Source organism: Gigantopelta aegis, chromosome 14 (assembly GCF_016097555.1).
Source record: "Gigantopelta aegis isolate Gae_Host chromosome 14, Gae_host_genome, whole genome shotgun sequence".
NCBI lineage: Eukaryota > Metazoa > Mollusca > Gastropoda > Neomphalida > Peltospiridae > Gigantopelta > Gigantopelta aegis.
The window spans coordinates 26,540,176-26,612,264 of record NC_054712.1 but is presented as its reverse complement, the minus strand read 5'-3'; the positions used below and the strand labels follow the sequence as shown (position 1 = coordinate 26,612,264).

At 37.6% G+C, this 72,089-nt stretch overlaps 2 protein-coding genes and 1 non-coding gene across 4 annotated transcripts; 2 read left to right on the top strand and 1 right to left on the bottom strand.

Annotated features, from left to right (window-relative positions):
• Positions 1-8,915: 8,915 nt before the first annotated feature.
• Positions 8,916-17,369, top strand: LOC121389161 (NFX1-type zinc finger-containing protein 1-like). The gene is given in 3 exon segments (XM_041520769.1): positions 8,916-10,739; positions 10,741-14,296; positions 14,706-17,369. Coding segments are annotated over 3 exon segments (5,541 nt in total). The 3' UTR covers positions 14,867-17,369.
• Positions 17,370-44,283: 26,914 nt separating this feature from the next.
• Trnag-ucc lies at positions 44,284-44,355 on the bottom strand. Its single transcript has one exon. It is a non-coding gene; the product is annotated as a tRNA-Gly (tRNA).
• A 24-nt stretch (positions 44,356-44,379) lies between these two features.
• On the top strand, positions 44,380-68,089 carry LOC121388168 (ADP-ribosylation factor-like protein 2-binding protein). Of its 2 annotated transcripts, none has more exons than XM_041519407.1 (7): positions 44,380-44,609; positions 49,528-49,594; positions 50,631-50,692; positions 50,915-51,021; positions 61,901-61,986; positions 63,946-64,042; positions 66,953-68,089. In XM_041519407.1, the coding sequence occupies exons 1-7, from the start codon at positions 44,480-44,482 to the stop codon at positions 67,073-67,075; spliced, it is 672 nt and encodes a 223-aa protein (XP_041375341.1). In that variant the 5' UTR covers positions 44,380-44,479; the 3' UTR covers positions 67,076-68,089. The 2 variants fall into 2 exon arrangements, with proteins under 2 accessions (XP_041375341.1, XP_041375342.1); XM_041519408.1 differs by lacking the exon at positions 44,380-44,609 and adding an exon at positions 46,029-46,537.
• Positions 68,090-72,089: the final 4,000 nt, after the last annotated feature.

Sequence of the window (72,089 nt, the reverse complement as noted above, 5' to 3'; positions counted from 1 at the left end):
CCGCAAGGCTCAATGGGTAGGTGTAAACCACTTGCACCGACCAGTGATCCATAACTGGTTCAACAAAGGCCATGGTTTGTCCTATCTTGCCTGTGGGAAGCGCAAATAAAAGATCCCTTGCTGCTAATCGGAAAGAGTAGCCCATGTAGTGGTTTCCTCTCAAAATCTGTGTGATCCTTAACCATATGTCTGACGCCATATAACCGTAAATACAATGTGTTGAGTGTGTCGTTAAATAAAACATTTCTTTCTTTATTTTTAAACCATAGGTGGGCATTTAGGGCTGGTATGCATAAATCTCAGCTGAAGATTCACAAATAACTGCTACCCAATAAGACGCTTAATTCATCTGTGTCTGAAATCTCACCTTTCATGGTAATTTTGACGTATAGTCTTAGAAAGGAAACCCGCTACGGTTTTTTATTAGTAGCAAGGGATCTTTTATTATTATGCACCGTCCCATACCGCGACCTTTGATATACCAGTCGTGGTGCACTGGCTGGAGCGAGAAATAGCCCATTGGGTCCACCGACGAGGATCGATCCCAGACTGACCGCGCATCAAGCGAGCGCTTTACCACTCTGCTACGTCTCGCCCCTATGTTTATTGAAGCGTCTCGAATGGCCACACAGTACATTGTACGTCATTGGGTTCATTCACTTCACCCAATGACCTACAGTTGTTCTATATAATATTATATACTCTTCAAAAGAAGAAACGCAAAACCACATTGTCGTAACATTTGGAGAATTGATTTAATTATTGAATGGTGAGTCCGATAATTACCAAATGTTGCAGGATTGTTCACAATTCACTCTAGTCCATTGTGAGTAAGTGATAGGACACACCACCACGGTCAAGGTCATCTGTAGTCAATACCGGGTGTGGCCTCCGCGTGTGTTGACAACTGCCTGGCACCGCCTGCCCATTGAAGCAACCAGAGTACGGATGACGTCCCGGGGGATGGTGGCCCACTCGGCCTGCAAGGCTGCTGCCAGCTCGGGCAGGGTCTGGGGCTGTGGTTGTCGCTGTCGGAGGCGTCGGTCCAACTCGTCCCATAGATGCTCAATTGGGTTCAAATCCGGTGATATCGATGGCCAAGGAAGGACACCAAATGTTGTTGTTCTGTAGGAATGCCGTTGTGAGATGTGCTGTGTGAGGCCTGGCGTTGTCATGTTGGATACACTGCGTTGGCGTTGGCCATACTGGGAACGTTGTGTGGCCGGAGGATCTGGTCAATGTAGCCCTGTGCATTCAGGTTGCCCTGCACGTGGACCAGTCAGTTCTGCCAGTGTGTGAGATGGCTGCCCACACCATGACACTACCCCCGCCGAATCTGTCCACTTCCTGCACGCCGTTTGCCGCATAACGTTCACCACGACGCCTATACACGCGACATCTTCCATCATGACGTCGGAGCAGAAATCGGGACTCGTCACTGAACCACACCTGTCTCCATCGCAGTTGAGGCCATTGTCGATGAATCTGGCACCACTGCAGTCGGAGTCGACGGTGTTGTGGTGTTAAGATGACACCTCGAACTGGACGTCTGGCACGAATTCCTACCTCACGTAGGCGGTTCCGTACGGTCTGGTCGGATATCCTGCGCAAACCTGGTATTGCTGCGGCTGTGGAGGTGGCAGAAGTCAATCGTTCCCGAAGGTGGCGTACCCGGATGTAGCGGTCCTGCCCGGGGGTAGTGACCCGTGGTCGACCGGATCTAGGGAGGGTCACGTGTTGATCCATGTTGCTGGTAACGGTCCCACAGTCTGGAGATGGTGCTTGGGGACACATGGAATGCCCTGGCAACGGCCGTTCTGGATTCGCCTGCGTCTAGTCGGCCGATGGCATTGTTCTCTGCGGTTCACTGAGATGTGGCATGTCCTGGATTGTCAACTGTCGGCCAGATACAGAGGCCAGGCAAGCGAACACCCTGCACTTTTATACTGTCGGTGTTCATGTTGCACGTGCAGACAACGCACGTGCAGTGGTGACATGGTTTGCACGTGGCTGCGTTTTTGCGAATATTCACATTTTGGAACTTTATTGTACAGTAGCTGCGTTTTATCGAATGTAACCGTGGGAATGTGTTTGGGACAAGCAATGACATTATATTCACAAAGCATGAACCGGTAGGAAACATAAAATCGGAGTTATAACCCATTTGTACCCTTTTGCGTTTCTTTTTTTGAAGAGTATATATATCTTCAATATCTACCAATAACCTGCTTGGAAAACATTTCTAGGAACAGTTTCTAGTTTCGGTTTACATTTTGCCATTATAATCAATAAAGCCATGCAAACCAAAGCTATTGTATAATAGGTAGGACTATGCCAAATAGAACCCTATAGAATAGGCGTCACTGGTAACGTTTGTGGCTAACAATACTATAATGTAATAGATCAGCTATGTTTGTTGTGAGTACATGCGTGCGTGTGCACATTTATTGTTGTAAACTAATACTGAGTGTAAATTTACGTTGTGGACATGCAGATTTTATCATTCTAAAACAAACTATGTGTTCACCACAGTCTTCTTGTTAACAGGAAACTGGTAATGGCTGAAAGAAGGCATAGCCGAGGAAGACGGTATGTATTTGTATATTTTTTGTATTGAATTTAAAGTGGGATGCATCTGTTTAACATGGAACAGGTCCATAAGCAGGGACAGCTACATGATTTTTCAAGGGAGGTAGTGCTTCGTAAAACATTTTTAATAATAATAATAATAATAAATTTAAAAAAAACCCCACAATAAAAACACTCTCAGCACCCTCTGTTTGGACCCGCTGGGATATGCTATTTAAATATGTTAATGCTTTCTATGATATTTATAAGACGGAAAGGGCGAGAGAGAGAGAGAGAGAGAGAGAGAGAGAGAGAGAGAGAGAGAGAGAGAGAGAGAGAGAGAGAGAGAGAGAGGGTGCAACAGCAGTAGATAAGTGTAAAGAAGTTGTGGGGATATTGAGAGAGTATTAGAGAATGACCTTTTAATTAGTACTCTATTTCCAAGTGAACTTCCAAAGCATTATTTTTAATTAAAACATTCTTTCAAAGAGTGTTTTATAGGGTGTCCATTGCTTATGAAATGCTTCATAGTTGCAATTTTTGTAATAAATATATTTTTCTATTTCAAAATTATTTTTTAGAATATTTTTCGCGGCATTGACATGTAAATTTCTTTTTTGTATTTTCATACTGTAAATATAATATTTTATGTTGATAGTTATTGATCATGCCTAACATAACTATGTCTCTGCTTAGAGTAATATTAATTTCAGTTTCATTTCTTATCCATTCTTCTATTGCTTTCTACATTCAAATAATAAGTGTTGTATGGTTTCAGGTGATTTGTTGCAAAAACTGCAGGCATTGAAATCAATATAATTAATCATATTTAGAAATTTGTTAGTTGTAAGAATTCTGTGTATGATTTTATACTGAAACCAAGATAACGTTGTGCTTTTGACAGATCTAAAGGGTAGAATGTAATATTTTTTCCAATCATATATATCATAGATATATCCTTCTTTAGAATATTTATTTGTGATTTTGAAATGGTGGTTTGAGCGTTCAGTAAATCATATATATGTTTGCAACCTTTCTGAACCTTTCTTTGAACAAAACCTTTAAGTTATATGGAAGAACAGGATTTTGTAATGCTATAAAAACGTCATCATTTAAATTATCTAGGTTGTAAATGAATGATTTTATAACACTGACCAATGAAGCATATTCCAGAAAATTGGTAATTATGTCGTATTTCTCTATGAACTGTTCATATGTTAGAGAGTCTCCTTGTTCATTCAACAAATCGTTAATAAAGATAATACCTTTTGAGATATATCGTTTTAGTATAAATGGCTTTTTATCTATACATATTTTACTGTTAAACTAGATATGATCTGGAAGAATATCATCTACGTTTACTGGAATTTGTTTTTCTTGTATCCTTAACCAACTAACCAATGTATCTCTCCAAATGTATTTTTTATTGAATTTTTTTTTTTACAGTATAGAAAATGACCATTCAGCAGTAGTTTTAAATATAAAGTTAATTCAAATAAAAAAGGGTCCAGGACTTAATAATTCATTACTTATAGATAAAGAATATTGTAAGGTCATGAAGGAAACCATATCAAAAATAATACGGCAGTATGCCGTCCCTAAATATATTTTCGGCATCCAAATGATAAACCTAAATAGAGGATATTATATGAGTGTCCATGACAGACGATGTTTACGACACGAGTGTCCATGACAGACGATGTTTACGACACGAGTGTCCATGACAGACGATATTTACGACACGAGTGCCTAAAATTATCATATTTCCCGAGCGAGAACGAGGGAAATGCGATAATTTAGGCACGAGTGTCGTTAACATCGTCTGTCATGGACACGAATGTAATATTCTGTTTATTACCGTAGAACTGTCTTGCTAAATGAACATTCCAGTCATTGTTTACAAACTAACGTTTCCTTAACGGCGGAGTAATGTTTGTTCATTGATGTCTTGAAAACCAAATCACAACCTGTTCTAAAGTTACGTGATATTTATACGCCCATAAGTAAAGAGTACACATGTATCAACAGCTGTAAATTGTAAAGCATGTGCATACTAAAAAGCAAACAAATACACAGTAATTGAAATAATTAGTTTTGAATTTGAATGACGTCAGTATCCAGTGACGTCACTTTGCATCTCCTTACAATAACTATAAATTGGGTACATGACATTTCCGTTTTAAGAATGCTGGACAAATTCCAGTGCAAAATTCTATTGAATTTTTTTTTTTTGAACATTATTAACTACATCGTAATATAACACAAGTTATCATAAATACTAGTAATCAATTAATGTTTTATTAAATTAATTAAAAACACGTATTTGTCAGTAATTACGGCATGTGATCAGCTTACACTCGAAATAAAAATGTATTAATGAAGAAAGTAGTATCTGTGGAATGTCGTGTCAGCCAATCAGAAAGAAATGTACTCTTACAACAGCCAATCGTTAAACGACAATGTCAGGAGGACATACGATTTAGTTATGACATACGAGGGAAATCGTACGATAAATATGACCCTCGTTATGCTGTACCTTGTAGGTAATAAATACTTTTATGACCGCTTTGAAAAGTTCGTGGATCCGACGGATATTTTTAAATAACCCAAAATGGACCATTTTGTTGAAGCTTCTACAATATATCAACACGTGATTTAATTATATATGGCGACCATTTTCTATTTTTCTTTCACTTAATTCGCCCAGTCGTATGTATAGAGGAGGGATAGGGGAGGGATTGGGGAGGGTGGCAAGAGCTCAATTCTTCGCCTCATAGGCCTAGTCATATTTTATCTATGTTCGATTACTGCTTTTTCAAACCATTGCTTCACAACTGGTTTGTGTGTGTGTGTGGTGTGAATGTGTGTGTGTGTGTGTGTGTGTGTGTGTATGTGAGTGTGTGGCTGTGTGTGTTTGTGTGTGTGTATCTGTGTGAATGTGTGTATGTGTGTGTGAGTATGTGTGTGTGTTTATGTGTGTGTGTGGTTATGTGTGTATGTGTGTGTGGTTGTGTTTGTGTGTATATGTGTGTGTGGTTGTGTATGTGTGTACCTCTATGTTTATGTGTGTGTCTGTGTATGTGTGTCTTTCTGTGTGTGTGTGTGTGTGTGTGTATGTGTGCGTCTGTGTGTTTGTATGTGTGCGTGTCTGTATGTGTGTGTGTGTGTGTCAATGTGTATGTCTGTATGTGTATGTCTGTGTGTATGTATGTATGTATATGTGTATGTATGTATTGATGTATGAATATCTATATATTGTATGTACGTCGAGGTTGACTATTACATACATAGATATTAACGCACTGGCGCAGGGGATAATTAAGTCCTTTCTGTATGTATGTATGCATGCATGTATGTATGTATGTATGTGTGTGTGTGTCAGTGTGTATGTATGTGTGTGTCTGTGTTTGTATGTGTATATGTATGCGTGTGTCTGTTTGAGTGCGTGCGCATGAGTGTGTGTATGTCTTTGTGTCTGTATGTATGTGTCTCTATGTGTGTGTGTATGTGTATCTGTGTATGTGTGTGTGTGTGCGCGTGTGTGTGTATTTATGTGTGTGTGTCTGTATGTGTGTATGTGTGTGCGTGCGAGTGTGTGTATGTGTATCTGTATGTGTGTGTGTCTGTGTGTGTATATGTCTGTATGTGTGTGTGTGTGTGTATGGGTATGGGTATCTGTGTGTATGCGTGTGTATGCGTGTGTATGTATGTGTGTGTGTGTATATGTATGTGTGTTTGTGTGTGTATCTGTGTGTATGTATGTGTGTGTATATGTATGTCTGTATGTGTGTGTATGGGTATGTGTATCTGTGAGTATGCGTGTGTATGTGTGTGTGTGTGTGCGCGCGCGTATGTATGTGTATGTATTTGTGTGTGTGTGTGTGTGTATATGTATGTGTGTGTGTGTGTGTGTATGTGTGTGTGTATGTCTTTGTGTGCGCGTGTGTGGGATGGTATGTGTTTGTGTATGCATATCTCTCTCTCTCTCTCTCTTTCTCTCTCTCTCTCTCTCTCTCTCTCTCTCTCTCTCTCTGTCTGCCTGTGTGTGTGTGTGTGTGTGTGTGTGTGTGTGTGTGTGTGTGTGTTACATGATGATTGTAAAAGCTCCATCTTGTTAATGTAGATAGTAGCCTCTGTAGCGATACTAATTACTTCTCACACACGACAGTCTGACTTAATAGCTGCTAGGGGGCGGGATTTAGCTCAGAGGGTTGAGTGCTCTCCTGAGGTGCTTGCGTCGCAGAATGGAACCACCTCGCTGAATCCCTTCAATTGATTGGGTTGTTTCCTCGTTCCAATCAGTGCACCAATTGGTCATAGGCCGTTGTATATATGTGCTATCCTGTCTGTGGGAAAGTGCATATAAAAGATCCGGTGCTGCTAATGGAAAAATGTAGCGAGTTTCCTCTAATAACTACGTGTCAGGATTACCAAATGTTTGACATCCAATAGCCGATGATTAATTAATCAATGTGCCCTAGTGGTGTCGTTAAACAAACACAAAACTTTAACAACTGCTAATTAACTACCGTGTACAGACCCGTTAAACAAACATTTATTTCCTTTTTTTCACAAATTACCTCAACTGTTGTCAACCATTTCCTACTGATAACCAAATTCGTATGAAAAGAACCAACCACAAACATTCTTGGTATAAATATCAATGTTACGACATTTGTTAATCTACTGTATACAGAGAGTTCGCCAGAAATGCTGTGGAAGTTGTCCTTGCACTACACTGTAAAACTACCACGCATCAAGTTCTAGACTGAAATATTTTTGTTATTTTGAAATTCGCAAACCTGGCATAGGATAATGAACAAGTCTTCACACTTCTCCTCTACTTGTACTTCACTTAAACCCTTTATATGTTGCATGTGTGAGTTACATTTCTTGGAAAAGTTACCATTATAGAAGAAAAAAGTATTGGTTTGATTCCTTTAAACACTATAAATAAGCATAGTACCATTTATTTATTTATTTATTTGTCCGTTCGTTTGTTTCATAATTAATTAATTAATTAATTAAACTTAATTTTATTGTAAGTGAAAACATTAGCGTGTTCAGGAAGATGAGCGCTCGCCAATTATTTGACTCGTAGCATCGTCTTCTATCACATCAGATGCAGATAATATTAGACGCACCCCCAAAAAACCCCACAACAACAATAACAATAACAAAAAAACACCTCCCCCCACCCCCCGAAAAAAACAACCTCAAAACCTGTCTAAATCGTAAGAGTGATCGCTTAACCTCCTGAATACCCTTATTTGTAAGTACCACAAAATATAATAGTAAACCATTATAAAATAAACATAGTATCATGGGTGAACCAGTTTTGGTGAGCATAAGCATTCGGTTCTAGAGCATATCAATATTTATAAACAGACAGTTGTTATTCAAATAGCTATCTTTTTATTAGTATTTCTACACTTCAAATGAGCACTAAACTGACCTCTATGTAGCAAAGATCACCACACGTGCGTCAAAAACTGTAGCATGCATCAGCAGTAAATATTGTTAACTACGTAACCTGTTTCATGTACTAATTTATAAAAGCTTACAAAATGGAGTCCTCGAGAACCAATGTTAACAGACATTTTAGGAAAACGAATATAACAATTCTGATGTCATGCAATCGTGTTATAAGTTGAGCAAATACATGGTTATAATGGTAAAATTGTTTGGTTACAAAATATAAGCTGCATTCTGTGTTTTAATAAATATATAAACAGATATCCAAAAATATATTTATGTTAAAACATATAAGGACAATATATTTTTGGCAAGTATCTGTAAAGAGAGTTTTATCAGCAGACGCTGTGACAATCATATATCTTCAATAACCAGATACCAGTACAGCTGAGAACAGACAAACATTTATTTATTTATTTATTTTCTTTATGTGTCCGTTCGTTCGTTCGTTCGTTCGTTTAATTATTACTTAATTAATTAATTTAGCTTAATTTAAAGTAAATGAAAACATTTGCACATTCAAGAGGCTGAGCGCTCGCAAACTATTTGACTGGTACCATCGGCTTCTATTATATTAGATGCAGATAATGTTAGGCGCAACCCCCTTCCCCCCAAAAAACCCCCAACAACAACAACAACAAAAAAAACCCACTAAAATTCCCCCTAAAACCCCAACCCCCCAAAAAAACCCCCACCCCAAACAACAACTCATAACAAAAAACAAAACAAAACAATAAAAACACACACAGAAAAAACAACCCCAACCCCCCAACCTGTCTAAAGTGTAAGAGCAATCGCTTAACCTCGTGAATACCCTTATTTGTATATTATTAATAACTGTTACTGTTTTTTACAATTGATATTTTAGACATATGCATGGCAATGAACGAAATAATCAACCAGTGAATCATCCCATCGAACGTGATGACTTTGACGATGTTTCACGTATTGAAGATAAAGGGTGCCGTGCTTTCTCTTGGAGGACTCGAGGTACCGATAGACGACCACCCCGAGGCAGAGGTGAAGGTCGAGGTGGAAGAGATAGAATGCACGAGGAGCACCAACAGAAGAAAGACCGGGATAGTGCTTCCAGTGGTGATGCAATTCAACACAGAAGAGATGTGATTAGCCAAGTACGAAAATTAACGTACAGACAGCTAGTGGAACTCAAATGCAAGGATGCATCTGATATAGTGATGTTTTTAGCTTCAGAAGAGACAAATTTCGCTTCATTATTGCAAGCCATACCATCTGATAATATGATGAGAGTAATACTGCATCTTCTGACAAAGGCTTGTGGTACAAATTCTATCAGGACCCTTCTCTTTGAAGTTTTAAGAACAGTGGAACAGTCAAAGTTCTTACAGGGTACTGTAACAAATGCCTTAACGTCTCTTGCAGAAGACACTTCTTCTGATCGTGCTAGAGATGATAAAGAATTTCTAAAGAATTTGCTGGTTTTACTTCAACAGCTATCTGTGTCTTTTCCACACTCGGTGGTTATGATTCTTGGACTCAAGGATGTTCTGAAGTTTACAATAATGGAACTGGAAGATACTTACGATGTGGATGCAAGTATTGTTGATGATGAAATTCGAGAATTGATGACTGCCTTAGATGGTCTGAAAGGAAGCATGTTCACAAAAATTCACAGTGAAAGAGAGAAACGGAACAACTTTGTACAAGTCGGAGAAGAGCCACCAGATGATTTCCGTGATTTGTCTGTATGTCCGACAGATGAAGATATTAAGCCAGGTACTCGTACACCATTCCTTAGAGAAATCAAAGCAAAGGGAGGCTACAAAGATCTGAACCAATACTTGGACATCCATTTTAGGTTGCTAAGAGAAGACTTTATATGTCCATTACGCGAAGGCATTGCTGTATACTTGCAGCCACAACCAGTATATCCAAGGCAAAAGAATAAAGACATTACAGTGTATAATGGTGTTAGAATAGTCAAGACAGTCTGTTCTCGACGTGCACTTCTGCACAGACTTGAATTTGATGTCGGTGAACTGAAACATGTCAGATGGGAAAACACTAAGCGTCTTATTTATGGATCTCTGGTGTGTCTGTCCAATGACAATTTCAACACATTTCTCTTTGCAACTGTATCGGAACGTGATTCCAAACTGCTAAGAAAAGGAATAATTGATGTCTCATTTGAACATGATTTACCACAAGGACTGGACGATGTTAGCTTTGTGATGGTGGAGACGACAGCCTTCTTTGAAGCATATCGACATGTTCTCAAATGTCTCCAACAAATACATAAAGGGCAGTTACCTTTTCAGAGGTACATAATTACCTGCAACAATAATCTGTTGCCGCCAAAGTACCTCCGATCTCAACGATCTGTCCAGTTTGATCTTAGACCTCTGGTAGATGATGCTTTTGTGATCAGGGATGATGACACACATGGACAACAGGTTGCAAATTACAATTTCAGTCCCAAGTCACGACGTGCAAAAAACGTTGGCATTCTCGATTTGAAAAACTGGCCAACACCAGAATTATTACATCTTAACCAGTCGCAATATATGGCCTTGCAGGCAGCTTTGACACACGAATTTGTTGTGGCACAAGGACCTCCAGGAACGGGAAAAACATATGTTGGGCTTAAAATAGTGAAAGCTTTGCTTCACAATATAAGTGTCTGGAATTCGGGAGAAAATTCACCAATGTTGATTGTTTTGCTACACAAACCATGCCCTCGACCAGTTTCTTGAAGGAATTGCAAATTTTTTTACTGGTAATATGATTAGAGTCGGAAGTCGTAGTCAAAGTGAGATAATTTCAAAATATACATTGAAAGAAAAAAGGCAGGAATTCAGAAAATCTTCATTTCGTAGTAGAGAAATGGGACGTGTTCGGTATGAATATACGAAACGTCTGAAACAACTCCAGTTTGAAATGGAATGCCAATCAGCACCATTTGAATCTTGTGAAAGAGAAATACTTAATGAGAATACACTGAAACCATATATGGGTAATTTCGTTAATCAACTTGTTAATCATGAACTGGAACAAAAACCAGTAATTGTCAAGCAGCAGTCTATGATGCTTAAATGGCTTGGACTAGATCAGATGGTTGGTGAAGCTCAGGCTTCAGTAGCAAAAGAAGTGGATATTGATGACCAATCAGACAGTGAGCAACATGAAGATCATGATTTCATTGCTGTGCAGGAGCAAGCTGAAATACTTCAACAGCAGAGGCAGTTAGATGATTATGGTGATGATGATGATGATAATGAAGACTTACACCTAACTAAAACAATAGTTAGGCAAGTACCTCAGGAGAGAAAACACTATATAGTTGTTGACGTTTCCAACACTGACAGTGTACCACACGATAATGCACAGCTAACTGAACAGTTCCAGTTGCAGAAAAAAGCAAGAAAAAGAATGAAAAGAAAATTGGTAAAACAGTTGCGTGAATCAGAAAGAATGAGTGCACAGGAAATGAGAAGCATCGAGAATATTTGGACATTACCCATGCCTCAAAGGTATAAACTTTATAAAGCATGGATTTATGCATTTCGTCAGCACATTCAACAGGAGTTGGCTGCAAAAGAAACAATATACGGACGTTTTGTCAACTTGCTCAAAGAAATAGATATTCAGGAAGACAAGAAGGTGTTAGAAAGGGCAACTGTGATTGGCATGACAACAACGGGTGCTGCAAAATATCAGCGTGTTTTATCAGAAATTGGACCAAAGATAGTAATTGTTGAAGAAGCAGCCGAAGTTCTTGAAGGGCATGTTATCGCCACTCTAGGTCAAGGATGTCAGCATCTTATTCTCATAGGAGATCACAAGCAACTGAGACCCAACCCAAATGTATACAGGCTCGCTAAAGACTATTCTCTTGATCTATCCCTCTTTGAAAGAATGGTAAATAACGGAGTTCCTTGCAACACACTGGAGATTCAACACCGGATGAGACCTGAAATATCGAGTCTCATGACACACATATATCCAAACCTCAAAGATGGCAATTCGGTAAAGTTATATCCTAGTGTGATGGGTGTATCCAAAAACTTGTTCTTTATAACACACAGCCATCTTGAGAAGCATGACCGAGAAATGGTTAGCCACTCTAATGAGTTTGAAGCAAAGTACATTGTGGAATTATGTTCATACATGCTCAAACAGGGATATGACAAATCACAAATAACAATTCTTACTACATATTCTGGCCAGTTACTGACATTGAAAAAACTAATGCCAAAGCATATTTTTGAAGGAGTCAGGGTAACTGTTGTTGATAACTTTCAAGGTGAAGAAAATGACATCATTCTTTTGTCATTAGTTCGAAGTAATGATGAAAACATTGTTGGGTTTTTGAAAATAGAAAACAGAATTTGTGTTGCTCTTTCTCGTGCAAAGCACGGACTCTTTGTTATTGGAAACTTTGACCTTCTGTCACAAAACAGTAAACTCTGGAAAGATTTAGTCAAAGACCGTAGGATTAATGACGAAATTGGTCCAGCTTTAAAATTAGTTTGTCAGAACCACCCAAATGATGCTGGGATTTTAGCAACTAAACCAGAAGATTTTGCAAAGTCACCTGAAGGAGGCTGCATGAAAGCTTGTCAGTTCAGACTTGAATGTGGCCATAACTGTACTCTCCACTGTCATCCTTATGATCCACAGCATGAGACGTATCAATGCAAGAAGCAGTGTACTAAACTTATTTGTGCACTTGATCACCGGTGTACAAGGTTATGTTTTGAAAAGTGTGGGAAATGTACAGTGAAAGTGGAAAAAATTATCCCTGGATGCCAACATAAACAAATGGTGGAATGCTATCTTGATCCAGAAGAAATGTCCTGTACACAAAGCTGCACTGGGGTGTTGTCTTGTGGCCATACATGTGGCGCCCTATGTGGATCACCACATCAGTGTACTGCACAGTTGAAAATCCACAAAGGACACATACCTGAAGATTTGCTTGAACGACAATGTGTAGTAGAATGTGAAGCTACACTGACGTGTGGGCATGAGTGTTGGGGAAACTGCAACATACGTCATCAAGGAAAGCTTCACAAAAGCTGTTCACAGAAATGTAACAAAATCCTTGTTTGTGGTCATGAGTGTACAAACACTTGCTCTAATTGTCCACCATGTGAGAAGGCGTGTGAGAATCAGTGTACACACAGGGTCTGGAAATGCCCCAAGAAGTGTGGAGATGTATGCGAGCCGTGTATGGCATCTTGTGCCTGGATCTGTGAACATCACCAGTGTACGAAGAAATGCAGCGAGCCGTGCAACAGGGACCCATGTAACTACCCATGCGAAAAACGTCTTCCATGTGGTCATCAGTGCATTGGAATGTGTGGAGAACCATGTCCCAAGGCATGTCGTGTCTGCAATCAGGAACTGGTAAGCAAAGCACTTGTGTTATCTGGAAAAGAAACAAAAAAAGATGCACGTTTTGTGAAACTGGAGAATTGTGGTCATGTTTTTGAAGTTTCGTATCTTGATCAATGGATGAAAACTGAAAGTCACACAGATGACAAAGTTCTATCACTTAAGGCATGCCCATCTTGTGACACTGTTATCCGTCAGAACATGCGATATGGCAAGCTCATCAAAGAGCAACTCCAAAACATTGAAGATGTGAAACGACACATTTTGAAAAGCCAGAATAGCATCAAACAGCTTCAGTTTGAGGTTCGATTTAGCATTCAGGTTCACAAAGAACACCGTGAAAAAAAGGAGATGTATCTTCGTGGTTATAATGAAAGCGTGGCAGGTCTCACGACCATTTTAAACCAGCTTGAGTTTTTAATGAAAATCGAGAATTTGATTAATCAATTCAGTTTAGTAACTGCGATGAAGACCTCACTGAAATCAAAAGTGGCAGTTTACCTTGCTGATTTAGAACAATTTCGTCAATGGATACTGAACAAAAAGACATATGCTTTGAGTGAGCAAGAGATTGCAGATGCCCAAAGGGAGCTAGAACGCTATACAGCAGCTCTGGGAATGATTAAAATAGAAGAGACTCTTTTGGACAGAAACATTAAGCTAGATTCACTTCTTGAAGTACGATTCCAGAGAGTATTACAGTATGTAGATGACACACACCCGTTCACACCACAGAGGTATCAATTTGTGAAAGCGGTTGTGGAAAAAATAAAGAAACTTACTCCAAACTCCATGAAGGAAATCATTGACGCTGAAAGGGTTTCCATACTGAAGGTGGCTGATCTCTCTGTTGGACACTGGTTTAAATGTAAAAACGGTGAGTTCATAAGTAAATGTGTAATACTCCTATTGATTCTTATGATACTGCAGCAATATATACAGGCCAAACTGAAAGACATGTGTTAAGGTCTTTCACCTCATAAAGTACATGCATGAATCTGACCTTTGTTCTATGTGGGTATTGTATCAATTCAAGTGGTTAACAAGTGACCTTCATAAGTGGGACCAAGACAACTGACATAGCCAATTAACATATTATTAGAAACTGTTCAAATGCAATCAGAATTGATAATAAACATTCTGAAGTGTTATATATATTTATATGACTCCCCCAGTTACTGACGTCTTCCGAAGCCTATCAATTACATAATTATGTTACCTAAATTATAAAACTAAATATGTGACGTTTTTAAAAAGTACCAACATTTGTTTATTTTATTTTTAAGGTCACATTTATTCCATTGGCGAACGTGTTGAAGGAGTGAAAGCCAGATGTCCCGAATGCTGCAAAACTCAAGATAGGAGAAGTCATCGCTTGATGGTTGATAGCGCACTTGCGCCAGAACTGGATGGTGCCAGACATGCTACCTCATCGAAACCTGAGTAAATTTTATACTGGAGAACCTTATTGGGTTTTTTTAGGTCTAAATGTTAATAATTAGGACTTAACACAGGTTACCATCATATATAATTTAGATACGGAGTAGAGATGAATGACATACGATAAACTGATGATAATTGATGATAATGATGATGGTAGTGGTGTTGATGGCTGTGATGATGATGATGATGATGATGATGGTATAATTTATTTATGTTTGTATTTAATTAGGGAACAAGCAAGCTGTCCAGAGCATACAAATGAACCGCTTGGTTTGTATGTCCAATGCTTAAAATAGCATTCACTGTTGCTATAGGATCTACTCTTACTGAGTAACTATAAAATATTTGTATTTAATCCAAATCAGGGTAGGACATGTGACACACTATGTAGTGCTGGGGCATTTGCTTCTGTTTACAGATGTGTTTTTAAATGCTATCTAACTGGTTAGCATATTTATAGCCAGGAATGGTGTATTTGTGTTGCAACACCCCGGATATTATTTAATCATCGTCTATTGGGTGATTGTGTTTAAACAGCGATGTCCATTATTCTATGGTTTGTTGTTTCCCAAGCCCGTAAGAGCGATACGTAAATTTAGAACTTTGATGGGAGGGGGAAGGGGACACGATCGAAATCTTAATCGTATGACATTTTATTTCCATATGACACCAAAACATAATTTCCAAGTATTAATCAGTGAAGTACATTAGTTAATTTAGATTTCAAACATGTTTCTTGGTTATGAAAAACCATTGATTAATCAAAGTTCCCTAACATACTTTTAATAAATGTTGCATTGATTCTGTTGGCATCTTTGATTTCTGTCAATGTCTGACACCAAAACTATTTAATATTCACTGAGTCAAAATGAGTTAATCAAGGATTTTGTTATGCATGGCATTAATGCATCTGCCCCTGCCACCTACAAAACTATAATACTTTACTTCCTAATGTGAATACAAGGGCAAAGTTTCAAACTCCATCCGATTCCAAAACGAGTATTTTGAAATATGCCCTTCCCAAGAAACCAATCCATTATGAAGCATTTCATTGATATGATAATGAGTTAAATGCAAACATATCTTCAGTTGTTACTGTCAAGACTCAATTTCAATTCGTTTATTGCTTTAAGCTACAAGCTTAAGACAAGTTAGAACAATAATATTGAGTGTCTTAAATTCTAGAGTGTATTTTAGAGATTTAGCTGGTCTACATTTGTTTATTTACTCAAGACAAATATTTTCAGCTACTAGATTACCAGTGCCTATAGTTATAAACTATGTCTTTAGTTGGTTTCTTACATAACTACTATGTATATAATTCTTCACATGAGAATAAATCCATTAGATTGTTAGGCTTTGAATTTCCATTCGTTTTTATACAATATTCTATCCTGAATTCATGCTATTTTGCGTTTTTATATGCATTTACTCAGTAATGAATACAACAGTAACGGGATATTGAATGGCATCTCTAAGAACTGCATAAATAACAGCAACCAATCTTTACATATAGGGATCTGGCACCTGGACGACTGGATACTACATATTAGTCAAACTTAATGTGATTTTATACCTTGCCAGTAAATATCAATATCCATGCATCAGATCACATTTTGAACATCATGTTTGAGATTAACACCCTGAGAAACATACCAAAGCGTATATTACATCCCATAATATATTTAAAATGAACCTACCATTACGAAAAGTGTTATTTATGGCAGCCATTTTGAATTTTTGTCATTAATCAATATTAAACGTCCTGCTACGTCAAATATTCAGATTCAGATTATTTGGCCAATATGGCCTTAGAAGCAACTCTGCAAACTCATATTTTAAGAAAAAGGTTCAAGTTTGCCCAAACCTATCAACAGTCAACACTGTCTTTGCAAAATTAATTTCATTTCTGTAGTTCAAAATAATTTATTAGTGTATTACATATTTTACGTATTTAATGCATATAACGAAATACTTGTCTTATATGATTATTCTGAAATATTTATCAGTGCAGGACTGCACTTGGCTTAAAATAAGGGGTGGAGAGGGACGGTAAGAAAAAATCAAGTCACATTAAATAATATAGGGTTAACTTTGTCTCCATGTAAACCACAAAAAAAGGCAGTTTAAATTTTAAAAAAAACTAGCACTTTTTGACATTTGTCAAATATTTGGCATCATTCTCACGGTAACCTGCGGCCCAGTAGAACTGTATATGCCCATACTGGAATATGTCTTGGTCTATTATCTGTACAGCAATATTTGTCAATGTATTATATGTGTATACTGAAATATCTGTCAACCTATTATATGTCAATACTGAAATATATTTATATACATGTATTTGGCAGCGTATTCGTCAATGAATGTCTGTTCAGGATTATTTGTGAATAAATTAATTACATGTCTGTAATGGAATGTTTGTGAATGTACATGTATACAGATCAATATTGGAATATTTGTGAATGTACACATATTACACGTCAATATTGGAATATTTGTGAATGTCACTTACTACAGATCAATACTGAACTATTTCTGCATGTACACATATATCACACATCTATATTGGAATATTTGCAAATGTACACATACATCATACATGTATATTACAGGTCAATATTGGAATATTTGCGAATGTCATTTACTACAGATCAATACTGAAATATCTGTGAATGTACACATATATTACTGAGTGAATAACTAACGAGCTATGGGGAATTACGGATTATCTGTCCCGAGTGAATTAATGTTGTAAACCCGAGCCTCTGGCAAGGGTTTTACAACATTAATTCACGAGGGACAGATAATCCGTAATTCCTCGTAGTGAGTTGGTTATTCTCTTTATTACCCATTGTCAATCTTTAACGATTCCAGCTGCTGTAACAAGCTTACCAGCCATAACAATATATCCATACGCACCGTTACCGGTGCACACATAACAGTATCCACAGAAGAATAGTTCCAAAAACACTCAAAATAATAAAATAAAACCCTTTTTTTTTTTTAAATATTGATACATATATAGTCATATAAACACACGAGCACACGAAAGAACGTATGTCTCACACACACACAAACTACACCCTAAAAACCAGTCATTTTGTGACGTCAACCAAGAAACCGCCAGTAGTAGCAGGAAACACAGTGCAAACACATTTTTAGTTTAAAACATCCAAATTAGTTCTTTTCAAATTGTTATTATGGAAGAAATAATCGGCGTTATAAACAACGAATACAGAAAATGTGGTAACAACAAAAGAACCATTGAAGTTAGAAAGGTACTGGTCGCAAGAAGAAACACAGAAACAACTCGAAAATAACAGAACAGTGCGTGACCCTTGACACGTCCTAGTTTGAGCCAATGTGTTGCACATGGCTTACATGTAATGGCTGCTGTACAATTTAATCGGAATCTGAATCGGACAGTATACTCGCCGTTTAGCCAGATATTTGGAAGTATTGTTTTCATCGTTGCTTTTGGCGTTGATGGTAATGTTAAAAACACCACCATAGATGGAAGCTGAAAACAGACTGTATAATTATGTTGGATACCTCGTGTGTGTGGGACATCTTGCGTGTGTACGACGTCACAGACATTGACACGTTTGACGCAGTTATTGCTGGTACCGAGTATGATGCATTTTTCTTCGATATTGGTGTTGAATTCGTAAGAATTTTGCTAAGTCTTAAAGCGGCATTATCCGGAATATTTGTATTATTTAAGCATACAGAACAGGAAATCCAATTACGTTTGGTGCATATATGACGCCGCACTGGTTTCACTACGCTGGCTTATCCAGGTCAAAAACAAAGACATTATTTTGAAAGTGGGACACTTTTGACGGGCTCGTACCGATCTCGGTTTTCATTGGCTTATCACAAGTATAGAATTCCCCAACAAGAGATCACGTGAGATTTCGCAATTTTTGAAAATTTTTAACTGTCTTGATTGAGGGGTCGTCTCATATCTCCAAAACATATTTATATCCATAGAGGTATGTACAACGCCTTTCCAGGGGTCGGTGGGTGGGGGATTTGCCTTGAAATTTTGACAGTGGCCATCTTTTGGCATACGCGTTACATGTAAGGGGGTGTTACTAATTACGTAACGCTCTAGGGGTAGAGGAAGAGGGTACTGTGTTCGATTTACGTAACATTTTTCGACTATATGTTATTTTTATTCATTACTTAGACCTAAAAAGGTGTTTTTTGGAAATGCGCGGTCAGTCTAAGATCGATCCCCATCGGCGGGTATATAAAAGACCATGGTATGTGATATCCTGTGTGGGATGGTACATATAAACGATCCCTTGCTAAAAAAATAATGTAGCGGGTTTCCAAGGCGCGTGTGCAGGGATTTCAGCGGGGTTGGGGTAATAGACTGTGTTGAGCGAAGTTTATATGGGGCCATGCTCCCCAAAAAATACATTTCAATTTTGTTTAAGCTTGGGCAAGTAAGGGTTTCGACCTACACCCGATTCCTCTCTAAGATTATATGTCAAAATTACCAAATGTTAGACATCCAACAGCAGATGGAAGGAAGGATAGGATATGTTTTATTTAACGACGCACTCAACACATTTTATTTACGGTTGTATGGGGTCGGATGATTATTAAATCAATATCCTTTATCTTTGATGTCGTTACCCTCCCCTCAACTTTACCCTTTCCAAACGAAATAATATTTATTTGAATTTGTCGATTTTAACACGTAAAATTAAGAAGTAAAAACGTTCATTGTCTACTTTAGTATATTTTATTTTAAAAATATATACATGATTAATGTGTTACTAGTATACAAACTAAACTTTGAAAGTTCTTCTAACACTTTATAAAATATCAATTCTGAAATAGGAAGGTACGACTGTCGATAATACGTTGTCAAGATCAAGCCGGTTTTAACTAAAACTCTTACAGCGCAAGATTTCTCTTTTAATTTTTTGAGACGAACCCTACAATTTGAAATCGGCAAACGCACGTGTTAACTGAAACTGACAACAGGCTGTCGTTTGTGCTTTGCCGAGCTATGGCGGCACAGGCGACGAATCAAGCGTATACGTTTGACGATATCCGTTCATAGCGAGCACACACGACTTTTTTAAAAGTGCATTTGAGCTTATATTTCACATTTGTACATGATGTTATAATATGGTAACCAGATAATGTAACTTTAACTTGAAGCTTACCAATATCAGTTTTTACAATGTAAATGTTATAAGTGTTTAGCGGTTGTATAATGTTGATAACCCTCCCAATCAAATCTCCATCTACTTTAACTAAATCGTTTATATGAATTGGTGACAGAAAAGCCATGATTGTTCATTTATTATATATTTCATTGTTTGTTAAAATATATAATTTTATGTATATGTAAAAAAAATAATTACACACACACACACACCGTGAATGTTCGTATCGTAACAAAATATGTATAGTTTGTAGTAATAGTTTGACAGATGAATGAACAAAATGTAGTCCCGGCAGTATGTAATTGCCAATAAAATCTTGTCTTTATAAAGCCAGCCAATTAGTGACTGTAGAAGCAATCTGCAAACTGCACAGATTGAACAAATATTATCCCGTATATTTGAGCCCATATGGGTAATAAAGGTCAATATTGGAATATTTGCGAATGTCACTTACTACAGATCAATACTGAAATATTTGTGAATTTATACATATATTACACGTCAATATTGGAATATTTGTGAATGTACACATATATTACACATCAATATTAGAAATTTGTGAATGTTACTTACTACAGATCAGTAGTGAAACATTTCTGAATGTACACATATATCACACGTCAATATTGGAATATTTGCGAATGTACACATACATATATATTACAGGTCAATATTGGAATATTTGCGAATGTCATTTACTACAGATCAATACTGAAATATCTGTGAATGAACACATATATTACACGTCAATATTGGAATATTTGCGAATACACATTTTACATGTCAGTATTGAAATATTTCTGAACATACACGTACATGTATTACCGGTCAATATTGAAATATTTGGGAATGTACATGTAATACTCGAATATTGTTTAGTGTTAATAATAATTTGTTAGTGTATATTTATTTATTTATATATTTATTTATGTATGTATTTATTTTTCTTTGGTTTTAATTACTTTAGTAGTAGTATAATAATTACATTTATTTATTGTATATTCTATTTGACTTTTATATTTTGTATTTTATATTTTTGGCCAATCTTGTTGGTTGTTGTCTTACCTCTGGCAAGAGATTTGTGTTATTTGGTTTTGTACATATATTAAATGAAAATGGATGTGGTATTTTCAACACATAATTATAATACTAGGGACATTTAACCTGATCTATACTACATTGAACTTTAAGTGGATTTTAATCTAGTACCACTGAATCTGGGGACTACTTTAATTCTTAATAGCTGAGTTAATTTACTTAACCTGTTTCTGGAGAGACTTCTCCTGGGGATTAATACCAACCTCGGTGGCGTCGTGGTTAAGCCATCGGACATAAGACTGGTAGGTACAGGGTTCGCAGCCAGGTACCGGCTCGCACCCAGAGCGGGTTTTAACGACTGAGTAGGTGTAAAGCCACTACATCTTCTCTCTCACTAACCACTAACAATTAACAACTAACCCACTGTCCTGGACAGACAGTCCAGATAGCTGATGTGTGTGCCCAGGACAGCGTGTTTGAACCTTAATTGGATATAAGCACGAAAATAAGTTGAAATGAAATGAAATGGGGATTAATTACTGTGGTTAAGTTGTCTACCAAGAAAGCACGTACATATGCTTAGTTGTTTTGTCTTTTTTCGACTGCCCGGTTTACCTGAGACTACTTTAAAGGCACTCAATCACAGATTTAGTGGGCCTTATTTCTCTAAATATGGATTATAAATGACAATTACATTAATTTGGAATACCAAACCTCGCTATTGTATCACCCAAAACATTTTAATTAAACCACGACTGAGGGAATCCCATCACAACCTGTCAACGGCTTCATTTTAAAAAATTGGAACTCTTTTATGAGGAGTCTAAAACGTACGCAAAACCGTGTATTGATGAGGCTATATATATGACAGCCGTGTAAAGTACCTTTGAATTTTATATACAGTGCACGACCTCCGTGTATAGAGACTTTAAAATAATTTAAAATATATTATTTCTTGACACAAAAAACAACAACAAACAAACAAAACACAAAAACAAACAAACGGCGAATACGCTGAAATGAAACAATAAATATTTGGAACATAAACTCACGATTTTTGTTTATTACTATTTGTTTTATTTATTTATTTGGTTTATTTATTTTAAAAAAAAACCTGTATTAGTGTGTGGAGGTTTTGTTTGCTTTAGGGGTTTTTTACGGAGCTATCGTACACAGGACCACTACGGGCTCGTGTTCAGGAATTTTAGCAAGGGGTTCTAGACTGAGATGAGCAACGTTTACAGGGGGTGACACGCTCACCCGGACAATTATCGGGGTAAAAAACCCCAGAAAACAAAATTTGCTTAAACGGGGATTGAGAGGTGAGCGAGGGTTATTTTGTTGTTTAATTTGTTGTTGGTTTTTTGTTTGTTTGTTGTTGTTTTGGGGGGTTTTTTTACGGAGCTCCTTACACCGTACCACTGCAGACGATCTTAGCATGGGGAGGGGGGTCTACACGGAGGCGAGCGGAGTTTACGGTGAGGAGTTGAGACATGTTCCCCGAAAAATGTATCACAAAAAAATTGCTTGTGCAAGGAGATGGGTATGTGCCTGCACCGACAAAAACACACAGTGGCACAATCATGTTTGCTTAATACACAACATAATGTCCTGCGTTACTAGAAAATGAAGCTTTGTCTATTTGTTTACTATATTAGTACGTTGATTACAATGTCATGTAAATAAAATTTACCTCATTGACCTCGTTAATGTACATCTAATTTGCAGTTATCAAATTTCGAACGTAAAAATATGGCTTGTGCCCCCCTCCGTATATATATTATCTGCAGGTATTTACAAATATACTCTTCAAAAAAAGTAGGGGAAATCTAATAAGAATTTACAATTGCCAAAATTGTAAGGTATATTAGCTGTGGGGAATGGTTTGTATAATAATAGTGAATTATTTGGGCAAACATTACAACCGGTAGTTCAGTATTACAGTAGGTTTTATGACCACCAAAGGTCTTGAAGGACGATTGGGGTCAGAAGTGAAATTTGAAAGTTGACGTTTTTTTTATCAGTAAATCGCAAATTCAAACAATAAAAATGACTAAAAACAAAACAATAACAACTGTATGATCAACAGAATGAAAAGGATTGACAGAAATAATGTTCCACAGTGATTAATGGACCTTCCTAGATGTCTGTGGTCAAAACGTATGTTCGGTCTAATAGTTGATATTAACATTAATATTTTAGATTCCCCTACTTTTTTGAAGAGTATATTATAGAGAGGTTTCTCAACTATACCGTTACTATACGGATAGTTTATTGGTCACCACTTCGAGTGTAGTTGGTGACGCACTAGCAATTTGCTCCCAGTTGTTTACGATTAAACGGCCTGCTATATGTAATACAGTTCGTGGCTAATATATAATTTAAAATAATAATGATAATAATAGGGGCCTAATACTTCTGAGAATGCTGCCATATTTAAGTCACTAACCGTACCGATCTGCAAAACTAGCTAAACGGTTAGTACTGTTACCGAATCACAGTTATTAATTATGCTTATCTGTAACAATAATGGCACATTGACTGTTCGAAAACAGGTAACACGTTTCCTTCCGACTGCGTCCCCCTGTTAGTTGGTGTACTGTCCGTAGTTGGTGTGTATTTATTTTCTTTTTCAGATAATCTCTCAGCAGCTGATAATTTTGTTTATTTATATGTATTCATTCATTCATTTATTCATATATTATTATTATTATTATTATTATTATTATTATAATACTGCAGAGGCAATATTACGCTATATTCATATACGGTAGCAGGGTAAAATGGGTATGTGCCATACTCAAATTTTATTGCAGATTTAATTTTTTAAATTAACCTTTTGACAAAATTAATGACTATTATTACTGTATGATTTTCATAACCCTAATCCTACACCAAACCCATTTTATTTCTGGAGGACCCCCCCCCCCCCCCCCCCCCCATCGGCTGTTGCATTCAGCAAACGCATTATAAATATTTAATTTCATAGCGCTATACTCAAAAATTTCTTTCTGGTAGAAACACTGGGTAGGTGTTTATGGAAAACGTACACAAACGGGTCCGCTAGATACATATAATATGATATTCAACCCCCATCCCCCTGTTTGTACTTAGTATGTATTCCGCCTGTTCCAAGAGGTTCGGTAATATAGGGATCAATCAAATACTTATTTAGCGCCTATATACATTTTTGCTGTGTTTATAGGCAGCCCTCGTTATATTAGCGGAAGCCATATACACGGCTGTCGTATACCATCGACGTCCAAAACTGCGTTCACCTAACGACAAAAACGCGAATACGATATTTACGGAAATACTATTCTACATTTTTCAGCTACGATACGTGAAACAAAATAGATTTCAATCAATTAACGTAAAAAATCAACAACGTGGACGTAAAACACAATCTAATTAAAATTAGCTCCACTATTACATGTGGATCTAACACCAGCCAGTTGGAGCTCATGTCCACCAATCAAAACCTTACTTGCAGAATCCTGCCAGTGATTTAAAACTAACAACACTGCGTAGTCCCCAATGACCAGGTAACATTTCGTCTGTAAATAATAATTTAAATATTGACCAATCACACTTCGCCTTTTATAACGTTATTTGGGAGCATACAAATTCTAAAAATATCAGGCGAGTCTATTTTAGTGGCCGCAGTACAGCGAACCATACCAATACGTACAGGGTGGCTTATCAGTCTTCAATTTTACATTAAAAATTATTTATTTATTTATAAAACCCCCCAACTAAATCAGTCTTCAGTTTTACATTACAAATTATTTATTTTATAAAATAAAACATGTTTTAAGGCATTCGTAATTCACACGAAACATGTCGTATACCCTCAGGATAATTCGGAATGTTTTCAATTTATTTTTAAATCACTGGCAGCATTCTGCAAGTAAGGTTTTGATTGGTGGACATGAGCTCCAACTGGCTGGTGTTAGATCCACATGTAATAGTGGAGCTAATTTTAATTAGATTGCGTAAAACAAATCCACTCTAGTAAATAAAAGTGAAACACCCTCCGGTAAACAGAAACGAATGCGACGTTTCTAACAGCGTTCAGGCGCATGCGTTTTCAAAAAGTATCGAACATCGCATGTACGGTTCGTCATTTTTCATTTTTAAGGCCACTACATGAAAAAATATATGTTTCTTAACTATGCACAGTTGACGAACTCTTTGTTTAATATTTTTTTGAAGGAAAAATTCAATTTGTCAAGCGTTCTGGTCCAGTCCGCGTTTTACCAACACCCATCGCTAACACTTATTGTCAATTCTGATAGGCATTACGTTCATACCAGTGAATAGTTTGTAAAATATCATTTTATTTATAAATTGATTCTTAATTAATACAATTTATACACTAAATATTATTTACAATTGTTATCACTGGATTATGAATAGGCCTACTATTCACTACAGTAGAAGCACAAACATGTAGCATACATTTTGCAGATCGAATATAATATTATAATTGAAAACAAATTCTAACAACAGGGGTGTTAAACATCATAAAAATTAAATGCTTTGGCCCTGTTGGTCTTGCACGTGTGAAGTCATGTGACACGCACCGAATGTTAACTCATCTTTCTTCAATTTCTACGAGTCAAGTGGACCCGATGTCGGTAATTTTAAGGAATAAACAAAAACGACTTAGTAAAATTAATGGTTTTAGGAGTTTGTAAAGTTTTGTATTTAGATACTTACTTGTTTGAACTTTATTGTTAATGAAAATGTTCTAGAACTGAAGAAAAAAACCTCACAAATGAACGACAAGCAGACGACAACAAATCGGATGTTAAGTGCGCGAACCGTGCACGAGGAAATAAAGTGAACGGAGTTGGAAGCATAACGCATTTGGGGACGTTGACGATATATAGATAGCCACTATATCGTCTTGGTGTTATGACGCGGTATGTATTTTGGCGCGCTATCTTTAAATAGCAATTGTGCGTCATCAAAGATCAAAGAAAAACTATGACGTCAAATGCAGACGTTTTTGTTGACGGAATTACTTTTTTATTGATAAAAATAAAGCAATATTTACAATTTGCCAGTTTGCGGTAAGTATTAACAATTAAAAATACCATGTAATTAAAAGTACTATTTTCCGTAAGGCACTTTTTTAACATACATAAACATCTCTGTATCTCCCAAATTTCACAATTAGTCCAGTCAAATTAAGGTTTGACCCGCAACTAATTGCAACAGTAATAATTTGTACGAGAAATTACTCAAAAAGTGTTTAGAAACAACATATAAATAATATCGGAAAATATCGGTGGGGGAACATGCTTAATTTTGAGACCAAACTTTGTCCATAAAACTATATTTAAAATATAACATCATGGGGCTTCGTACACATCACGGGAGATAATAACGTTTTGTCCTTCACATTAAATTGTTGACATTTTTAGTGCTATAAAAGATAATTTTACTAAGTTAATCTTCTGAAAGCTTTTGTTGAGAATATAAAACTTTAATGTGATAAATTAAGTTCAAATGTGTTTATTTTACATCAGAAAATAAAGTTTCATGGCGCATGCTTTCAAATTCGTTTGCGTCGTCACTGCGGTTTGTTTACATTCTAAAAACTTTCTATTTATGATAATTTTGAATAATCGATCCAATTATTCAATTCTGACATCAACAATTGTGTACTGATAGCAAATATTTAATAAAAAATATTACGGAAAACGCAATTTTCTTCTGCTGTTTAATAAATATCGTAACATTGCTCTTTCACATTTTTTAAAAGTATGGAAGCCCATATGGATCCATTGCAAATAGAGTGTATTTGTTTACAATGTATTCGTTAGAGACAAAATTACAAATATTTTTTCTCCATGAGTATGTGAAATAGAAAAATAGCTCAATAAAATTTGCTATAAAAAGATTTTATATATATATATATATATATATATATATATATATATATATATATATATACTGTCAATAATATAATGTTGCAAATATGTGAAAATGTATTATTTATATTTGTGTATATTTTGTCAGACAAATTTCTTTTGTGGCTTTGATGCATGTTTTGTTTGTTACATTTTTATTGTTAGTGTTAAGTTTGGGTCATTGACTTATTTTTTTGACTCGTTTCTTTTTTATTTTAATTTCTGGAAATATTTTTATTCTGCGTATGATTCTACTTACTTCGGCTTGTTCCATTTTAATTTTTATTTGATTCCACAACTTACACTTTTCACCGTTTAATTTAATTTATTATAATATTAAACCTTGCCTTCACATTCTTCAGAGTTTGTTTTTCTTGCTTATACACTGGATATAGTACAGATCTGGTATTTATTATTTATTATAGTAAATATCTCCTCTACACAAAATTTACGTGTGCTTCTGAAAACAATATTCCATGTAAAGGAGTCTCAACTGTCAGTATTGTCTGTTGGTCAAGCAATACTATAGGTATCTAGTCCTCGGTTACATTAGCACCGTTACTGATTTGATTTGTCATTCAACTTCACCATCAATTTGTGTCCAAATGTTTTATCGATATAGCCTTGAAACTAGTGCTTCTGTCTCCCAAGGAACTGATATACTTGGTTTTGTGCCTAGCAGCTTTGTACAGTGTGTTGCAGACCACAATTCGTGTACACTTGATAGAAAGAACACCTTCGACAGAATTGGAATAATAATGTGTTACACCCGGATCCACAAGACGAAGACTTGTGTCTCAAAACGAATTAATAACTCTTGGAGAAAACTGAAATGCCTGCATACACGCCAACGTCAAATAGTATGTCAGCTATGAAATTTCATAAACTGAAGCATCTTACAACAGTAGGTCATATCTTGTGAGTTCGCCACTCACGTTACACATGCCAAGATGGTCGGGACGTACGCAGATGTGTCAGAATGGTTTACACCCAGGACAATCATCTGTGACGTTCGTACCGACGATCGACATGAATGCTAACGACCCTTCCTGTATTTACTCAATAATGGTCTTTGTATCTAATCATTCCTGGCGAGAGGGATCAACATCAGTATATTAACCTTTGATCAGCCATTGTACTGGGAAGCAAACGCTATCATCAGTAATGAACCTCTGAAAAGTCCCCTCTGATCTATTGCCGTGTGATTGGAAGGGTTACATACAGAAAGGAGTTTTATTGGCTGCATTGGCCATATAATGAGTGGTTTGGGTCTCCAGCAGATTATACAGAAAGAATATGCATTTATTACAGTCAATCATGTACATGTACCAAGAGGAAATACAGTAAAAGTACAATTTGTTATTGATACTGCCATACAAGATTTGCTTGTCTCTCGAACGTTTAAAATTACATTGCCCTATACTGAACTGGGTGACGAGTGCAGTCACCAGAGTAGTGAAGATGAAACCATAGCTGGTTACACATTTGACATTTCAAACGTATATATCGAAATGCATGCCCAGGCAGAAGATGTGAGGGTAGATGAGTAAAAGAATACCATAGAAGAACTATTTTGAAGAAGGCAGCTGTTTCGATCTTACTCATAAGATGCAAGATCTGGAAAAAGACAGCCTTGGAGTATATTTTGGTCTGGATTTATCTCCCATGATAATCATTGTTCAACAATGCATGCTGCCGGTGATGCCGATAAGGTGATTTTCAAAGCAGCTGGTGCATGCATGCAGCTGGTCACTTATTAGTGAAGACACAAACCTTCTTATCGTCTTGTACTGCTATGCGGCTATTAAATCAAGGAAACTATACTTTTAGACTAACAATATAAACCAAAGTGTGGGATATCTAGAAAATGAAGATGGTGCTTGGGAAAACAATGTGTAGATAGCCAGCCCTCATTAGCCGAGGCTATGTGCACGGCCGTCGTGTATATATCGTCACCTCTGCGTTAAATGACATAGATGGTGGCTTCCAATGCCGTTGTATTTATGGAATTAATATTTGTATGCAATTTTTAGCATGATGTGTGTAAAGTAGTAGACTAATCCTGAGCGCAAAAAGATCCTTGTGAAGTGCAGCTTCGGTCAAGTACAAAAAAGCGGTCATTAGTACAAATCAAAATATAAGAAGCTATCAGAACGGTCAGAAACTGTTAAACCGGCCTTGCATTATTATATTATAGATTACACAAATGCACAAAGAGGGACAATGCAATAACATATACACACACAAAACAGTTGACAATGATTTAAAATAGTATATGTTCACAGTGTTCGAATTTAAAAGTTCACAAATATGTATATAAATGACCTGAATAACAAACAACATGCCATCAATAGCTCTAAAATAATTTATTCATACATATTATTACAATTTAGATCACTTTTAGTTCATAATTTTTTCAAAAAATAGTTTTAAAACAAACATTTTAATGTAAAGATATGAAAAATTGTGGATTTGCCGAAGGGGAGATAATTATGGCGATATTGTGACGTCTAGATTAACAAATTTTACAAAATTATATTTTACAAAAAAGCACAGTCTGTTATCTTTAAGATGATAGATAATTTAAGAAAATATATCAATTAATAATAAAGTTATGGTGGAAAATGTATCCCTACCCCTAATAAAACACACCAATATTTTTCATATGGGTCATATACATACAATTTTATGCATTTCCCCCCTCGACTACGCCTTGATATTTTTAATATGTTGTAGATGAGATATTTCAGATTTAAAAAACATTAAAATTAATTCTGTTGCAATTATTTGTGGGTTAACCACTTTTTTTTTTTTTAGCTAATTTGACTGGACTAAATTAATTTTACTCACCTGCAGCACGAAATATTGTCGTCTGCTACTAATGAAATAAACACAAGACAATTAGGCCACCCCTACCTCAATCTATTTCTATGGACGTCCGAATGAGTCCCCTGTCCTTGTTATACATGCACTGCATACGATTATATTGGGTCAGGATTAAACAACGTTCAAGTGTATATTACATCTTGAAATAATATCTATTTCACATGAAATGTAAAGTGGACATTGTTTTGAATAATAGTAATAATAAACAAACAAATGGCTGTCAGATTTACTCCCACCCTATCAATGTACAAATAGTGACTGTTTGCACTGGGCTATATGGTTTACATGTGACAATCTGGTTAAAATATGGTTTAATTGTGTTATTTTTGACATGTGTTATTAATATGGAATTTATGGACCACCACACATCGTTTCCAGTTGTTTGGAGTTGTTTTTTTTCTTGAATATTGGTCATTCACAAGTTATCTGGATGTTCCGCGTCAAAATACATACCGCATCAAACGGGTTATATTACAGTATGCACGTGTAAGCTAAAACTAAAACTAAAAAATCTTACTATATATTGAATTTAATGTTTATATTTTAATAATATATATACATTAGGTTATGTCTCTGTAAATAATACCGGCCTCGGTGGCGTCGTAATTAGGCCATCGGTCTACAGGCTGGTAGGTACTGGGTTCGTACCCCAGTCGAAGCATGGGATTTTTAATCCAGATACCGACTCCAAACCCTGAGTGAGTGCTCCGCAAGGCTCAGTGGGTAGGTGTAAACCACTTGCACCGACCATCTGGACATATATGAACAGTTTTTATTATACATCATTGTTCCTTTAACGAACTGCTCCAAAACTGTTACATATGATGCAAAACATACACATATTTACACCAGGTATGCAAATGATATATGACCAGCACTTCTTCGATCCAATGCTAAAGAAGGTGACCATACATCAAACACAAAATAATAATTATACCCATATATCTGCATGTAAACTTATATATCAGTAAAATATGCTTGTTGTCAGTACCTCTTCGGCCCAATGCCTAAGAAGATACTGAAGGTTACTGTTTTAATGCTGAGTTGTTGCTTACTTATGATATATATATATATATATATATATATATACTCTTCAAAAAAAGAAACGCAAAAGGGTACAAATGGGTTATAACTCCGATTTTATGTTTCCTACCGGTTCATGCTTTGTGAATATAAGGTCATTGCATGTCCCAAACACATTCCCACGGTTACATTCGATAAAACGCAGCTACTGTACAATAAAGTTCCAAAATGTGAATATTCGCAAAAACGCAGCCACGTGCAAACCATGTCACCACTGCACGTGCGTTGTCTGCACGTGAAACATGAACACCGACAGTATAAAAGTGCAGGGTGTTCGCTTGCCTGGCCTCTATATCTGGCCGACAGTTGACAATCCAGGACATGCCACGTCTCAGTGAACCGCAGAGAAACAATGCCATCGGCCGACTAGACGCAGGCGAATCCAGAACGGCCGTTGCCAGGGCATTCCATGTGTCCCCAAGCACCATCTCCAGACTGTGGGACCGTTACCAGCAACATGGATCAACACGTGACCTCCCTAGATCCGGTCGACCACGGGTCACTACCCCCGGGCAGGACCGCTACATCCGGGTACGCCACCTTCGGGAACGATTGACTACTGCCACCTCCACAGCCGCAGCAATACCAGGTTTGCGCAGGATATCCGACCAGACCGTACGGAACCGCCTACGTGAGGTAGGAATTCGTGCCAGACGTCCAGTTCGAGGTGTCATCTTAACACCACAACACCGTCGACTCCGACTGCAGTGGTGCCAGATTCATCGACAATGGCCTCAACTGCGATGGAGACAGGTGTGGTTCAGTGACGAGTCCCGATTTCTGCTCCGACGTCATGATGGAAGATGTCGCGTGTATAGGCGTCGTGGTGAACGTTATGCGGCAAACTGCGTGCAGGAAGTGGACAGATTCGGCGGGGGTAGTGTCATGGTGTGGGCAGCCATCTCACACACTGGCAGAACTGACCTAGTCCACGTGCAGGGCAACCTGAATGCACAGGGCTACATTGACCAGATCCTCCGGCCACACATCGTTCCAGTTATGGCCAACGCCAACGCAGTGTTCCAACATGACAACGCCAGGCCTCACACAGCACGTCTCACAACGGCTTTCCTACAGAACAACAACATTAATGTCCTTCCTTGGCCATCGATATCACCGGATTTGAACCCAATTGAGCATCTATGGGACGAGTTGGACCGACGCCTCCGACAGCGACAACCACAGCCCCAGACCCTGCCCGAGCTGGCAGCAGCCTTGCAGGCCGAGTGGGCCACCATCCCCCGGGACGTCATCCGTACTCTGGTTGCTTCAATGGGCAGGCGGTGCCAGGCAGTTGTCAACACACGCGGAGGCCACACCCGGTATTGACTCCAGATGACCTTGATCTTGGTGGTGTGTCCTATCACTTACTCACAATGGACTAGAGTGAATTGTGAACAATCCTGCAACATTTGGTAATTATCGGACTCACCATTCAATAATTAAATCAATTCTCCAAATGTTACGACAATGTGGTTTTGCGTTTCTTCTTTTGAAGAGTATATATATACACACATACACACAAACATATATATATATATATATGTTTTAGTTTTTATCCCGATACATCATAAAGTAAAGTTTGTTTTATTTAACGACGCCGCTAGAGCACATTGATTTTTTATCTTATCATCGGCTATTGGACGTCATACATATGGTCATTCTGACACTGTTTTTAGAGGAAACCCGCTGTCGCCACATAGGCTACTCTTTTTACGACAGGCAGCAAGGGATCTTTTATTTGCGCTTCCCACAGGCAGGATAGCACAAACCATGGCCTTTGTTGAACCAGTTATGGATCACTGGTCGGTTCAAGTGGTTTACACCTACCCATTGAGCCTTGCGGTGCACTCACTCAGGGTTTGGAATCGGTATCTCGATTAAAAATCCCATGTCTCGACTGGGATCCGAACCCAGTACCTACCAGCCTGTAGACCGATGGCCTGCCACGACGCCACCGAGGCCGGTACATCATAAAGAGTTGGTAGACGAATATATCACTTGAAAGCTAAAGACTGCCAACGACCCATATTTTGAATATCTTCATCTGATATTCCTTTGGTGGCAGCCCAACTAGCTGCGCCAATTCTGAAACTGTGGGATTTATAAAGGTTTGTTGAAAAACCTGCCCACGCCAAGGAGTGTTTCATGCAGGAAGAAAAGTACTGATACGAAAGAGGAATGCCTCCTATAAAACAAAAGAGGGAGCCAGGCTGTATTCCCCGTACTTTGATAAAATTGTAAAGGCAAAGCACTGGACAAGTACTTTAATACTGTTCCTTGGTTTGTAGTGATAATATTATTGGCCGGATGTTGTAATGACCTTTAAAGGAACGAAATGTCAATTCTAAACGTACAGTTTGACCAGCCTCGTTCTGAAGAAAAAAATGAATATCTTTAAGATGAGGAACATTTGACATAGACTTATTTTGAGTAATTTCACCTACTCGCAAGAATGCATGAAATGCCAGAAGGTACATACTCTTAAGCATTATTTGTTGGTATGCAGAAGGGGCAGTAAATGGTAACGACTGTAAGTTTCCCCAAAATAAATGGTGTAATTGGTAACCTTCTGTTTGACCGCGAAATACTTTGTTGGATCGAAGTTAATAATTTCTTAATCAAAAAGCAGTGGGATGGGTTTTCAAACCCAGCCAAACAGTTCACATAACCTATAGCAGCCACATAGCTATGTGTAGTTGCAGCAGCCATACCTTTATTACACATATAAGTAATGAAAAAAGCCAAACTGTCAATAGTAGTAGGAAGTTAATGAGCAACATGAAAAACGTCTTGCATAAACTGTTGCAAAAGTGTAAAGCTCTTTTATAAAGTTGCCTAGTTTGTGGGCCAATGACATCTTGCAACAACCGTTCCAACGCAGCTGTCAAATGTGGAACAGTGGGGGGTGGGATAGGTGTTGGTGTGTGTTCCATTTGAGGTACTAGCTGGTGGAACTTATCGACCTGCAAACGAGACAAATGATCAGCTAAAACATTGCATTTTCTTGGTTAAGTGTTGAGCTTTGAACAAAATATTAATTTGTAGAGATTTTGCTACTAACCTACGGACAAGTCTCATGATTATTCTGCCTTTGCTAGATTGTTTATTCAAGATATCAACCACTGCAGCATTGTCACTGTAAAACAAAATACGTGAATTTGCTAGTAACAGAGCCCACACTTCAGTTGCTAGAACAATGGGGAAAAGTTCCTTAATCGTTATATGCAGAGGGTGATATTGCTTGGGCCACTTATCACAAAACAATGAATGCCCAAACAGAGCCCCAAACCCACAGTTGCTGGCATCAGTATAAAAGTGCAGTCTTTCAGTACTGGACCACCTATCAGGCAAAAATAGGGAAATTCCGTTGAACGAATCAATGAAACATTTCGAAGTGCTTATGTCAGCTCTTGCTTCCTTATTCAGACGTATGTGGTAATGCGCTTTTACAACACCCCTTGTCAAATATATAAGCCTGTTTAAAAACGTTCTACCAGGTGCTATAACGTTGCACGTAAAATTGAGAAGCCCTATTAAAGACTGAAATTCCTTCAAAGTAACTTTTTGCCTCACAGAAAAATCATGTAAATGTTGTTTGATTTTCACCACTTTGTCATAGGGAAGTCTGGCTTTCATTTTGAGAGGATCTAGTTCAATTCCCAAAAATGTTATTGTGGTGCACGGTTCAACTGTTTTGATTGTTTTGATAGGAATATTTGTGATTGAACAAAATTGCAGAAAAGAATTTAAATCGTTTTTACACTTTGATGAATTTTGTTTGCCGATGAATTAGAAATCATCCAGAATGTGAACCATACCAGCTACCTTAAATTTGTTAACCATAATCCAGTGTTAGGCTGTACTAAATGCCTCGAAAAGCTTACATGAAACTGAACAACCCATTGGTAAAACTTTATCAAAGTAGTATAGCCCATCAACCTTTATACCCAAAAATTCGTAATCAGTGGGAGGTATAGGCATTATCCGAAAGGCTGATTCAATATCAGTTTTGGCTAACAAAGCACCAGGCCCAAAATAATGAATCAAATGAATAGCATTATCTATGTTTTGATATTGTACAAACGTGTGTTCCAGGGTTCTAAATTTAATTACATTTGGTATAATAACATAGTATAGCTTTAGTAATCTTTTTCGTTCCTTGTTAAATTTATCACAAATAAAAATATAATGAAACTCATCTCCGATATCACCTATATTACATAATGTACATGTTCTATCTTCTTTTGGAACATTGGACCACCTGCCCTTTTCAATTGGTAAGACATGATTAGATATAGGAAATCGGAGAAAAGTGGTATAATTTTTCCTGTTAAGTATATTAAAGTAACTTTCAAATTCTATTTTCTCTTTAAAAAGCAGGTATGTAGAACATTTCCCTGATTCAGTAATACTGTTGTGCCAGTTCTGAGTATATTAGTCTTCTAGTCGTAGCTTAATGGTTCGTTTTAGACATGGAACAGATATAAAATGCTGTGCATTATTATAACCGAGTCTGTAAAATATATCTTGCATATGTACAATCCATTTATATTCTGTGCCATATTGAATAAAGTCATAAAACATTAGTTTGTAAATACACAAGGATAATTTTGTACTTCTACCTGTTAAAAGTCTAGCCCAAAAACAAACCATTCTGCAAAATACAATCAGGTAAAGGGGTTTTCTTCCAAATTCACCATATAACATATTTATAGGAGTATTCTTTCGAACTGGAGCTAGATATTTTAAAAATTGAATATGAAGTTTTTCTATATTATCGAGATTGGCAAAACCCCATATCTCGCACCCATACAACAAAATAGGTACAACAACTGAGTCGGACAATTGGATTCGGTATTCTATAGACAAACAAAATTCATTACATTTTCTTAATATATAAAACATAGTTTTCTGAGCCTGTTCAAATAAGGCTTTCTGACATAAGTTAAATTTATTTGTTTTATGAAGCCAAATGCCGAACGTCGTCTATAAACCATTTACTTCTATAGTCCTTTTTGTTTCCACCGAATATAACCACTTTAGTTTTTGTTATGTTGATTTCAAGTTTCCAAGTTTTGCAATAGTCCTTGTATGCGTTTAATAGTTGTTGAAGATCTTCAGATTATGTTGCTAGTAGGGCGGTATCATCAGCATAGGCTACATCATAGTTAGTAAGTTAAGACCATGATCAGAGTATATATCTATCTTATACGCAGTAATTGACACACCTTCACACTTAGCTGCTTTCAAAAAGTCCTCCAAGTCATTTAAATATAAAGAAAATAAAAGTGGAGACAAATTTTCGCCTCAAGTGTCTAACGTCAATCTTGCATTGAAAAAATGTCGATAAGTAACCATCTTTTTTGACACAGGATTTTATGTTATTATACATATTGTGAATTATTCTTTAAAAAAAGTTTCCATCTATATTATTATTTAACAATTTGGATCACAATCCCACTCTCCAAATTTTGTCGAAAGCTTTTTTTAAGTCAATAAACGCACAGTAGAGCTTCTTTCTTCTTTTTAGTAGTTCTATAATACCATTAATGCAAAATATATGATCAATGGTAGAGTATCCTTTCCTAAATCCTGCTTGAGCCTCAGTAAGGATATTGTTTTGTTCAATGTACACAGTCAGCCTATTATTTAAAATATTTGTAAATAACTTGCTTAAACAACACAATAATGTTATTGGTCGGTAATTTTCTACATTTTCTCTGTCTCCTTTCTTTTTATATATGGTTTTAATAATCCCCAGGGACCATTCTTCTGGAAAAACACCACTGTTAAGAATACTGTTAACTAGTATTACATATAATGTAAAAAAAACTACCAATAGTAGGCCTGCCGCTTTGTTCGTTTTCAACTCCTTGACTGCTTTGAGAACCTCCTCTCTGGTTCAAGAAAGTACTCCCGTCACGTGACGCTGCAATCGCGTCGACATCACACTCCGCTTCTTCGTAGCAGTCTACAGTAATACCTCAAACAAATTGCAAAAGAAATAAAGTCATTTGTAATAAACAGATCTTGTATGTATATGAAACATATCAAAATTCGAAAAAAATCGAAAGAGGGGAAAATGTTGAATTTTGTTGTTTTTGTATTGCATATTGCCTATTATAGATATGACCTGTGCGAGCCACCGTAGACACAAATAGTACTCTAAGGGGAGGTAATTTGATTGTTGACTAGCAGACGACGCTCATTTCCTGTGCCTTGTTATCGTTGGTAAGTTCAACAATACATAAAATCAGTTAAATTTTTATTCTATTCGATTAATCTATGTTTTAAGAATACAATCAATCCATTGATAAGCGATTAACCCATCATTATTTCAAGTCATTTGATTTTGGCCGGTATTTCGGTATTTGTCACCGATTAGGGCATATATACCCAAAACTCGGGTAAATAAAATAATTATATAGAAATGATAGTTAATGAATATCAATTAATTTTACTATTAAAAACCGTTAATCGAAAAACATGTCTATAACAATTATCAGTGTGGCCATTCTACGTCACACAACAACGTAGTGACGTCATTTTTTCCACTGTAATCGACTGAATTTTAATTACAATTTTGTTAATATCTCACCAAATACTTCTTCAAATTAGATGAAATAAAGCCTATAGAACATTAGATATATTCAGGGTTTTTCCGCCATGTTTCCCTCGAGTGTATGTATTGCAGTTTTTAAGATTATCTCAAAACAGTTTTCATAACTGTCGAATGCATCAGTTTGTTCAGAGAAAAAAAGTATGGAAGCCCGTATTGAGCATTTTTGTAATTTGCGTACATGGTTTGAATTTTTTTTATTACTGCTATATTGTCAAGCAACACAATTTCTAAAGAGTGCTGATATTTATTTTTACTTAAAGATATTTTGCTTATATCCTTATTTCCTTACTTTGTTTTTATGCTTCCTTGCTTTATCTTCCCGTGTAATTTTATTAAAATACTTTACATAATCTGCTTCAGTCTGTTATTTAAACATACATATTTTACATGTTCCTTTTAAATTTATTCCAGGTCGTAATGGAAGCATGTGTGTTCTGCATGAAATCCATATCAGATAATGGCAAACCAACATGTCGGTTACAAAAAAAGGGTAGTGAGACGATTAATCAAGTGAGTGAACTGAGAGGCGATTCAATCAAAGCTGTACCCGGTCAACTAGTTCACAAAGACTGTCGCAGAGATTACGTAAATCCAAATGCATCTGCAAACTCAAAGGAGGCTGGCTCTACTACCCCTTCTGCCTCTAGAACCCTGCGTTCAACAACACCAGAGTTCAGCTTCAAGGACAACTGTCTGTATTGTTGACAGCATGCGAAGTTGAATGGTAAAAAAAGAGGTCATGACGTTTATCCAGTTAAGACGATCGAATTTAAAACAACCTTGAAAGAAACATGTGAATCAAGGAATGACGAATGGGCGGCAGAAGTACTTGGCAGACTCAATATCGCCCCCTCCGATCTTCATGCGGCGGATGCCGTATACCATCATCAGTGCAATATAAACTTCTCGACAAAAAAGCAGATGCCAAAGTCACAGAAGACAGATGACACAAGAATATCGGGGACTCCTGGACGACCTAAGAAATCCAAAACAGAACAAGCTTTTCTCCAAGTGGTTAAAAGTATTGAGGAAAGGGATGCAGATCAAGTGACTGTGAATGATTTGGTGAGAGAAATGGAACAGATATGCAGAGAAGAAGTGTTCAGCACAGTGTACATGAAGAAGAGACTGCTTGGTTATTTTGGTTCCTCTATTATCGTTACCAATATCAATGGCCAACCCAATGTTGTGACATTCAAACAAAATGCATCAGAGATACTACACACATTTTATGAACAATCAAAGAAAGAGGATCCAGACGAACAGAAGAAAAACATCATTCGCACTGCAGCAAAGCTGATAAAAGCTGACATCAAATCCATTTCTCCTACTTTCAAGTTGGAATACCCTTCAGCAGATTTTATTTCTTCCTTCAACAAAATAAAGATTTCGTTCCAGAAGCCCTTCAGATGTTCCTAACTGAGATTTTTGGACAAGCTGATTCATCTATCAAAGTAGCATCCATTGGACAAGCTATTATCCAGGCATGCAGACCAAGAACATTGATTGCTCCCCTCCAAATTGGCCTTGGCGTGCAGATGCACTACCAGTTTTCGTCTAGATTTCTTGTAGAGACACTGAACTCTTTGGGATTTTCATCTTCATACATTGAGGTACAGAAATTTGAAATGAATGCTGCTGTGGCTCGTGGTAATGATGATACATTAATAAATGACAACAGAACAGGCTCCTTCATCCAATATGTTGCGGACAACGTGGACCACAACATCCGGACGTTAGATGGACACGGGACATTTCATGGCATGGGCATCATACAAACAGTTACTCCTGGATCGTCAAAAAGGAAACCTGTTCTCCGTGGATCTCCTACACTTCAAAAGATAACAGACTTAGCTCGGATCAACATACATCCCTACACAATAACACGTTGTCCAAACTGAAGTACGAAATCCTTACAGATTTTCTACCTGCTCATAATGACGAGATATGGAAAATTGACCTTCTCTCCAGATGCTCTTGGCCACACGAAAACCTATACCCCAGCTGGTCTGCTACGATGCACAGAGTACTTGTTGGAGATTATCCTGGGAAGTCTTCAGTGTTTTTTCTGTCATTCATAGATATGAATCCACTCAACCCTCCACTTTGTCTGCAAAGAAGCACATAGAAATAATGTCAGCCCTATGCTAACCTTCGTTCAACCGTTGTATTGGAAAGCAAAGACCATAATACAGAACGAACCAACTGCCAGTCGTCTAAAGTCAATCATCTTGCGACTTGGTGGGTTTCATGCAGAGATGAGCTACGTTGGAAGCATCGGTCACCTGATGGCTGGGTCTGGATTTTCAGAACTTCTGGAAACAGTATATGCCCTGACAGCAGTATCACACATGCTTACGGGAAAAGCAGTCGCCAGAGCGGTGCGTGGATATTTCCTCGTCGACAGTGCACTGACTGCTAACATCTTGTCAAAGATATATGGTACAACTATTCCTGGAAATGCAGAAACGATCAATGAAGCAGACGAAACAATACCACACAGCTCAAAAGATGGAACCATGGAAAACGAATTATCCGAGGCATTGAATCTCTTCGATTCACTCTTGAAAGGTACATCGTCTACTCAGGAAGTTTGTGCTAGTCCCATCATCGGCATCATCAAATCAAGAATAGACGAATTCAGGACCTCACACAAAGATTTCAGAACTTCAAAGTTATGGTTCCAGTTCATGGACATGGTGGAAGTCCTCAGAAATTTCATCCGAGCTGAAAGAACAGGTGACTGGAAACTCCACATGCAATCACTGAAGCAGATGTTGCCATATCTCGCGGCGGCTGGGCACAATCTGTACGTCAAATCTGTCAGAATCTATCTACAAGATATGAACACTCTCCCACAAACTCACCCGGAAATATACTCTTTCCTTCAACAAGGATATCATGTCATCAGAAGATCTGATAAGTTCTGGTGTGGCCTTTCATCAGATTTAGCGATAGAACAGATCCTTATGAGGAGCATCAAAGCAGCAGGTGGTCTTACAAGAGGCAGAGGCATGACAGAAAGTCAGAGAGCGGAATGGATATTGTTGATGCCAGATTGCGCAGAACTCAACCTTGCTCTCCAGGAGTTAACATCATTGAATTTCCGGACCAGTGATCAGCACAAGGAAGAGGGTGATTCGAGGAGGAAACGTGACTCCACAGACATTGGGACACTAGCCTCCTTCACTGCCGCCCGTGGTCCATACATCGAGGAACCAAACCTTAGGAACATTGAAACGGGCGTTACAGCAGACCCTAAGGCAAATGTAGACATCGCCAAAGAAGTTGGATTGAGAATACTAGATTCAATGAATGATGTCAGTGTTGGTGACTTCACGTTTAAAAGAAAGAAACAAGCCATTCCAATGAACGAAAAATCCCCTTTCAAGTTGAGAGATGACAGTATCCCAATAGACCCTCAGCTGTTGTTTCAAAGGTTCATGGCTGCTGCAGACAACATCTACGATGATAAATCAGAGATATTTACATACGAGTTGTGTAGCTTCCCAAGTTCGATGTTTGAATCCTCGGGAATGATGAGAATGGCACAGAAGTCGGCACTGTTAGATGCGATATGGAACTCGGGGGACTGTGTGGCACAAGACATTACGGGAGATGGATTCCGATATGTCATCGATGGAGGATCCCTTCTACATCGGATACAATGGCAAAATGGATCAACATTTGGGGAGATCTGTCAGAGGTACATCGACTGTGTCAGGCACACTCACACCGATTCTGTCGTGGTATTTGATGGCTACAATTCTGGTCCACAAAAGATGCAATGCACCTCAGACGATCGCGAGGAATCATTGGTACTCATGTGAGTTTCACGAAAAACACCCCTTTCAGGAACAAGAAAGACATGTTCCTTGCAAACCAAACGAACAAAGATAATTTCATCAACCTGTTGAGTCAAAAGATGCGTGAAGCTGGAATTGAGACCAAAAAGGCAACGTCTGACGCTGATGTTCTAATTGCACGTTCTGCCGTTTCTTCAGCATTTTCAAAATCAACCATGTTGATAGGAGAAGACACAGATCTCCTGATACTTCTTCTCTTCCATATGGAGCTGTCTTTATCTCTGCCGCTATACTTCAGATCAGATCATGCTTCTAGAGGAAAACTGAAGGTGTGGGATTTGATGAAGACTAAAGCCGTTCTTGGACCCGAGTTATGTGAAGTCCTGCCAGTAATCTACGCAATAAGCGGCTGTGATACCACATCCAGATTGTTTGGCATTAGTAAAGCTGCAACACTAAAGAAGATATGAGATGACGAAGCATTGAAGTCACACGCACGGGTCTTTCTCGCGCAAAGTACGAAAGCACAGGTGGTTGAGTCTGGAGAGCATTTGATCTCTGCTCTGTACGGTGGTGACACACATGAAGGTCTGGACAATCTAAGATATTGGAAGTTCGCGCATCGTGTTCAAACAAACAAAACATGTGTGCAGATACATACGATACCGCTAACATCGGCTGCCGCTAGGTTCCATAGTATGAGGACATACCTTCAAGTGCAAACATGGGTGAATGAACCCAATCTAAACCCTTGTGAATGGGGATGGTCACTGGATGATGGAATGTTGTGGCCTACAAAGACAAATAAAGATGCAGCTCCTGCAAGCTTACTGCAAATCATCAGCTGCCACTGCAAAAGGAGTTGTGACACCAGGAGGTGTACATGTAGGAAGCATGGTCTGGAGTGCTCAATTGTCTGCAAGGACTGTAAAGGAAGTAGTTGCTGAAATTCACCTATGCAAATTGAGGACGAGACATAGTTCCATATTTCACAAATCAGATTTGAATGCATAATGACTATATACACACATGTATATAATTCCAAAGACTGAGACAAAATAAGCAGTAATTTTTTTGTATTATGTACTGTAGCTGGGGCTAAAATAAAAAGAACATACAGTATGTTAGTTCAGGAACATTGCCAGGGATATTTGAAAACGTTAATAAAATTAAAGTGAACTTGTCCCAAATTCAAATTTTGACCCGAGGTTTTCGAGTTTTCTTCTAAATTTTGCTTTCTTTTATGTATATTTGTCAAAAGTAATTTACAAATACTTAATTTGTGGTGATAGAAATGTAAATACTATCGTTAATACAAGAATTTCTTATAACAGCTATTGTGACCTTTGACCCCCAAAAATGACCTTTCCCCACTTTCCTGCTTTTTCGAATTTGTATGTGTGCTTAACTACAGCACATAGATTATGAAAATGCATAAAAAGTTTCTTTTGCAATTTGTTTGAGGTTGGGCTTATTTTTCTCGTAGACTGCTTAGACTATCGGTCAACTCATAACAGTCGTTAATAACTTTGAAATAATCATAAAACTCATCAAGAGAGGGACTTGTTCCGGACTCTTCTTTGTTTTTAATAATTTTAAAAAGTGATTTGGGATGAATTTTTTTATGGCTTTATTAATATTTTTCTCCAGTTTGCTTCTATGTTTAGCACTATGGACTTTAATAACGTGTTTGTAGTTTCGGCTTGCAGTTTTTAACTCGTCTTCACATCCAACTCATCAATTTTGGTTATCAGTTCAAAACGAATATGAGTCGGTCAGTGGATGGCAATTATCAATCATGTCATGTCATGTCATAGGGTTTTACGTGCACATTCAGAACAAGCTGTTGTAGCGCACGCCTGTCGTGGGCACAAGACAGGAAAGGTGGGGGGAGGGGAGAGGAAGGACCGCCTGCACTGGCAGGTGCAAGGGAGCACCAGCAGCCCGATCAAATCGGTAGCAGGCGGGTGGTGGTGGTGGTGGTGCTATGGAATTTGAATGGAGCAGTTAAATGCCAAAGACAAAAGGGTGCGCAATTTTGATTGAGGGAATTTGGCGCAATTTTGAACGGTCGGTCGAAAGATAAATGGCCGAGCTAATATAGTTTTTGATATTAGTGAATTGAGAGTAGCTCGTTAATTTTAGACCTCTACGATGCTGTGGTGTCTCCCTAGGCTGCCCATAGGGCAATTATCAATCAAGCTTTATTTCTTTATATAGGCCTATGAATAATACAAAGAACACAAGTCAGAATATTTAAATAAGAACATAATGTCACATAATGTTGTATATAATTTAGATGGTTTAATACTAATTAATAAAGCCATACTACTTATACTGAGGTAAAGGATCTGGAAAGTTCTGTTTGTCTGTGTAAAAACATTTCGCAACATCCCTGCCCAACTATTTGTAATATGTGAGCTGGGCAGTCTAGGAGGGAAAAAAAAAATTCCAATTAGGCCGGTAAAATTTTGACTGCATTTCTATTTTTGTGTATAATATATTCCTACGGGTTAAATTTGAGGGGCATTTTGTTAAGAAATGTAGGCTACTTCGTCCTCTACACCCTGATTACACAGACGGCATTACGATCTTTTCTCTCAACTTTCCTATATACCGTCCCGTTTCTATTTCTAATCTGTGAGCACATTTGGCCTTAATATGTTTGTATAGGCCTACTAGCAGTTGAAGTGATAAAAATTAAATTCAACCATTTGGCACTGGCAAGTATAAAATGATTGTTATTGTCCCTTAAGTTAGCATCAAAACTAAATACATTAATTAGTAAAAGGATATGCTATAAAAAGATAAGATTATATCTGTGTGTAAATAAATTAGTGCATTTAAAATATTTTAAAAGAAAAAAAAAATGCGTCGGCCGGGAGTCGAACCCGGATCGACTGCTTGGAAGGCAACCATGCTAACCGTTACACCACCGACGCTTCATGAAAGAAAATGATCAACTTCATGTTGTTAAACACGATAATCACGATTTTTAAGCTTTTAACTTATCTAACGTTTTTTAAACAATATATTTAAAATTAAAATACATTTTGCTAAATATACATGCATATAAAATTAGTAATTACCAGAATATCTGTTTTAATCTTCCAAGACGTATTTATTAATGCTCACTGGGCCTGGCAACTTCCGCTAACTTCCAACATGGCCTCGTATAATGACAACAACAACATTGGTTGAGTTATATTTTTCTCATTTCGATGCTTATTCTGTTTATGTATGACAAAATATTCCAGATTTTTTCAGGCTCTGTTAATTAAAGGCTTTGTTCTGATGCTAAGAAAATAGTACTATTTTGACTAATTATTTGAAGTTTTAAAAATGGACACATTTTCAACTGAAATTATCACAGACCTTACCGTTTTTGAAAATGAATTACGCAAAACAGGAAATGAACGTGCAGCGAGCCGCATGTGACGATGTTATTTGAATGAATATAATATTTGGAACCATCAGAGCCATGTTTATAACTTTATATTGAATAATATTCTAATTGTTTTTACTATACTACTGAGAAATAAAAAAGGAATTGGGAGATAAATATATTCTCATTTCATGATTTCATTTTTGAGGCAGTTATTGTGAATTTAATAACACTAAGTGTCATTTAAAACTGAACACATGTGAGGTTTTAAATGTAACATGTAACATTAAATCCCATGATAACCTACCTCAAAACTTAAATGAGAATATATTTTATCTTTATTCTACCATGACTAAAACATAGTCAACATTGGAACTATTTTCAATAAGGCTAAGCGGAGTGAATAAGAGTGAACATGTGGGACACTTCCAATTTGTTGGATGGGAGCAAATACAGGGCATAAAATTTGAATTTTTCAGACAACCAATATGTCATTTGTATGGTTTTAGTGGTTACACGAAAAATTTTCTTCAGTAGTTCAGATACAAATAAAAATGTTAATGGGCAACGATATTCAAATAAGAATCTAAGATGGGCGATTTTCGTAGCTTTTTACCTATCATAAATACAAAAAAAACCTTTTTGTTTGCTAGGACTGAAAAAAAAAAAAAGAAGAAAAAATAAAAAATAAAAAAAAAAAATAAAAAAAAAATAAAAATAAGGACAACATCAAAAAAAAGTAAATTGTTTACATACTATTATACAATACATTTTGCACATGTAATTCCGGTCCGAAAAACATCGAGAAATTATGGATAAGGTTTTGTAATAGAGTTCCTTCCCCTGATTAGCTACCACGGAACAGCTTGGTCGGTCACGGAAGTAACCGAATGTACGAACATAGCCTTGGTACAGGTTATTTCGATTAAATATAATCGTATCAATTCAACTTAATTCTCGTCTTCACTTAAATCAACATGTCTTATTATTAATGCATCTCAAATGTTTGCATAAAGTATTTAAATTAAGAACAACAAAATTAATACAAATGTCCCATTAAAAAAAACACAAAAATAAAAACTACTACTAAAACAAACAAAAACAATGAAATGATGATCAAAAAATAATAATAAAAATTATTAATTATTATGATAGTATTCAATTTAAAAAAAAACTAAAAAAAACCTACCTACCAACCCTAATTTTTTGGGGGATGCAATCGGAAACACACCTATTTTTTTTTTTTGGCCTAACTTAAAAGCTACTTGGCAAAAATAACAATTAGGTATGGGTTTTTTTTGGTATTTTTTGTTCAACCAAAATTTATTAACATTTTAGTTTCGATTCATTGGAAATGAGAAATTCTGTAAAATGCTATTTATAGTAACGAGAACATGATTTTCCAGTGACGGTGACACAAGGTCTCAGACACCGCGGTGCATGTTTGTAATACATGGTACATGCTTTTGTGACAGGCAAAATGGGTTTTAAACTAAATCAATCTAACGGTAGCTGTACAGGTACCTTTGCGTGAACCAGATGAGGTTATATTTTGGCATGCTTTGACAGTCACAAAGTTAATATTAATGGTACTTTTGTCCAACACTAGGTACAGTTGCTAGAATGCCATCACGTTTGCTATTAATAGACCCGATTCAGTCCGAAAATAGTTATATAAGTGTCAGACTCCGCATTGAATCCGTAATTGGCCGACTTATTCCGATGGGCGTGGAATAGCGGTGAGTGATTTTCATGACACCCATCCTATAATTTTTTTAACATTTTGTTTTCATCAATGTCATTAATTTGCATCGGTATATAATATAATATTCTAAGAAACTACCCATAAAGGTTCTGTGATGTGCTTCAAACACCAAATATTGTGACGTCAGGACTTCTGTAAATTGTAAATATGTCCGTTTCGTTCTAATGTAGGTAGCATTTTATAATGAAAGTAGACGGTGGTCGTGAAGGAAATAGCTGGGCATGTTGAGTAATGAAGAAAAAGCACATATGATATTCATCTAGGTCAGGGATTTCCCACTGCATGCAATTTTCCAAAACATTGATGCTATTAGCCAACACACATTTTTGAATTATCTGACAAGTGATTATACAGCTTAAGCATGAACGATCCATCATTTATGTTGATATTAGTTTTGCATAACCTACAAACGACAAAATCATTCGTGCCCAATTTTATGCACTGAAATAGGAGTGAACAGGTGGGATACTTCCACTTTGTTCAAAGGGACAACCATTAAAACACCAATACCTGTTGACAGTAAATGAATACATGTAGAACTTTGTACAAATTTAATCTCCTGTATTTAATCAAGAGATGTAGAGACAAATTCAGAAGCAAGAATAAATAGATATAATTACAAACTTCCTGCTGTTATACAATTTACTATATTTAATTGGATGACATCACTAAAAAACCCAATAATTATAATCTTATTATATAAACGAGCTACTCTCGATTCACTAATATCAAAACCTATATTAGCTCGGCCATTTACCTTTCGACCGACTGTTCAAAATTGCGCCAAAATCCCTCAATCAAAATTGCGCACCCTTTTCTCTTTGGCATTTAACTGCTCTATTCAAATTCCATAGCACCACCACCACCCCCACCCGCCTGCTACCGATTTGATCGGGCTGCTGGTGCTCCCTTGCACCTGCCAGTGCAGGCGGTCCCTCCTCTTCCCCTCCCCCCCACCTTTCCTGTCGTGGATGGAGGAGCCGGCCAAGGCCGGCTCTTGTGCCCATGACAGGCGTGCGCTACAACAGCTTGTTCTGAATGTGCACGTAAAACCCTATGACATGACATAAAATTGCAAAAAATGACGTATCATCATTACTGAAAATGGATCATAGTGGGACAAAGAAAAATGTGATTTATTAATTTCAAACGATATTAACTGTAACTAATTATAATTTTAAAAAATTTCATCGATAAAATTACATTGCTTATTATAACTGGTAAGTCTGTACATCAATAAAAAAAAATTCTGGGATTCTATCAAAAGTGATGTGTGCATTGGTAATAAGATTTAAAAACCCCCCACCCTATTCTGTAAATGCTAGATTTACACTCAACTTGTTACAAATACAATATTTGTACTAACTTTCTTTATTTTCTTTAGATGTACTTCATGGTGGATACTTACATGTATTTCTGAAAATGTCCATTAGAATTCCAATATCAAATGTAGCTGTCATTTTTGTTGACAAACCGATTCATATTCCTACTTGAGTAAAACGGTCTAACTAAATTAGATGTCAGGTCAGGTTAGGTCATAGGGTTTTACGTGCACATTCAGAACAAGCTGTTGTAGTGCACGCCTGTCATGGGCACAAGAGCCGGCCTTGGCCAGCTCTTCCGTCCATGACAGGATAAATTAGATGTAGGTTAACATAGATTTAATAGAGCTAATTTAAGGTAAATAACCAATCAGAATCGAGTATTTTCCAAAGTCATGGTAGAATACTAGTTTTACTAAACTATAACACATACTATAGTATGGTTATTTGGTATCTAACTTACATGTATTAACACTTAACAGTGATGTCATTAAAAATAAAAATAGCAGGTGAAAATCAAATTATAGGCGGCCATTAATCAACAAAAAGTCGACAAGCATTGTTTATTGGAAGTTCGATACCCGGCGACAATTGATTCGATAGCCGGCGAAAAATCACCGGGTGCTGGCTATTAATGACATCCCTGCTTAACACTTGATCTAGATAGAGTGGAAGATCATCGCTGCCACACATTTGCAGGCCTCACCATTTAATGGAAGCTTTAACTAAATCAAGGAGAGAAATTTTAGCTCTCCTTAGCCTGTGAATAATAATTTAAAAAAGTAATACAAGAGGATTAAACATAGTAATATCTTAAAGTTCTCAATCCTCATCATCTAGGTTTTAAGCAGCAATTAATCACCCCTTCAATTTTTCATGGTGAAATGTTCACCTGCAGGCTGTTCATACCAAAGATATTTTTAAATCAACTTTCTCAAAGACAAGTTGGCACATATCAGTCTTGTCATGCAACACTAGTTGGAATGGGATAAAAACCTTTAATCCATCCCCCCAGAATTGAGCCACAGCTAAAAATGAAAAACATTAGACAAAGTGGCAATGCAGTCAGCTGTTCACAATGATGTCAGACATTTTGAGTCACAGAGTGCTTAGATCATTGACATCAGTTTTGTCCCAACCACTGCCCAGTGAAAAGTAACGTTATATGTTTGTGTATCAAAATGATGTGCTTTAGCTTGTCTCCATCACTGGACTCTGTATTGTACTTCTATGTAATTAAATAACCTTAAACAAACCTTTTTCAATAATTAATTCTAGAATTGCCTTTATATAAAACACTCAGAAAATTTATTATTACTTAATAAAATATCTCTGTAAAATATATTTTGCCATTGATTTATTAAAGCAAGTGGAGTAATTACATTTTTTTTTATGTCAATTAATGTGTTTGTCATTAATGGGGGAAAAAGTGCCCTGAAAGTGGTGAAAATGCCCCAAAAGTGTTAGTATATCATGTCTTGCGAAATGTCTGGGAAAAACACTACCTTTATTACACCCAGACTTTAGGTGTTTGCTCATCTTGTGCTTATTTGTAATCACTGTTCCCAAAGTATCTCAGTTGTATTTTGTTGCTTGAAATGAAACTCAATAGTGGTGTTGTTTGGTTTGTTTATTTTTCAAGATGACCAAGAGGAGATGGACTTTCAGGGCTTTGAGCAGACAGAAGACGAAGATTTAGCAGTTGGTTTGTGAGTATCACTAAGTTCGACGACAGTCACTCTTCGCACCCTTGTTTTGGCTTCATACACAATAAATATAGCACATACAACAGTACTTTTCTGATAAGATATATTTGACGAAACATACTTTTATTTCTTTCATCTTTTAAAACTTAAACATAATATTTTGTCTAAAATAATGAAAAATAAAAACGTACTGATCTGTAAACAACGTTGTTTGTTCAATATAGGACTTCGAACAATTTTGACGGGTCAAGGTAAGTAGACCAGTTTTTATTTCAATGTGATGAAGCATTGTAATAATATAGCTAACTTTTGAATTGAATGACGTCAGTATTCCAATGATGTCACATCTCCTTACAGTAACAACATTCTGGGTACATTATGTTTTCATTTTCAAAATGCTGGAAAATTCCAATGCAATATTGTACTATTTATGAAATATGGATTTGAATTGAAATTATGGTCAGATATGTCATATTTTTTGTGTACGAAGCCTGAACAAAGGTGCAAAAGGTGACAGTCATCAACCTTAATATGTGTTTCATTTATTTCTATTAAATAATATTAGTTCCTTTGCCATTTATTTTTACCACTGTTAGTTCCTGCATTACGATGATCTAGCATTTGGCTGAAGAATATAGATTGTTAACAGACTTTGTTAGATTGATTGTGCTATGATAAAGATGAGAATTTGACAGTTGATTCTGTCAATTGATCTTTTATAATTCAAGCATCTACATAAGCCAAAGATGGTCATTCAGATTACCAGGAAGTTACCACATTGCAGCAAAGTTGAGATTGATACTTTGTTTTTATCAGTGTCTGATGGGTGTCAAACATAATTGCAACAGTTGGTCTGCTACTGCCACTACTGACGTGATTGCACTGATTTTGATGTACTGGGATACAGATTTTTGAAGCTATCTTAGCAAAAATGGCTTTTCACTCGGCTACATACTGTTCATTAGGAAAAGCTCCAAGTTGTAAGAATCCCAGAACTTTTCTATTGCTCGCTAACTGTAAATGATGCTTTCACTTGCAGTTCAAGCTCTTTGGATACAAAATTTGATGTCACAGTTGGTCATATAGAAGATATTATTATGGGTGAGCACAATTTTCAAAAAATGAGTTTATTAATAATAATTACTTGTTTGCTCAGACTAAATTAAAACATTCAGATAGTTTTGGTTAAATAATAAGCAGCATGTTGCTGAAAGTCCTAAATATTGATTCTAGAAATTTTAGCCAGTTTATAATTCAGAATGTAAAATATAAATGCTCAACTTGGTTATAATATGTAAAATATGTTTAAATTTTATTTTGCAGATGATAGATTTCAAGAACAGCAAAGAAACTTTTTAGAAAAATACTACACAGAATTTGATGACAGTGAAGAAAATAAATTTATTTACACTGACATACACAGAGAATATGTAAGTTAATAACTGTTTAGATTTAATGAATTACTGTGAATGTAAGAAAATGTATCTAGTATTGCTTATTTTTAATGTTTGGTCCCTGTTCTCCACCATTTATCTTTAACTAATGCAAAACACATTACAGTTTATTAAACTGTTCCAAGCTTGCTGCCATAGTGACATATTTCTAACAGAACATTTTTAATTACTAATTTAGTAAAATTACATACCAAATGCATTTACTTGTTTAAAATGTCTGAATAAGCAATGTGTTTCTGACTATCTAGCTCAAACTGAATTCTACCTTCCAGTAATTTTGTATGTACAAATAAAATATATATGGTCATAAATTCTTTTGATATATCTCAGATGATCCATCTTGATCTTGTGGGCATCCTATTGAAGATGCAGATTATTTCATTCTCTACCATGCCCTGTACAATGAACAAAGAAACAATTTCATGTCAAATGAAGAAATTATTAAAACTACTTTTAAATGAATTATTCTACGAATTGTTTTTACTAAAGTTAACAAATACATTTTATGTATCCGCTTGTAAAATGTAGGGAGCTAAGCTAAGCTAAGCTAAGCTAAGCCTGTTGACCATTAAGTTTTGCCAAATAAATATTGTTTAAATCAAAATACAGTAAAACTCCACTATTGCGACCATCTACGGGACTTATTAAAATTGGTCTTAATAGCAGGGTGGTTCTATTACTGAATTATCAATATTTAGAAGGATTGTTGTTGGCAAATATTGATTGTGTATTTCCCGGCAGTCGTCAACAATGTTTCAACTGATAAAATAAACAGGTGATGACTGTGTATTGGCATTTACATTGAATTATAACTTAGAATAATCAAGTGTCAAGCCTACTTCAGTTATTTATGAGCTGGGATCTGTTCTTTTTTAAAATTATTATACAATAGTGATTCACAACTATCTGGATGAATGACACCCTCCCAATGTTTCACAGTGTCCACTTCCCTAAAGGTAATGCAAACATGTGACTTCTGTATCACGTGACTGATTGCAGCTAATCGTTTCATTTGACACTTTTGGTGAAAAATAAACTAGAATGATATAGCATTTGCTTTCATAAAAACATGTTACTCTGTGTAACTGCAACTTTTCAACATTGTTGTTTGCAAGTTAAACAATAAAACCACTGTGCGTTGCACATTGCACAAATTAACCACAACATGCTAATTTGCAGACCAATTGTTTACTAGTACGAAAGTAATATTTCTTTTCACATTACCTGTCCTCAAACAAGTGCACTCCCCCACCTACGGCTAGTAGTCTGGTCCGAAAATCCCAAAAGCCAATGGGATGGCCTAAATTCTTCTACTGTTCTGGTCACGTGACTGTAACTTCCTTCTTTTTTCCTTCGTGGTTTGGTTCGGACGTCTTTTTATTGGCTCTGATTTATTCAGAGTCATTTATCGGTTTTTCTTATCTTTATTGCTGGTATTATGTGGGGAATTCTTCCTACATATTGTTTCAACCTGATTGTGTATTTATTTTGGCGTAATTTACTTGGTTACCAAGTGTTTTTCCAAATTTTACTTGTGTGTGCTGGTTAACAAGGTGTGGCCGCTATTTGCAATATGGTGACTTTTGTTTACCGGACTTGTTCAGATTTATGTTTTTTCTTCTGTTTCACAGTTTGAAATTATCATGTCAGATTCTAGTTCGTTGAGACTTGTCAAGTCGTGTCTTCGATGCAAGAAGTTGAAGGTGGGGGAGACCCGCATGAACTTTGTCCAGGTCTCTTGTGAAGAAGACACGAGATGTGAATTTGTTGGGTCTTGTCAATGGTGTTTGCTTCTTACCTGCAAGTGGTGGCTACCCAAGTGAAGAAAGCGGAGATTTTGACGGCGCCGGTTTCAGCAATTCTACCATACCATTGCTGACTCAGTTGCAGTAATCCTGAAGATGATGTTACCAACGATATTGCAAGAGACTTTGCGTTTTGGGTGGCCTCCATGATCACCACGGCTCCAGTCCAGTGGCAGTTCAGTCACAACCCAGCCTTCACCTGCTGTAATGATTCCTGATTGGCGACTTGCTGTATACGGTGCCTGCGGCTACTGTAATACGGGTTCCAGCGACTACGCCGGTTCAACGCTTTTCTTATTCGTCTCATGATAATCGAAGAGTTCCTAGTCTCATTGGAGCCGAGACCACAGCCGGTCATCATGGTTTCCCAAGGACTCCACGGATCGCTGATCCTGATTCCAGAGCTTCTGATGGGACTGTGCACAATCTGGGTACCACGGGCAGCCAGTATGTCCAGCGCAACCGATCGGCATGCCTGTTCACTGCTTTCCATGGGCCGCTTACAGAAAGACACCGCTCACGCAGTCTTGACAATCAGACTTCACAGTGACCGATGGAACCTTCCATGGTTCGATGCAACACGGTTGTGAGATGTCTACTTTGTTCCATCCTGTTTACGATGTCAAAAGTTCATGGTGGGAGATGACCCGCGTGAACTTTGTTCGGGTTGTCGTGGGCCATGCGAGGAGGATGCCAGATGTGTCAGTTCCTCTGCCGAGTTTGCCACTCAAGTGAAGATCATGGCTCCATGAGCGAGGAAGGCGGAGACGTTGACAGCTCCTGTCTTTGCTGTTTCACCTTTGATTGCTGTCAAGTCGGTGCTACCGACAATGTTGCAGAAGACGATTGCTTCCATGGCTGCTGCCACGGTTCCTGTGGCTTCAGGAAGGGTCCAGTTGCGCTTCCAGCGACACCTGTTTCCGGCTCTATCTAGATTTGGCCTGCCTTGATGATTCATGGTGCGGTTCATCCTGCGGCTTTGATCTTGCCATTTACGTCGCCTGCAGCTACCGTGGAAGGGACTTCAGCGGATTCACTGGGTCGGTGTTCTTCATACCCCTTTCTCCTAAGTAGTCCTCGTTTCATCGGAGCTGTGCGCGCAGTTGGTCTCCATGGCCTATCACGGGTCCCACGGACCGTCGTCACTGATCTTCGGTTGATGTTAGCTCCAAGGCTTCTGATGTATTCTGCCGGGACTGTCCACGGTCTGGGTCTCCAGCGGCTGCCGGTCTCTCCGATGGTCTTGTTTATGCTCGCATTCTGAGAGATTTTGGACATGATGTTCTAGCCCCATCTGTGGTTGAAGATATGGAGTCTGCACTTCATATGATGATGTGTGATTGCCTTGCTGCTGTTATGAGATGTTACCATCATTTCCACATTCTCTGGCACCTTCCACGAATGGTCCCGTTCCGATGATCGCTATGGATGTTCCGCCTGAAGACGGGCCGTTTTTCCAGATATTCTGTTGATCATCAGTGTGCCGCTTTCGCCGTTGGGGTGGACGGACAATACCTTTACTTCACACCTTCTGTTCAGGTTGCTTTTCCAGCTTCCGTCTAGATTACCATATCAACTCAATGAGTTGTGGTACACCCTGCTACACGGTCTTCGCCACATAGCCAGTTGTGGTATGTCATCGGTTCGAAGTTACAAGCGTTCCGGGTTGGTGCTGAAGACAGAATGCTGTACCCGTCAATTGTGTCAGGACTCCATGCATCGGTCCGTCTGTTGCTCAATGAAATTAACGAGATATTCAGCAGGTCGATCACTACATTCGGTGGTGCTGCAAGTCAGTCGCTACTTCGACTGGCTCCAGAAGTTATCCAGTTGCCATCACGCGGTTTGGTAATTTTTACAGCGACCGTTTTACTAGGGTCCATTGCGGATTATCAACCCACTGACTTTCACTGTTGTTTCTGCCAGCATTTATGTCTGATGCTGAGAAGATTCTTTTGCTGCTGCCTTGCATCAGATTGTATGACAGCCATGGATAGTAGCCGTTTCATGTTTGCGTCGCTTTATATCCACGTATATCGGGAATATAGTGTAGCGGGCCGCTGCACCGTCGATGGTTCTTGACTGTCTAACAGGATCACTGTTCCGATGTCCAGGTTCCTGCTTCACTGCACTACTGTTTCATGAAGTGCCATTGCAATATGCCTTCATCATGCAGTTTCTCCAACCTCTCGGTTGGGTTATCAACCTAGAGAAGTCCCTATTGGATCCATCGTGGATTTTGCAGTTCCATCGGAGCCTGCCTTTGACCAGACTTGGGCTTTGTTCAGGTTCTTCTACACCGATGGACGAAGATTCAATCCATGGTTTTCAGAGCCTTAACCGCTCTGATGTCATTCCACGATTGGCAGTCCTCTGAGTCTTCTCACGTCGGCTCAAGATTTGACGCTCAGGGGACGCTTCCAGCTTCGTCGGGTCCAGATGTTCCTGAATCTGTCGTTTGTTGCAACAACCCAGACTTGATATCAGTCTTCCAGTCGACCTACTGTTCAGCCTTCAATGGTGGCAACTCCGGTTGAATGTCTTAGATGGAATCTCTTTGCCGCCTTTCCAAGCGTCTCATCATCTGTTCGTCGATGCGTCTCTCGAAGGTTGGGGAGCCCATCTCAGCAACCGAACTACATCGGGGTTGTGGTCTCCAGAAGAAGCTGGTTTTCACATCAACCTGTTGGAGCTGTTAGCTGTCTACAACACAGTCCTTCATTGGTGCCAGACGTTGATTGGAGCCTCTCTCATGGTGACCTCAGACAGCATTTCTGCGGTGGCTTACATCAATCGCCAGGGTGGAACACACTTCACCAGTCTTCTTCAGCTGATGTATCATCTTTACGAGTTGGTCGACGTGACTCCTCTGCAACTTTCTGCTTGCCACATTTCAGGGGTATCCAATGTGTCTCGTCCGTCATTTCCACAATCGACGGAATGGATGTTGCATCCAGAGGCATTTTGATGGGTATGCAAACACTTATGGACACTATACATACAGGGATAGAAGCTAACGCTCGCCCCCTTGCCCCAGGCAAGTAGAAATCACTGGGGGCGAGTACAATTTAAATGGCACTAGTCCCCCAGGCGAGTAATACTGGGCAGTTGTGACCCAGATTCATTATGCGGACAGTCAAACTATTTTTGCCAATGAAACCTGTTAAACATACAAATTGTAGATGTGTTTCATCAAAATAAATTGCCATTAGAGCTGGGCGGTATTGAAATCTGAGGTTCGGTATCGATATCGGTATTTTTGGGGTGATTTACCTCGGTATTGGTACAGTATTTGGTCTCGACACGATACCGATATCATTTCATCTAAATACAATTAAATTCCATACACAAGGCTCTCATCTGATTTATACCAACCCATTTTGCATTTGTCAGATATATTATTAGTGCTTTCCAGGAAATATTTTTCAATACCAAAATTTCAGTATTTTGAAATTTGCTTGGTACGGTAAATCGGTATTGACATAATACCAAAACTGAACAGTAAATATGGTATACCGCCCAGCTCTAATTGCCATGACAGATTGACAAATTCAAAAGTATCGCAGTTTAGTTTGGTCTCGATAAATCCGGATATTTACTGCAAACACAATTGGAACTTTCTTGTTTTAGTTTCCGAATTCCGAAAATTGCCGTAATATTCCGATTATAGATAAGGCATGTTTGGAAGGGAAAATGTTTTTTATTTGTTTGTGTGTGTGTGTGTTGGTGTTTTGTGTTTGTTTCGTCGGTAATAAATGCAGTCTTTAATTAATCGCATTGTAATAGATCATGTTGGCATCTATCAATTTTATCTAGCTGCTTCCAAACGTCTCAAGTGGAGAGTTCATGAGTTTTATGACTTAAATTAATTTAATATAATAATTGCTATTATTTTTTGTAAACACTCCACCCTTTGCTGCCGCCTTGGGTGGGAGGGTGGGGGTGTAATTAAAAAAACAAACATTTGCTGAATGACGACCAAGTTGGTGTAGCGTGTTATCCTTGAACTGAACCTGTGAAAACACTGTTCGTTTTTGTACGTTACGCTTATTTTAGTTGCTGTGTATAGTTCCCATATAGATTTCGTCTTCTCAAACTGCTTCAATAATGAAGTGTGAGTGGGGGCTAGTGATTTTTCCTGGGGACTAGTAACTTCCCTCAGCTACTAGTCCCCCGGGCCAGTGAAAATATTTCCTAATTTCTACCACTGCCGTATTTTGCGGAGTATAACCCGCAACTTTTTTTTTTCTAGTTCGAGGGGGCGGTTTATATAACGGTGCGGTTTGTATACAAATTTTATTATCCGTTTCACATACGGTATAAGCCGCTTCTGTTAGTATGATGTTTTATTGTGTTTAGAAAGTTGAACTATTGGAACTGATGATTTTCGTTCTACACAGTACACATGTATGACATCAAAAGTTCATCAATGCAAGCATGACGTAGGTCGTTTCCAAGTCAATGCCCAATGCATTATACCCGTAGGCCACTTATCAGTGTTGTAATAAACTGTAGGTTACTTATCAGTGTTGTAATAAACTATACAGGTCACATGGTGCTATCACAAGTCTACACTGACAGTCTTATAGTAGTTTACAAGAAGTGTCAGCTATTGTTATGATTGTGTGTTGTTTTGTTGTTTTAATAATAAGCCAAACAACACGTGTAATACCGGAACCGAAATACAACTTTTAGTAATAGCGTCCCCGCGTAACTGGGGCATGAAAGACGTTACGTGACACTACTGTTTTTTCACCAGTAAGAGCACCTTGTTTGTTACACACTAATACACATGTTGTGCTACTCATAGCCTGTTAATTACTTAATTGTCCATTGCAGTAATATGATTTAAGCTCAGTAATTGAAGCAACCTGTTTTATAATAGATGTTATTTCTACGTATTATTATTAGATTTAACTTGTTGACTTGTGTGAATAGCAATCACTGGCAAGGTTCATTTAATAATAAGATAAAAGGCGAGGCCAGGACGGTATTAAAACAAATCTGCCCAATACAAAGCAACTGTGATCAAACTGATTTCATTTCCATTATATGTCAATATGATTAAAATAACATGACCAAAAGTAACTGCGCTCAAGCATTATTTTACTGGTAAGTGCTTATTTTGTAATGAGGTTGAAAAATAGGTAGCAAGTTCAAGACAATTGCCGTCTTAAAATGAGCAACCCCACACACACACACACACAACCAACCACCACTGTATTGTCGTGACCTTTGTCACATCTACAATACTGCGCATGTGTCATCAGTACCGGTAGTTTTGTGTTTGTGCGAAAATGCTGATTTTTCACAGAATAACTGTATGAATGGGAACAATAAATTGTACCAATGCGCTGTATTTGAAACTACATATTGCTGGTACAGTATAATTTAACACCACCAACTGAATATTAAAAGTTATCAAGTATAGATCTATTACACTCAACACCCAACCAGCTGATGTGGAGTTTTACCTGCAATGCTTTCAGGCCTTTGTCTGTTCCTGACCCAAATTGTGAGAACAAAGAAATAGCAAGTATAATCGTAAATAATTTTAAAGTCATATATAAACAAGTGTCTTTTTAGATATATTCCATACAAATACAAAAGCATACACGTATATATTTAGTAACGAACGCATGTGACCACTGCCTAAAAACCAGCGTAAACTGTTGGGCACTTTACCATAAATATTATAAGTAATTTGCGGCTTATAAAGCGGTGTGTGTTATATATGAATTATTCCTGTAAAATGTGTTAAAAACGGTGTTGCGGGTTATATATGGGTGCGTTTTGTACTCCGCAAAATACGGTATTTGCGACACGGTTCAACCACCAGCTAGGGTTTATGTGTCTCCAGTACTTACCAGATCCGAATGCACTGGATCTAGATGTCTTGACCATTACTTGGGACCAGATGGACACTTATACATTTCCGCCTCCAATCCAATATGGCCATCCAGGGTGTGGTTTCCAGATCTCATCAGACTTGCAGATCCAAATCCACTACCTATGCCAGACTGGGATCATCTCTTGCTGCATCCCACGTCCAGGTTACAATCCACAACCTCGGTTGTTCCAACTGCTCGCGTGGACATTATCACCAATGGTTTAAGGAAGAAAGGGTTTTCTTCCCAAACCACAGAAGGCATCTTGAAAGCTCACAGATCATCCACTACTGCGGCTTACAATGTCCAATGGCTTTGTTTTCACCGATGGTGTGTCAGGCAGAAAATCAGACCGCAGATTATTTGGGTGCCATCGTCTTGCTGGGTTTTTTTAATGTATTTACGTACATCTTTAAAGCTGAAGGGGGAAACGTATTGCGGGCTACGTTTCGGTGATTGCCACTCTTCGTGATGCTGCTACCGGAATGAAGTTGTCGGGTATCCCTGAAATCCATAAGATGATTAAGAGATTCAAGCTTAAAAATCAAGTTCATCATTTTCGTCCACCAAAATGGGACTTGAATCTTGTGCTATGAGCCTTGTCTACTCCACCTTATGAACCTGACGGATGAACCCATAACGTTGTCACTTGTTAATACTAACACTTCAGTGAATTGGGAGGCTACCTAACACCTGCATCCCTGGTGGCTACGCCTTCCCACCCTGTCAGAACCAGCATGAGATGTGGCTTACCGACTCCAGTTCCATGTGTTTCTAGGAGCTGTACCTGCCACTGATGACGGACGCCACCTTTCTGGTTGTTGTTACTAACATTACCTGCATCCCTTGGAGGAGGGCTTACCATGGTTGGCCTATTCTTCCACTTGTCAAACTATCTGGTCCTTGGGGAGAAGATAGATGCATCTACGGATTCCGGAACCCACTGCCTTCTGTTGAATGCTGCACTTGTTTGAGGATTTATTCATGGCTGAGCCTCCCCGTTTCCTGTTCTCCGTGCGATGCACTTAGGGAAAAAGAAGGAAATTACAGTCACGTGACAGGAACTAGAGGGAGTATGCAGTAGAAGAATAATAGCCGTCACATTTAACCGTTTTATTAATTAACTATACTATTATACTTGTTGATATTAAGCAATAATATGCATTATGTATTGTTGAATATGCACACCATGCAGTCCAAAAGCCTTGCTTTAGCATTCCTTTAACTCCCATTAGCATGTGAATTTATATGGTATCATATTGTAAATAGCTTCCCATAATTCAGCTTATGGGAGCTATTAATCAATCACCACAATTTTTTTCATGGCAAGGTTTTTGTCTGTGCAATTGCTGGATTGGATTTTGAAACTGCCCAAAAAATAACAACTCTTGGTAAGTGCCATGTTAGGATCACTTGGACCGAATTTGATTGAAACCTGGCTGGTGAAACGTAAGAACTAAAAGGTCTCAGTTAATCAGAGGCCTGGGAGGCCATCTTGGATTTTGAATCAGCCTCAAAAATAACAACACTTACTAAGTTATGAGAGAATCATTTGGACTAAGTTTGATTGAAACCTGCCTGGTAGACCTTGAGAAGAAGCAAAAAAAAATGTTTCTGTCAATCAGAGGCCAGCTCAGCTATCTTGATTTTTAATCTGCCCAAAAAATAACAAATTTGGTCAGGGCCATATGAGAGGATCATTAGGAATACATATGGTTTAAATTTGCATGGTGGAACTTGAGGAAAAGTAAAAAATGTCTCAGTTATTCAGAGTCCAGGGCGGCCATTTTGGAATTTTTATTGGCCTGAAAAATAGCAACACTTGGTCAGGTCTATAAGAGGATCATTTGGACCAAGTTTGGTTGAATCCTGCTTGGTGGAACAGGAGAAAAAAGAAAACAAGAAGAAACAAACAAATGACTTTACACCAGTGTGGATTGCCAGATAGTGGAGGAATATAACCTAAAACAAGAAGAAGAAGAAGAATATAGGACCAGGAGCTTTTTAGCATATTAGTTTAGTCAAGACTATATAGTATATATATCCCACATACATGGAACATGTCTATCATACAGGTAAACTAATTTTGTAGCCTAAGTATCTGACAACATGTAGCACCTATTTTTTTGTTTTAACTGTTCATGTTTTTCACTTTAAAACCATTGTTTTGTTTTTTTTAAAGAATTATACAAGATGCAAGATGGCTGCCACTGATGATGGTCAAGCTTGCAGGAAGCTCTTCACAAACTTGCGGGAAGCTCGTCGCAAGGTTGCAGGAAGCTTGTCGCAAGTGTGCGGGTAGCTCGTCGCAAGCTTGCAGGAAGCTCGTCGCAAGGTTGCGGGAAGCGCGTCGCAAGCGTGTGGGTAGCTCGTCGCAAGCTTGCGGGAAGCTCGTCGCAAGCGTGCGGGTAGCTCGTCGCAAGCTTGCAGCAAGGTTGTAAAAAGGTTCCAAATACTAGCTTAAACTGAACAAGCTTGCAGGAAGCTCGTCGCAAGGTTGTAAAAAGGTTCCAAATACTAGCTTAAACTGAACAAGCTTGCGGGAAGCTCGTCGCAAGCTTGCGGGAAGGTGGTCGCAAGCTTGCGGGAAGCTAGTCGCATGCTTGCATGAAGCTCGTAGCAAGCATGCGGGTAGCTCATCGCAAGCTTGCGGGAAGCTCGTCGCAAGCTTGCGGGAAGCTCGTCGCAAGCTTGCAGCAAGATTGTAAAAAGGTTCCAAATACTAGCTTAAACTGAACAAGCTTGCGGGAAGCTCGTCGCAAGCTTGCAGGAAGCTCGTAGCAAGCATGCAGGTAGCTCATCGCAAGCTTGCAGGAAGCTTGTCGCAAGGTTGTAAAAAGGTTCCAAATACTAGCTTAAACTGAACGAGCTTGCGGGAAGCTTGTCGCAAGCGTGCGGGAAGCTAGTCACAAGCTTGCGGGAAGCTCGTCACAAGCGTGCAAGAAGCTTGCGAGATGCTAGTTGCAAGCATGCAACAAGCTGGTCGCATGGTTGTAAAAAGGTTCCAAATACTAGCTCGAAACGCGGTAGTTACTACCGTGTAAAATATGCTTGTACAACCTTGTCGCAAGGTAGTTACCAGCTATTTATTAAGCTTGCAATTTTTGTTTGGGTGACTGTAACTTTGCTTGCTTGCTATAAATGTAGTTTATTTCATTTCAGATAAGTCTGATAGAAAATCATCTAAATGAGGAACTGTGCAAACGAATGAGTGATTTTTCAATGCCAGAGTTTAGCAAGCAGCTTTAGTGAGTAGTGTTTCTGTGTGTTATAAATAACTTATCTGGGAAATTTGCATAGCGAACTGAACATAATGTTCTCTGTGTTGTGAAATAATTAACGTTGAATACCCTGATAGGTGTTCATTAAGCAAAGTGCTCCAGTGTCCCATTTCAACTACAGCTGGTATGGTAAAAAAAAAAAATCTAAAAATGTTTTAAGTTGTAGACTTTTAAAAGAAAACAGTTTGAAGCTATATTACTCTTCACAAGTTCGTCTTTCCAACCATTTGTTTACCAGTAGCAAAAAGGATAGTGTTTTAGCAGTACTCTAATAATGCTTGTTTATCATGTGCAAAATTTTAAAATGAGAGATCAATGTATTAAAGAAATTTTATACTGTTCGGCCTGTTCTTAAGTTCAAACATTTAATTGTAAAAATGCTGGCACTCTAAGATTGTGTCTATTTATCAGTATTATAAACAAAATGAAAACCTATTATATTTGTTGTTTTTTATTAGATATTGTTATATATTTAATGTCTTGTCATGTTGATTGCTAATTTTTGGTAAACTTGTGGACACCTCTTATGTCCCCGTTTGGTGATCTTGAGTGTAATAAAAGTTCCGGACCCCATTTAACAAAGTGACGTTAGTGCTAAGACCATCTTTGAAAGTACATACCATAGCTATGCAATTAAGGTGATCTTAGCACTAAGATCGCTGCATAAAACAGGTGCCCCTTTTCTGTCTGGTCTGTTCTGTTCTGCTATCCTGTCTATGACAAGTATTAAATCTGCTAGATTGTGGCCTATTGATCAGCAATGGGATGCTCTCATTCTGTATTAGGTCTGCTTTCTATAAACATGATTCCGCACGTGGAAATACGCTCTTCCATATCTGCATTTTCACAAACGGATTACTGTACAAAATTGGACATCATCGAAGTGTGCTTTTAAGCTGAAAGTAAATACCTTGCATTATGATGTCACTGTGCTGAAAAATCGCTCATTGATCGACTTTTTTCAGTGTGCTGAATGTCTACATGCGGAATCGGGTATATGGAAAAGGTACTATGTAAATGCATTGTAATGATAAACTCTTGCAAAATCGCGTTGATGGAAAGTGGGCCTAAAGCAGGTGCTATGTTGTTTACCTATACTTGTGCTTATTGAGTCAGATTTTTAATCCAGATACAGACTCCAAACCCTGAGTGAGTGCTCCGCAAGCCTCAATGGGTAGGTGTAAACCACTTGCACTGACCAGTGATCCATAACGTGTTCAACAAAGGCCATGGTTTGTGCTATCCTGCCCGTGGGAAACGCAAATAAAAGATCCCTTGCTGCCTGTCGTAAAAAGAGTAGCCTGTGGCGACAGCGGGTTTCCTCCAAAAAACAGTGTCAGAATGACCATATGTTTGACGTCCAATAGCCGATGATACGATAAAAAATCAGTGTGCTCTAGTGGCGTCGTTAAATAAAACAAACTTTACTTTACTTCCCAGTCCATGTTATGCACCAAGACTGGCCAATGTTTCTGCCAGAAAGAAATGTTTGGGTATAGTGCTATGGAATTGAATGCATCACAATCAACAGAGGGTATGGGGGTGGTGGAAGGAAAATTGGTTAAGTTTAGGGTTAGGTACCATACCCGTTTTACCCTCTGGCAGAAACCATCCTGGCATAGCACAGTCGGCAATGTGCTGTTTGAATTTTTGCAATAGTGGCTTTATGAGGATAGAAGGTTTATTTTAAAATATCACCTGACAAGATTGCAGCATAGCCTAGTATGCTGTGTCCAAAAAATATCCTTTGTTAATACTTCCACAATGTAACTGTCAAATGTGTTGATTAAACAGACACTCATTTCAAGTAGTCTTGTGTAATTTATTTATAAATCAGTTTTATAGTGTGGGTATTTTACAATCTGAATATTCACAATGTGTTGTTGTTGATTTAATATATTAATATATTTCACTTTTTTCTTCTAGTGAAAGGAAAAATGAACTGGAGGGTGAGATCTTTGAAATGCTGTTGACCTTTAGTGACTTTATGACCTTTAAAGAAATGTTCCTTGATTACAAAGCAGTACGTATTTTTTATATAGTCTTTATTTAAGCTTCCCTAGTGGCTGGGGGGTTGGGTATGGTTTTTTGTATTAAATGTACACTTGTCAAAAATCTTAACAACAATGACAGAAACATTTAGGCCTTTACTTCAACTGTTATTCGACATTTGTCATAGTTCACACTAAAATTTTGCAACCCTGGCATGTAACCATGGCAGTCAGCATGCCGCGGTTGTCAATTTTGCCTATCATTTATTTTGTGGAACTTTCAATTTTCTGTGTCACTTTTCTCAAGTAATTATTAATTTTTTGTAATACTGACAAATTAAACTCTTCTATTACACATTAAGCGCCAAACTGTTGTGGAGACTATTTTTCAACGGCTTAATTTTTTTTGCTGTGGCCTTTTTTAAAATTGCCAGTGTTGCTATGATTAGCATTAAATATGCAGCAGTCTTTGTCATGGGTAAAATCAAAACAAAGTGATATTACTAGAGCTCCTGAATTAGTGCTAGGCAAGCAGTAACTCGTCTCAATAAATATATACTCTGTCAAAAAAGAAACGCATAGGTGATAGGAAAAAAGGAAAAGTGTATGATTTTACAAAATATAGTTTTTTTGTACAATGTTGCTGAATGACCATGTTTGTTAATGTTAGCATGCCCAAATGGACCCTAAAACAAGTTTAACGTACGTTGTGTCACGTTGTGCGACAATTGCAGGAAATCGGCGAGAAATGGTCAGATTTTGGCAAATGCACGTGAAACTTGGGGGGAAAAGATTGGGGTAGTGATGGGTATTTAAAGCTGCAATGCTCGCAATGATGCCTCATTTCCATTTCGACATAGACGAGTTACAAGATGCCAAGACTAAACCTGCCGAATCGAAACATTGCAATAGGCCGCCTCCAGTTAGGTGAATCGCAGTCAGCAGTCGCATGCCACATGAACGTCCATCAGAGCACCATTTCACGCCTCTTGGACAGTTTCAATCAGCTCAAGACCGGCCCAGCAGTGGAAGACCTCGCATAACAACTGCAGCACAAGATCGCTATATCCAGGTTCTACACTTGCGTCACCGAACTGCCACAGCAACGAACACTGCTGCACGCATACCTGGTTTGAGAAGGGTGTCTGCAAAAACCATTCGGGACCGACTTCGAGAAGCTGGTTTACGGGCTAGGAGACCGTATGTTGGCCCCGTCCTGCAATGTCAACATCGACATTTACGTGTTTGTTGGTGCACAAATGTACAGGGGTGGAACTTGGAAAACTGGCGATGAGTCACATTTTTCTTCTACAACGATGTGATGGACGACGTGTTTACAGATGCCGCAATGAATGTTTTGCCAACAACTGTATTGCCCAAGTTGACAGATTTGGTGGAGGGAGTGTCATGATGTGGGGAGCCATCTCATACACCGGCAGAAGTGAACTTGTGTTCATACAAGGCAACCTGACAGCTGTACGCTACTGGGATGAAATTCTTCGCCGTCACATGCTTCCCATTTTGGATCGACAGAGAGCTCTTTCAGCAGGACAATGCCAGACCGCATACTGCACTGTGCCACGTATAACAATAGATTTCCTACAGAATGAGAACATTAATGTGCTGCCATGGCGATCAAGGTGCCAGATCTGAACCCCATTGAACATCTATGGGATGAACTGGACAGACGTGTATGCCAGCGTGACCCGGAGCCTCAGATGCTTCCGCAACTGTCACATGCACTGCAGGAAGAATGGGCTAGGATTCCACGTGCCTAGATTCAGAGACTCATTCAGTCTATGCCAAGGAGATGTCGCGCAGTGATTGCTGCTGCTGGTGGTCACACAAGGTACCAATTTCAGCACCCTCGTGCGACGCTGTTTGGTAACGAAAACGCCTCCACTGCCGTCAGTCCATAGCAAGAACATTGTCACATACTCATGTCAAATTTGACTGATACGATCATAAATAACAAAATTATGCCACTTTGTATTAAAGAGATAATTCCATGAATATTTCGCCTATGCGTTTCTTTTTTGACAGAGTATATTGAAATAAGTGCTTCATTACCATTTACTAAATAAATTCTGTAAAATGACAAATTTAAGGTTTTATATTTGCTTTAATAAGTTTATTACATTCCAACTTTGAAAAAATACAAATTATGTAAAATACATTTTGAGAGATTACTTAACTGCAATCCAGTTGTTACGATCCAATGTTTAATATTGTTGGAAATTAATTTTTGAGATCTGATACTTTTTAATTTTAACTAATGTAGCCAGATAAAATAATTACAGCCAAACAATGCAACAAATTAAGAGTAAAATATATATTATAAGTTTTAAGTTTCAGATAAAAAATATTTAAAAGTTGATTACAAAATAATTAATTTGCCACTCTTCTAAAACTTTCCAATTCCATGCGAGTATGGAGAAAAATGGAGGCAAAGTCTGGCACATGTATTTTCAAGGTTTTTTTTATTCAGCAATTTTTTAGATCAACTTGGGCTCTAAGATGATACAACTTAAATTACATATTCAATTGATATGAATATATTGGATGAGATGCTTTATTCTAATGGTTGGCGTGCAAGTTTATGTAGCTTCAAATTCAAATTGGCTGTAACACACAAAAATGTAAATTTGGTATGCTTTTCATACTTTTGGAAATAATTCAGTTCCAACTTACATGATATGGAAATGGTTTGAAAATGGGCGTTAGATCTCAGTGTAACACTGTATTATTTCTGTTGAGCATTGCAAGGTTTTCCCCAAGTTATTCTTAGCTAATTTAGGTTTTGGATGTAAACTGGTTTAGAAGTCGGCATGTGTATACTTAATTTAGGCTTTTCTTTTTTGGACACCATGTTTAGCATCATAACCATGACACAGTCTAAAGCCCTGAAAACATTATATTTATTGATAATTTGACTGTTGCAGGAGAAAGAAGGCCGCACCGTGGATTTGAGTGGAGGTTTGACGGTGAGGTCCTTGGCTGATGGTCCTGGACTCAATGGTGAATCTCTCTCATTGTTTGGACAATCCTTCCAGGAACCTCAATAGCAGTGTGCAATAGATAAAGACTCAAGTAGCACAATTACTCATCTGAGTTATCTGTCTTGTTGCCGTCCAGTGCATGTACCGTTGATACAGCATTCAAGTGTTATTCACCATACCACATGCACAAGCTCTCCTTTTGGATGGTGGCTGTGAATGAGTGTGAAACCCAGAGAGATGGGGTAGAGGAGAGGGAGGAAGAGTGTGAGAACGGATGAGTGGAAGGAAGGATGGAAGGAGAGGTGGATATAATCTATGGTATGGGTGCAAAGGCCTGTGTGATAGATGGAATTGAAAGAAAGGTATTCAACAATTGTGATATTTGTATTCAATGTAATTTTAAAATTTGATCAGTTTTAATACAGTTACACTTCTTTACAATGGCACCATCCAACCAAAAACTGTGGAACATTTAAACAATAATAATCCTGTCTGTAATGTCCATTAAGGACTACTGTTAAATCAGAACAAACGTAAAATATATAAAATTATATGAAAGTTCATACAATTTCTTTTATGTAACAATAAATACTGTTGTTAAATGAGATTAGTTTGGTTACAAATAATGTTGGGTTTTTTTACCCTCACACAGTAATGGGTACAACAGGTAAATTTCTTTAATGATCATACATCAGGCATGGTCAGTGTAATAAAGTTTTCACTATACTTTCAGTGTTATGTAGGGGAGAGGGAGGTGTTTTTATTCTTCATTATAATACTACGTTCACGTGTCTGTGCCTTTTGTTGTGCAAAATACATTTGATAGTTATAAGTCAAATTAATCCCTATATCATCAATGTAGTTTATTGTATTGGAAGTAGTTTGGTTACAAACAAGTTGTTTGTTTTAATCTTAAAAGTTTAATAATACTTCAAAAATATTTATTTTCACCATAATGCTGCATGTATATTTTAATGATTTCCGGCCAGTGTTTTTGTTGCTGCATGTGAAGTGCCATTCTCATTATCTGTCTTCATCATTCATGTAATGTTCACATGTATTAAATATTTTATATTCAGACTTGATTGTTGTTTTATGATTTCTATTGGACTTCACTTCAAACCAAAAGTTTGCAAAGATATGGGTTAATTTAACCAAAACAACTTTCTTAAAACTGCAGTTTCTGTTCCCTATCCTTTACCTTTTATGCAAACAGAACTACAATTTTAAAGATGCTCAATCACAGATTTAGTGGGCCTTATTTCTCTAAATAAGGATTATAAATGAAAATTACATTCATTTGGAATACCAAACCTAGTTATTGTATGATCCAAAACATTTTAATTGAACTGTGATCGAGGAAATTCCATGACAATCTTCATTCTTAAAATTTGAAACTCTTCTTGTGAAAAGTCATAAAAAATACGGCAAAACAGACTCGTAGTGATGAGACTGTATATACGACAACCGTATAATGTATTTTAGAATTTTATATAAATGACCACCGTGTATAGAGACTTGGCAAATGAGGGTCGGCTATATATGAAATAATAAAAAAATATATTATTTCATGACGAAAATAACTGAATACGCTTAAATGAAATTATAAACAGTCAGAACATGAACTCCCCATTTATTATTATTATTATTATTGGGTGTGTGTGCATGGAATTTAGCAGGGGAGAGAGTCTAGATGGTTATAACGCTATATAGTGCTTGATTCGAAAACGAATAACATGTTTTCCAGAGTCGCAAATGTGGCATACGACCAACCAGTCGTTTTTCGTTAAACGTTTGCAAATTATTTTGGTTAATGTACAGCGTAAAAAAAAAAAACCCAAACCAAACCAAAAAAAAAAAAAAACTGTATGGGCCTACTGTCGCATGTTTTGCCATCAAAAGGTTGGCTTAATTATTACTTAACCCAGTTGAATCCAGTTCTGGGCCATTCCGTGATATTTGGTCCGTGGGCATGAACATTTTAAAATGATCTTCTAAATTAAATAGCTATTGATAATGAAAGTTAACACCCTGAAGCATATAAAACATGTTTTTATTAATAATTTACTCCTGTTTTATTGTATTTAATGACAGTTTTATTTAGAAAATGTTTGTAAGCCAGGACGTGACATTTGTTTTTTTGTAATATTTCATTAATATTATATCCATTTTATATACTGAGTCTGAGGACAACATATCTATAACATAGTCTGTATAAAAAAAACAATTTTGACTTCTTTAATATCACATTTTGCATTTTTAATTAATTTACAAAATCTATGTCACGTCCTGGCTTATTTGACATATATAAGTTAATATTTAAAAACTATTTTTTAGAAATATAAATCCTTTTCAATTCTCCTCCTCAACATGAACAAAGTAAATAATAAGTGTGTCAATGATAGCTTGCACTAAATGGTTAAAACAACAACCTCAAAGTTTGAACCAGGATGTGACTGTTAAGCCAGGACGTGAAGTACAAGATACCAAGTAATTGAGAAGATGGATGTATATATAGCATTTAAAAAATATTTGTAAGTAGCATACAGGGTTTTTCAAATATCTGAAAGCAGTGTACTCGGCAGCTAAATGATTTGCATGTAGGGATTAACAAGGAAATTTTTCACTATGTGCAACAGTCTGGACTAAAAGGGCAGTTACATGTAGAATGCCTCTCACGCGTCATGAAAGACCTTGCTAGTGATCCAGAATGCCTGGCTGCTCATAGACGGAAAGAAAAAGACTAGTCGGACTCCCGATCCTATCGGAGGCCGGACTCGGGATAGGCGTGTTCGAAACTCTAGTGGTATATGGACACGTTAAACAAGTTACTAAGCTAAGCAAGAGAAAGACAGAAGAATGAAAAGTTAACAGAACTGCAAAATGAAAAAAGAAGAAAATCTGATCGAGAAAGAAAGCAAAAGGAGACTGAAAAAAAAAGTTACAAGTAAGTCGGACACCGAATCAACCTATCTCAAAGTATCACAGCACAAGTAGCTTAGGGAAAGCAGGGAAAAGGTTAGTCAAAGGTCTACCAAAGTCTCCCACTAAAGAAACTTGCTCTAGGTCAGCTTTTTAACAACCGAGTCAAACAAATGACACCAACCAAAAAGAAAATGGCAATTGATCAGTTAGATGAACCCACAGCGAAACGTAAACTATTACCTAATGAGCCCAGGAAAGCCAGATGTGATAAGCTCGAAAATTATACCATTACTACAAACATACAGCAGTTTTTTCAAAGAGATGACCGCCGTATGTGTCCAGGCTAAAAAGATTGTGTCACTGTACGCAATTCACTGGGCGAGAAGGAAAAATTGCAGAAAAGGCTGATGATTATGAATCTTGCTGAAAGACATAAGATTTTTGACTGACCACCCAAACTACAATGTGGGACTGTCAAAACTTTGTGAATTTTAACCCACATGTGCTACCCATGAGTGAAAAAGATCAGCAGGTCTGTATGTGCAAGTATCACGAGAATGCAGACATACTCATTACTAGTATTCACAAAGTAATACCATCTTTTCCACTGCAATCTGATCAACTTCTATTGGAAACATTATGTTCACTGGACAGTGAAGAATGCGTCGATAGAGCTTGTGAGAACTGTGGTGTTCAAATGTTAAGTAATTATTTTGAAACCATAGACATGGATCAACAGATTGCTAATTATCAGTGGACTTCAAATGATGGTAGGGTTTCAAAATCACCACTACATGCCACACTATCCCATATAAGAGAGGAATTGTATAAACAGTTACAAACTTTATCCAGACATGCCTATGATGCCAAACGCCAGCATGCTGAACTGCGCAAACTGAAACTGAATCTAAAACCTGGTGAGATTATTCTACACAAGGACTTTTCAGAAAATTATGCCATACGTCAACAAGGTGAAATTATGTCTTCCCATTGGTGTAATGAACAAGTAACTCTGTTTACAGCCATTATATATTATCGTGATGAAGATGATTCTGATCTCAAACGTGTCGTACAGTGTGGTATCCGATGAACTGCACCATGACAAAAGATCTGCCTATGCTTTCAGTAGCAAACTCCTCAATGATGTGCAGGTGAAGCTCCCATGGAAAATAAAACATGTTTACTACTGGACTGATGGGGCTGGATCACAGTTCAAGAACAAGTTTAATTTTGCCAATCTATGGCATCACAAGGCAGACTTTGGGTGCACTGCATATTGGAGTTTTTTTGTTACATCTCACGGGAAAGGCCCAATTGATGGCATCGGTGGTGAAGTAAAACGTAGTGTATGGCGTGATGTTCTCAAGGGAAATGTGGTTGTCAATAACGCTATTCAATTTCACACTGTTGCTGCAAAACTGAACAAAACGATTCGTGTTTTGTTTGTCGGCCAAGCTGACGTTCAAATTATGTCAGCTCATCTACAGGACAAGGTAGGATAACTGTAAAGTAATCCCATGAACTCTGTCATTCCACTATGTAAAACCAGCGAGTTCGTTTCTGTGGCATGTGGCAAAAATTCACCGTTTACTGATGATTTGCCAGTACTGGTTCACTTTGTGAATGTGAAGGATGTCACAGAGCTGCCTGTTTCATCTTGTGAAACCGAACTGCCGAAGAAATGTCTATCTGGTCAAGCACCTGGAAGCTTTGTCTTGGGTTTATATGCTATCAAGAAATCTAAAAATGTTTTTCTTGGCCATATAGTCTCCAAAAATGGATCTGACATTGAAGTAACATTCCTTCGCGCAAAAGATGATAAGCACACAGTTCTTGCTTTTCCAGTAACCGAAGATAAAGCTTGGGTTGAGGAAAATCAAATCAAGAGTGTGGTGAAGATTACTACAGGTTCAATGGATAATCGTGGCCTGTTAGTTACTGAGTAAATAGACTCAAATGTTAAAAATATTAACTGTTAATTTCCTTACATGCATGTATGTATGTATGTTCATTAAAACAGAAATAAATATTTGGTTTTTACAAATATTATGCTGTATTTGTTAACCTAGTAAAATATTGTGTAGTTTTTGTACGTGGAAATTAATGTTCAACTGTTTTAGCATACTGGACAAAAATGTCACATACTTAATTTTTA

Bases quoted from the DNA above. Each gene is read 5' to 3' on its own strand.
- LOC121388168 (XM_041519407.1), top strand. From the start codon at position 44,480: ATGCATATAAAATTAGTAATTACCAGAATATCTGTTTTAATCTTCCAA. The intron at 44,610-49,527 runs GTTGAGTTATAT...TTATTTTTCAAG, and splicing joins TAATGACAACAACAACATTG to ATGACCAAGAGGAGATGGAC. The intron at 51,022-61,900 runs GTAAGTTAATAA...ATTTCATTTCAG, and splicing joins CTGACATACACAGAGAATAT to ATAAGTCTGATAGAAAATCA.